This window comes from Triticum aestivum, chromosome 6D (genome assembly GCF_018294505.1).
Source record: "Triticum aestivum cultivar Chinese Spring chromosome 6D, IWGSC CS RefSeq v2.1, whole genome shotgun sequence".
Classification (NCBI taxonomy): Eukaryota; Viridiplantae; Streptophyta; class Magnoliopsida; order Poales; family Poaceae; genus Triticum; species Triticum aestivum.
The window spans coordinates 353,845,327-353,917,415 of record NC_057811.1 but is presented as its reverse complement, the minus strand read 5'-3'; positions in this window follow the sequence as shown (position 1 = coordinate 353,917,415).

The following is a 72,089-nucleotide window of genomic DNA, read 5'->3' as shown; positions in this document are numbered from 1 at the left end:
CAAGGACCATATAATTGGATAAAGATTGTTTAGATCCCATCCCGAACACCTCGGTACTAACTACGCGAGGGCAGAAGCCGACGACTGGCCAACCCTCAGATTGCATATAAAACGGCCGCACAGGAGGAAACAATTTAAAGCATAACAAAATTACATTACAAGCTTTGTCTTTATAATACAAGGCAAAGGACAATGTGAATGTATTCATTCAAAAATAACGTCCTGCGAACATTAAGCTGCCACAAGTCGAGACCCTTCTATGACATCCGCAAAATATTTCTCGGGTGTGCGGTGCTCCTTGCCCTCTGGCGGCCCGCTGGCAACTTCAACAGCGTTCATCTTCGCCCACCACATCTTGCAACGAGCGAAGGCCATACGAGCACCTTCTATACAGGCGGAGCGCTTGACGACCTCCAGCCATGGGCATGCTTCCACTAGCCGCCTCATGAGTCCGAAGTAGCTGCCAGGCATAGCTTCGGCCGGCCATAGTCGGATTGCCAAATCCTTCACGACTAGTTCGGCCACCCTGTGTAGCTCCACCAGCTGCTTCGGCTGATCGGTGAAGGACACGGGATGCCCTGGCGTCGCATACTGCGTCCAGAAAAGCTTCTCCGTCAAACCTCCTCCTTCAGCTCGGTAGAACTCTGCAGCGTCTAATACGCTACGTGGTAAATCCGCAAAAGCCCCTAGGGAACTCCGAACCCGGGTTAGTAAAAGGAATTGCTTCTCCGCATACTTGCTTTGCATCTTAAAAGCCTTACCCGCCGTGATTTTCCTAGCCTCCTAAATCTCTTGGAGGGCGGCCCGGGCCTCATTCCGTGCGGTATCCGCGCTCTGACGAGCCTTGGAGAGTTCGGCCTTTTGAGCCAACGCATCGTTCTCCAAGGTCTCGCATTTTTTCACCGCGTCTTGGAGCTCCTGTTGGACCTCCTTGACTCGAGCGTCGAGCTTTTTCCGAGCGGCTTGCTGCTCGACGGCCTTCCCCTCGGCTTCGGCCAGAGCCTTTTTTAGGGCCTCCACCTCGGTTGCGGCTCCTGCACATATTTCGGCATTACGGTCAGTACGCAACGCTTGTTCTTTCCGAACACACAGCAAGGTGTTACTCACCTTGCTTCTCCTGAAGCCGCGTTGTAACCTCGCCGAGCTCGTTCTCGGTCCGCTCTAGCCTCTACTTTAATTCAGAGACTTCGGCAGCATGCGAGGTCGCGGCCAACAGTGACGCTTGCTTATGCATACATGTTACGTTAGTCTCCTACAACAGAGGATTGATCCTCTGTCCGGTTCTTCTATCCGAACACCGGACAGTGTCTCAGGGGCTACTGACTACACGGGGACTTTTTCTGTTTCTATATCACTTACCTCAAAACCTTCTAACAGGCTGCCGCAGGCCTCATTTAGTCTGCCCTTGGCGGACTGAACCTTCTCGATCACCGCACCCATAAGGACACGGTGCTTGTCTACGACGGAGGCGCTTCGTAGCGCCCCCGTCAGATCATCCGACGCTCCTGGATGGACAGGAGCCACCGGTGGAGGCGGCACACCCCCCTCCTTCAAAGGGAGCTGCTCGCCCGACTCTGGAGCCATATAAGGCTCCGGAACCGTATTCGGCCAAGGGCCGATCTGGATACGGCCCTCTCCGCCAGTCTCCATGGGGATTGGATCCCCCATGTGTCCGGCAGTGGAGGTTTCGCCTTGTGGCGTCTCCCGAACAACGTTCGAGGCTCCTCCCTTCAGAGCGGTCCTCCGGGACAGCACTTCGGTGTCGTCCCTGGCCCCGGGGGAGTAAGTAGGCGGTGGCGACCTGCTCGCCATCTCCGATGAAGCCAACGAACCTCCAGAGGAGGATTGCTAGATAAGATCACGGGCCGGACTGCAATGGTGTAGTTAACCATGTTAAAATAATAAAGAGGAAGAGCGGATGCGCGCATCCATAAGCCGTGTCACTCATGAGGCGGCCCGAGGCTTAGTGCGGGGGCATCGATCCGGACTGCTGTCAACGTCCCATGCAGTGTTGGCCGCTGGGACGCCCTTCCCCTTCTTGGGCACTTCCACCTCCAGATGCGCCGCCCTCTTCTTCTTCTTCCTCTCCTCAGGGGGAGGATTGTTTTCTTCCTCCTCCTCTTCTTCCTTGTCATCGTCCTCAGGGACGGAGAAATGGGTCTCATCGTCTTCGGACGGCGCGTCCGAAGCGCCCTTACGATGGGGGCCACTCTTGGCCCCCTTGGCTTTCCCCTTGGCATTCTTCTTGGCCTTCTTCTCCGGCGCCTTATATGGCGCTGGCACCAGCATCTTCGCTAGACGCGGGATGACTGGTTCTTCCGGCAACGGAGCCGGACACTGGATCCGCTTTGCCCTCTCCGTCCAGTCCTAAAAGAGCAATAATAAAACCTCAGGCATCGCCCTTGCAACAAAAAGGCAGGGAATGCACTAAAAAGACATACCTCACTGGCAGGATGCTTAGCGTCGTGTCCGCGATCGGAATCCGCGGCCGGCGGTTTTTCGTTGCCCTTAAAGAGCAGCTTCCACGCGTCCTCGTGAGCTGTGCCGAAGAGCGTTACCAAGGTCAGGTGCTTCTTCGGATTGAACTCCCACAAAGGGTGGCTTCGGCGTTGGCACGGGAGAATTCGGCGAACTAACATCACCTGGATTACATCTACGAGCTTGACGTCCTTGACTATCATGCTTTGAACGAGCGTCTGCAGCTATTACCTCATCAGACGAACCCCAGTTGGGGCTCTTCTCGACCCAAGAGGTGAGCAGCATGGGAGCACCAGAGCGGAATTCGGCAGCCGCGGCCCAGGTGGTGCCGCGGGGTTCTGTGATGTAGAACCATTGTCTTTGCCACTCCTTCACTGTCTCCACAAAAATGCCTATCGGCCAGAAGACGTTGGGCAGCTTGTTCACCATGGCTCCTCCGCACTCCGCGTGCTGGCCGTCTACCACCTTCGGCTTCATGTTGAAGACTTTGAGCCACAGCCCGAAGTGGGGGTGAATGCTGTAACGCCCACGATGCGGCTATATCTCCCACGTGTCGAGGCACGACTTAGAGGCATAACCGCATAGTGGTTTTGTCGCAAGAAGGGTCATCTTCACACAATCCCATGTAATGAACAAGAATGGGATAAAGAGTTGTCTTACAATCGCCACTTCACACAATACATAAATATCATCATACACCATCCAAAATACAATCATATAGACCGACTACGGTCAAGATCCAGATGAAAATAAGACAACCCCAAATGCTAGATCCCCGATCGTCCCAACTGGGCTCCACTACTGATCATCAGGAAAAGACACATAGTAACGACCACGTTCCTCGTCGAACTCCCACTTGAGATCGACGCCATCATCTGCACTGGCATCGTCGGCACCTGCAACTGGTTTTGGAAGTATCTGTGAGTCACGGGGACTCAGCAATCTCACACCCGCGAGATCAAGACTAGTTAAGCTTGTAGGACAAAGAGGTGCAAAGAGGTGGAGCTGCAGCGGCAAAAGCATATATGGTGGCTAACTTGCCCAAATGAGAGCGAGAAGAGAAGCAAAGGAACGGACGTCATCTAGCAATGACCAAGAAGAGGTCCTGAACACCTACTTACGTCATACATAACACAGACCGTGTTCACTTCCCGGACTCCGTCGAGAAGAGACCATCACGGCTACACACGCACTTGGTGTATTTTAATTGAGTCAAGTGGCAAGTTATCTACAACCGGACATTAACAAATTCCCATCTGCCTCATAACCGCGGGCACGGCTTTCGAAAGATAATACCCTGCAGGGGTGTCCCAACTTAGCCCATCATAAGCTCTCACGGTCAACGAAGGATAAACCTTCTCCCGGAAAGACCCGATTAGTCTCGGAATCCCGGTTTACAAGACATCTCGACAATGGTAAAACAAGACCAGCAAAGCCGCCCGAATGTGCCGACAAATCCCGATAGGAGCTGCACATATCTCGTTCTCAGGGCACACCGGATGAACACTACGTATAGCTAAAACCAATCCTCGAGTTTCCCCAAGGTGGCGCTGCAAGTGGCTCTAGTTTGGACCAGCACTCAGAGGAACACTGGCCCGGGGGTTTAAAATAAAGATGACCCTCGGGCTCTAGAAAACCCGGGGGAAAAAGGTATAGGTCGCAAATGGTAAAACCAAGGTTGGGCCTTGCTGGAGGAGTTTTATTCAAGGCGAACTGTCAAGGGGGTCCCATAAATCACCCGACCGCGTAAGGAACGCAAACTCAAGGAACATAATCCCGGTATAACAGTAACTAGGGCGGCAAGAGTGGAACAAAACACCAGGCATAAGGCCGAGCCTTCCACCCTTTACCAAAATATATAGATGCATTAATTAAATAAGACATATTGTGACATCCCAACATATCCATGTTCCGACATGGAACAAACTTCAACTTCACCTGCAACTAGCAACGCTATAAGAGGGGCGGAGCAAAAGCGGTAACATAGCCAAAGAACGGTTTGCTAGGAAAGGATGGTTAGGGCTGACAAGGCTATAATAGGAGACATGATATAGCAAGTGATAGGTAGCGAGCATGGCAATAGAGCGAACAACTAGCATAACAAAGATAGAAGTGATTTCGAGGGGTGGTCATCTTGCCTGCAAGATTCTCAGAGTTGTCGAAAGCTTGATCCTCGTAAGCATACTCGACAGGTTCCTCGTTCACGAACTCGTCTCCCGGCTCTACCCAAGACAAGAACACAAACAAACGGAACCACAATCAACAACGAGAAATGCACAAGCAACATGATGCAAAACATGTATGATATGCAAGATATGATATGCGATGCATATGCGTGCTCCGGAAGGAAAAAGATGAACATGGCAGTAACTTGCCAAACCAAGCATGCCACTGGAAAGATGAGGTGATTTCGGTCAAAATCGATATAAAGATCACCGGAATCGGATGCACGGTTTGCAAATGGCAAGCAAAACAAGAATGACACGAATCTGCGATATACAGCAAGATAGCACTTAAAATACAACAAGTAACAATGTTACAACACCCCAACATAGCAACAAAGCACATGGAGGTAATCTACAGGAGGTGCTTGACAAAAGATGAACACTGAGCTACGGCTAGTTCACAACATATCAAGCACAAACAAGCATGGCAAAAGTGCAAAAGATTACAGGTTCACAGACTTAGTGAAAAACTGGACATGACAGAAATCAGCATCAGGTAGCAATGTTCAGAGCACGAAATCAACATGCTACAGGAACTTAACATAGCAAAACAAGGCATGGCAGTGTTCTACTAAATGCACATGACAAAAGTCCCTTACTGACCGTAAGCCAAAAAGGACCAGATAATATGATGGCAAGCATGTAAACATAGCAAGTTTCGTTATCAGGTTCCAGACTTAGCAGAAAACACAGCATGGCAGAAATATTAATATGTAGGCCTCTTTGTGAGCTTGAAGCACTCACTACAGAGCAATACATGACAAACCAAGCACACCTACAGCAAGATGGCATGTTTATGAAGCTATCCATGGCAAGAACAATTGCATAGCATGTATGGATCAACTACAATAAGCTTGGCAAATATGCATCTCATATTAAGAATCTGCCAGAAATATTTTATAGCAAAAGTAGAGCAAGATTGAGTCATGCTATGCTACTCTAAAATTGCAAACAATTGCAGGATAGGATCAATTAAAACTATATCTATAAAACATCTTTACTGAACATCTCCAAAATATGCATGGATCTCTCTGTAGCATCAAGTTTATATGGCAACAAAATTACAGCAGACAAGGACTTGGAGAAATCACTAAGTCCCTGAAATCAGAAATATTACGGGGCCTACTTTGCATGCTTGTGCTAGTCACCACAGAGATCACAAAGATACATGGACTACACCACTGGAAAGATGGCATGGCATACTTCAAAACACATGTAGAGCTCATGCTCAAAAGATGCACAGATTAAATGATACAAAAATGACAAATCTCCAAGTTCTGCTAAGAACCAGAGATTAACAACAACTGGCCCTCTTCCAACGAAGATTTGGGCATCAATATTACCTCTAATGAACATGGTGCAATTGAACAAAATGAAGAGCATCACGAGGCGAACAATATGACATATTACACGCACGAATCGGAGCTACATGCACGAAGTTACCGAATCGGGAACAGGAGCACTTGCTGATGGAATTTAGGGACTTGGAGAAAAGAGGGGGCGAGAAAAAGTCAATGCTCACGATGGATCTGGATCGGGAGCTCCTCGAGCTCGAGGCTCCGGCCGATGGCAGTCGCCGGAGGGAGAAGAAGGGCGGCGGCGAGGGATGCCGGAGGAGGAGAGGGAGGCCGGAGGCGGCGGGCCTCGGGCGGCGGGGCACGGCGCCGATGGCGGCCGCAGGCGAGGGCGGCGGTGGCGCGGGCGGGCGGCGCGGCGGCGGTGGCAGGCGTGGGCCGCGGTCGGGCGCGCGGGCCTCGGCGGTGGCGGCGGCGAGCGGTCTGACGTGGCGGCGCGCGATTCGTCCACCGGCGCGGGCGGACGTTGTCCGGCGGCGCGAGGGATTTTGCTAGGGTTAGACTGCGATTCCGTTTTCGGGGGAGATGGAGTTTTATACGTAGAGGGAGCTAGGAGACTCCAAATGAGGTGCGGTTTTTGCCCACACGATCGTGATCGAACGACCTAGAGCATGGAAGAGAGTTTGGTGGGTTTTGGGCTGGTTTTAGAGGGGGGGTTTTCTGGACACTCAAATGGACTTTGCGGATGCCCGGTTAACCGTTGGAGTACCAAACGACCTCCGAATGGAACGAAACTTGACCGGTAGTCTCCGGGTGGTGTAATAAGACCAGATGGCAAGCCTTGGTCCATTCCGAGAAAGTTTGACACACGCACACGAAAGAAAACAAGAGGGGTGCACCGGAGGAGATAAGAGTGCCGGATTGGAAAACGGACAACGGGGAAAATGCTCGGATGCATGAGACGAACACGTATGCGAATGCAATGCACATGATGACATGATATGAAAATGCATGACAAGACAAAAAACAAAACGAAAGACAAAACCCGACAACGAAGGGAAAAACATATCACATAGCCGGAAATGGCAAGAGTCGGAGTTACAAATATGGCAAGTTACATGCGGGGTGTTACAAATGCGGAGGAAGGCCTCGCACACCACCATAAACGCCGAGATGTGGAGGAAGGAATTCGGGGACAGATCATGGAAATCCACCCCGTAGTAATACATCAGCCCGCGGACGAAGGGGTGGATTGGGAACCCCATCCCGCGGAAGAAATGAGGGAGGAATACTACCCTCTCGTTGGGCTCCGGCGTGGGAACGATTTCCCCTCGGCCGGCAAGCGGTGGGCGATTCCCTTCGCCAAATATCCGGCCGCCCGAAGCTCAGTAATGTCCTCCTCCCTGACGGAGGAGACCATCCACTTGCCCTGACCACCAGATCCGGACATGGTTGCTTGAGTGGAAAGGAGATTGGAACTTGGGCACTGGAGCTCAAAGATCGGGAAGGCAGAGATAGAGAGAAAGTGTGAGAAGAGGAAGGGGGAATCCTTATCTCCTTATTAAGGCAGCCAATATTAAATGCCTCCTCACTCGCCTTGAGATTCGCCTATTCCCAAGGGCTGTGTAGACGGCACGGTTGGGTTACCCATGCCCGCATTGATGAGAATCCCGTGATAAGGGGACACGATCTCTGCTTCGACAAGACATGCCAATAGCAACCACGTCTCGAAACGTGGGGTGGCAGATGAAAAACGGTTTGATTATGACCAGACAGACGCATTGTCGTGTTTCGAGGAGCTGTCAACAGATTAGATTCGTGCAAGTATTATATTCTCTCTGCGGTTGTGTGTGGAATGTGTTACAGGTCCGGATACAATCATCACATCCGAAGACTATCTTGGAGTTCGGAAGAAGGGGAACCCGCCTTGCAATGTCGGAGACAATCTGCGCACCGGACTCCTCGTCATTGAAGCCAGGTTCAGGGGCTACTGAGGGAGTCCTGGATTAAGGGGTCCTCAGGCGTCCGACCTGTTATCTATTGGGCCGGACTAATGGGCTGTGAAGACATGCAGGCCGAAGACTATACCTATGTCCGGATTGGACTCTCCTTGGCGTGGAAGGCAAGCTAGGCGACCGACAATGAAGATTCCCTCATATGTAACCGACCTCGTGTAACCCTAGATCTCTGCGGTGTCTATATAAACCGGAGAGCATAGTCCATATAGGACAGATTCATTACCATATACTCATAGGCTAGACTTCTAGGGTTTAGTCATTACGATCTCGTGGTAGATCAACTATTGTAACACTCATATTCATCAAGATCAATCAAGCAGGAAGTAGGGTATTACCTCCATAGAGAGGGCCCGAACATGGGTAATCATTGTGTCCCCCGTCTCCTGTTACCATCGATCCTAGACGCACAGTGCGGGACCCCCTACCCGAGATCCGCCGGTTTTGACACTGACAGCCGGGCTCTGCCGACGTAGAACATTAGTCTATCCTCGCCTACTCTCCCTATAAGCTGTTTGCGCGTCAAGGGGGGCTCCTGAGCATCGCGACTCAGGAGCCTAACTGGTCACGTAGCCCCTCACTCGTTGGTCCGTCCTGGTCTCCGGTCGGCCCAACGGCGGTTGAGGTATGCGCGGGGCCGGGCTCTGCCGACGCAGAACACAAGCGGATAGGAAGAAAACCGCAAAATCTCGAAGCAAATATTATAAAACGTATTGTCCTCTCAATATCAAATGAAAAGTTTAACGCCTCCACGAGGCCTGATGCATGTTACAGGAACGAAACTGAAGATCAGCTGCAGGTCACCCCCGGACGCTGCCATCGCCTGCAGAAGGTGCTCCTCCCCGGGTAGTGATGTCTTCACCTGCACCACCAGCCGCAGGATCGGCGCCATCGCCGGACAAGGGTGCGGAGGCAAAGCCGCAGAACCTCTTCAGCAGGGCCTCCACCTGACCTTGTACGGCTGCGGCGGCGGTTTCACGGTGATCTTCAGCCACAGGCTCCAGCAGCTCGTCAAGACAAGCGTTGGGGTCGCGAAGGTGCAGGTGGCTGAAGACACGAGTCAGTGCAGCTGAAGACAAGGCACGAGCTTCTGCCTCTGCCATGGGTCCGATACCATCCACAACCTCCTCAAGCGCCTTCACCAAGGGAGGAAGCAGCAGGGTGGGGTCGTCCTCGTCGGTGGACAGCGGCCTCTCCAAGCCATGCTCGTAGAGCGTCTTCAGTGCCTTGCGAGACCTCTCCTCGAGATCGGCAAACGCCACGTGTTTTTCGGCCAAGACTCGCGTCTTGGCATCAAGATCAGCTTCCCTCGCCTTCACCTTCCTCTCCAGCTCCTCCAGCCGGCTGCGCTCGGCGACCTGCGTCTTCCCCAACTCCTTCAGCTCAGCACCGTGATTCTTCACGGCGTCCTCATGGGCCTTCATCTCCTCCTCCTTCGTCAGGCGGCCGCGTGCTTCTGCGGCATGCTTGTCCCTCAGGTCCTTCAACTCGTCCTCCAGCTCTTGATAGCAGTCGCGGGCGGCCTTGGCGTCTTTCAGCATTGCCTCACGATCAGCCACAGTGTTGGCGGTGCTTGCTTCTCCTTCTCGGAAGATGCCGCGGCCTGGCTCAACGTCGCGCGGACCGCCAGGTCGGAGTGAAGCTAGCCAGAGGCCAGCTCCAGGCGCCCGGCCACCAGGCTCGGGTCCGCGCTCAGGAGATCTGCCTGCAACTGGGTCATATCCAAAAGAGCGTGCTATAGAACAACAGTAGGAGCAGAAGAACCTGGGAGTGGAGGTGCAGCGGCGGAAGGAGACGACGCCGTCACCAAGGCCTGGGAGACTGCAGGCTCCGGAGCAGCTGGGACCCCTTCAACCGAGCCAGACGCCGGCACTTCCGGAGCCAGCAGGGCCATGGGGGCTGACTCCTCTCGGCGATGTTCCTCTTGGCCTCGCGAGGACGACCGGGCCGGGGAGGTGCGGGCGCTGGCGCCTCCTTTCTCGGCAGAAGGGGGCGCGGCCACTGTACCCTCTTTCCTTCTCTTCGCTGCAGGCAGCGGCCTGGACAGCCAAAGATGAAAGTCAGGAAGCAGCGACATGAGCAAAAACAAGATGGAGATCGAACACTTACTGATCCACCGCAACATATTGCCTCTTGGGGAGCTTGAAGCCTGAAAGCCTCGGAGCCTGGGAAGTGGGCGTGCAGGCCCCGGCGGCAGAAGGCGGCGTGATAACCCACAAGTATAGGGGATCAATTGTAGCATCTTTCGATAAGTAAGAGTGTCGAACCCAACGATGAGCTAAAGGTAGAACAAATATTCCCTCAAGTTCTATCGACCACCGATACAACTCTACGCACGCTTAACGTTCGCTTTACCTATAACAAGTAAGAAACTAGAAGTACATTGTAGGTGTTGTTGGATAGGTTTGCAAGAATATAAAGAGAGCATAAATAAAAAGTAGGGGCTGTTTAGATAAAGACACAACTAAATTAGTTTTAGTAAAGAGCTTTTTGTCACGAGAAAGTTATTTGTCCCTAGGCAATCGATAACTAGACCGGTAATCATTATTGCAATTTTATTTGAGGGAGAGGCATAAGCTAACATACTTTCTCTACTTGGATCATATGCACTTATGATTGGAACTCTAGCAAGCATCTGCAACTACTAAAGATTCATTAAGGTAAAACCCAACCATAGAATTAAAGCATCAAGTCCTCTTTATCCCATACGCAAACAACCTACTTACTCGGGTCTGTGCTTCTGTCACTCACGCCACCCACCATAAGCAAATCATGAACATATTGCAAACCCTACAGTGGGGATCCCTCACGCTTGCGCGACACAGAGAGCACCATAGGACAGCACCAATAATAAAACATGCAACTCAAACCAATCTTGATCATCAAATAACCCATAGGACAAAACGGATCTACTCAAACATCATAAGATAGCCATACATCATTGGGAAATAATATATAGCATTGAGCACCATGTTTAAGTAGAGATTACAGCGGGTAAGAGAGAGGTTACACCACTGCATAGAGGGGGGAAGAGTTGGTGATGATGGCGGTGAAGTTGTTGGTGAAGATTGCGGTGATGATGATGGCTCCGGCGACGTTCCGGCACCACCGGAAGAGAGGGGGAGAGGCCCCCCTTCTTCTTCTTCTTCCATGACCTCCTCCCTAGATGGGAGAAGGGTTTCCCCTCTGGTCCTTGGCCTCCATGGAGTGGGAGGGGCGCGAGCCCCTTCGAGATTGGATCTGTCTCTCTGTCTCTCTCTGTTTCTGCGTTCTCTCCTGCCGCCCTTTCACCGTTTCGTATATATATGGAGATCCGTAACTCCGATTGGACTGAAACCTTCACCGTGATTTTTTAACCAGAAATTAGATTTCTTGCGGCCGAAGAAGGGCATCAACCACCTTACGGGGTGCCCACGAGGGTCCAGGGCGTGCCCCCTGCCTCGTGGCCCCCTCGGGCACCGTCTCGCGTTGATTTTACTTCCCAAAAATCATAAATATTCCAAAATAATTCTCCGTCCGTTTTTATCCCGTTTGGATGCCGTTTGATATGGATATTCTGCGAAACATAAAACATGCAACAGACAGGAACTGGCACCGGGCACTGGATCAATATGTTAGTCCCAAAAATAGTATAAAAAGTTGTCAAAAGTATATGAAAGTTGTATAATATTGGCATGGAACAATAAAAAATATAGATACGACGGAGACGTATCAGCATCCCCAAGCTTAATTCCTGCTCGTCCTCGAGTAGGTAAATGATAAAAAAATAATTTTTGATGTGGAATTATACCTAGCATAATCTTGATCATGTATCTAATCATGGCATGAATATTAAGACACGAGTGATTCAAAGCAATAGTCTATCATTTGACATAAAAACAATAATACTTCAAGCCTACTAATAAAGCAATCATGTCTTTTCAAAATAACAAGGCCAAAGAAAGTTATCCCTACAAAATCATATAGTCTCGCTATGCTCCATCTTCACCACACAAAATATTCAAATCATGCACAACCTCGATGACAACCCAAGCAATTGTTTCATACTTTTGATGTTCTCAAACCTTTTCAACTTTCACGCAATACATGAGCGTGAGCCATGTACATAGCACTATAGGTGGAATAGAATGGTGGTTGGGGAGAAGACAAAAAGGAGAAGATAGTCTCACATCAACTAGGCGTATCAACGGGCTATGGAGATGCCCATCAATAGATATCAATGTGAGTGAGTAGGGATTGCCATGCAACGGATGCACTAGAGCTATAAGTGTATGAAAGCTCAAACTGAAAACTAAGTGGGTGTGCATCCAACTTGCTTGCTCATGAAGACCTCGGGCATTTGGGGAAGCCCATCATCGGAATATACAATCCAATTTCTATAATGAAAATTCCCACTAGTATATGTGTAACATCCCAAATTTTCAATTTGGAATGTTATACATAGATCATCATTTGCATATCATGCTTTGTTGCATTTTGACAAATCCTCGATAAATCCTAAGCAACTCAAGGACCCTCGGAGAGAGTTGGGGATTTTCTCGAATTTTCTTATTTGATTTTTCAAACGAGGATTGGGATTTTTAATTATTTTTCTCTCCGGAAAAATATTTCATTTTAAAATAAACGAGAGGAGAAAATATGACTTCTCCAAAACATTGAAATACTGGAGGAAAAATGTTAAAATCATTATTTGGAATTTAATTGGATTTTATTTGCAATTTTTATTGCATTTAAAAATATGCATGTTTCCAAAACATTTATTTCTGATTTTAAAAATGTTCACCCTATTCTAGATTTTCTAACTAGACGGGGAAATTTTATTTCATATTTTTCTGATTTTTATTTATTTTTCTACGCAATATTTTCCGCGGAACTTATTTAAATAAAATAAAAAATACGCGCCCGCGCCGGCTGGGCCGAGCCCAACCGACGGCCCGCCCGTCGCCCCTCTCCTCTTCCCGCACGCCCGCCGCCGCCGGAGTCCGAGCACGCCACGGGAGCCGCCGCCGCCTCGGATGCCCCTTCCCCAAGCCGCCCGCACCCCCCTTCCATAAATAGCCCCCCCTTCCGTTTTCCTCATCACCGCCGCCGGAGGAGCCCGCCGCCGCCGCCCGCCGTTTGCCTCGTCGCCCGCCGCCGGGAGTCGCCGGAGCCCCGCACCCCTCGCCGCCGGAGCCCCGCCCACCGGAGCCCCTCGCCGAGCCGCCGCCGAGGTACTGCCGCCGGTCGTCTCGTGTTGACCGGTTTTCTGTAAAAAAAAACCTTTTGTTTTAAAAAAAACCCTAGATCGGTTTTTTTCGGTTTTCTTTTCACGAGCGTTCACCGAACCATTCGTTCTAACGAACGCGTTCGTCGGTTTTTCTCTGTTAACGAATGTCCGTTATTTAACCGTTCGTCCGTTCTTCTTTTTCGTCGGATTTTCTCGTTATTTTCTCAGATTCGATTCCTGATCGAATTTTCGAATCTGTTTAACTTCTCGCTCGTTTATCGGAATCAGGCGATTCAAGCGCCTAGAGTTTCGTCTCGAAATTCTCTTTTCGTTTAACCTACTCAAACAAGTTTTTCTACAGTAAAATTTGACCTAGATCCAGATTAGCAAACGAAGTTTCTTTCTTTTGCCGTTTGACTTTCGTTGCTTCTTTCGAGTTGATTCTTTTTGCAAACCGGAGTTCTTAAGTTGAACTTTCTGGTTGGATCTTTCATTCGAGTTATACCTGTGGATTAGTTGAGTACTGATTGTATGCTTGTTTGTTTGCGATAGAGTACCCGGAGTGTGCCGCTTGTTACTTCGACTCGCTAGGTTTTGCGGATCATCAGCAAGGCAAGTAACACTTTGATCATACCCTGTTCATACCCAGTTTTATTGCATTAGATCTGTTTTCCTCAAACACATTGCATTATTAGGATCTTATTAAACTGTGGGTATTGGGAAGTAGTTGAGGTAGTACCTATTACCTGTTCTTTATCAAACCCTTGGGAGTTACTTCTACGTTGCTATTATATTGCCATGCTATGCTCGTAGACGTGGATTGGGTTTGAGTGATATTCATGACAGATGTGAGATGTTTAATAATGGTTAAACTTAAGGTGGCAACTAAAACTCACATCTGGGTGGATTGAGGCACCTGGAGAACCCAGTGTTGTCTGTATGTATAAGGTCCGCCACCCAGGCTCAAAGGGATCATAAGATTATTCATGCTAGAAACTTCCGTGTGCAGCCACAAGCTATTATGGGCTCTAGCAGAGCTGAGTAGGTTACAGGATCTCTTGAAGAGGTGGACTAGCAGATGTAGGGGAAAGTAGGTGTACCGGTCCATCCAGAGTAAAGAGTGATTGTTTCTGAAAGACTGTGTCTCGGTCATCCGTTCCTCAAACATCATGCAGTGCGAGAATCAAGCGGAGTCGATCGAGTCTTGTGGGGAAAAGTGCACAAACCTCTGTAGAGTGTACAAACTGATCATGATTAGCCGTGTCCCCGGTTATGGACAACTTGAGTATCTAGTATCTGGATTGTCATTTGAATCTCATCACCGTGATACTTTAATTAATACTGTTGGGTTAATGATGTTACTTAATTGGGATTGAGTTGGAGGTACCTTCTCAATGTTTCAACCACCATGATAGTTAAATAAAATTTATTCCTTTGCAGTAGGATAAAATTGGCTTTTCGCAAAAACTGTAACCATAGAGCCTTTCCACCAGCCATATATGCATATAGTATAGCATTATCATTGTTCAATTCTCTCTATGTGTTGCTTTGCCAGCATATTCTATGTGCTGACCCGTTTCGGCCTGCAACGTTTCATGTTGCAGACTTTTCAGACGACGAGTAAGGTGCTTTAGGTCGTGGTCTTATACTCAGTGATGCCGCTGGAGTTGATGGCCTCACTTATCTTCCAAGTCTTCCGCTGTTATCGTTATTAGATGGCCTTAAGCCATGTTTTTTTACACTTAATCTCTTCGGAGATATTCGATGTAATAAGTGTGTGATTGCTACTCTGTTATAAATCCTCCATTTGTACTGTGCGTGTCAGCATTACTGATCCAGGGATGACACTGGTGCACAGCAGCACGGGCCATTTGAGGTCTGGTCGCTACAAAGTTGGTATCAGAGCACACGCTGACTATAGGACACGACCACTAAGCTTAAGCCCTAGAAAACTTCTCTCTTCTCATTTCTGACCCCTCTCCCCTTTCTACTCTTTTAGGAATGGCGAATGCAAGGAGCAAGTTCATGCAACCAGATGAAGACACGCCGTTTGGACGACACTTGAAGGAAGTCACCAAGTACTTGAACATAGGAATACCAAGCGTCACCGGAACCTACAACGCCACCTTACCTGAAGAGGAGAGCTGGAAAATTCAAGTTATCATTCCAGGAAGAACGTTTGCGCCAATTACGGAACCCATGAGCTTGGTTTTCGAAGCACCAACTTGGAGCTTAGGGAAGAGCATGGCCGCACATATCGCCATGGGACGCATTGGAGAAGTCTATCACCAGGAGCTTAAGGATACAATTTACCAGATTTGTGGACGTCGAGACACGCAATGGGAGATGATCAAGACCAAGAAGGATGGATCAATCGCAGCTTTCATCCAGGAGCAGAAGCAACATATTCGACGCCAGGAGAATCAGATATGCACGGACAAGGAAGAACTGAAGAAGGCATTCACGAAGATCAAGGAACTCAAAGAAGAACTCAAGGCTACCCGCGAAGATTATTTGGAGGAAATCAACGCACTAGTACGGAAGATTGACGACCTGGAGAATAAGATTGGAGCATTCGTGGGAAATCCAGTGCCAAAAGCAGAAGTCGACGAATGCACTTGTCCGGATAACTACATCATCATCGACGACACTGACTCGGAACCAAGTGAAGACGAATGGATTGATGAAGCTGGAGCAGACATCATGGAGTCTTCAACGGATCAGAATTTTTAGTAGACCACCATATCAGTAGTAGTTTTTCCCCCATTTAGTAGTATAGCTCAAGCACCTTGTAACGCTAGATAGATCGATTGTTTTGCCTTGTTTGGATTGATTGAGTGATATTGATTGAATTTGTCTCATGAGCATATGGCTAGTGTTTTCTCTCTAGACCTCATTCTATTCTTAAATCTCATCTTTTCTAAACCTATCAGATGCCTCCGAGACGCGACACCGGATTTGTTTTCCCGCCAGAGATCACCCAGTTGATTCAGCAACAGAATGCCTTGATGCAAGTGTTAGTTCAGAACCAAGGCAACAACAACAACAACAACCCACCGCCACCACCACCTGTTGATCACTTAGCCCGTTTCTTAAGGCTAAATCCGCCGGTATTTTCCAGTAGCACCGAGCCGATTGTTGCAGATGATTGGCTCCGCAAAGTTGGAAGGGAGTTGACCACTGCAGGATGCACAGATGCGGAAAGAGTGCGTTTTGCCGCACATCAGCTTGATGGACCCGCAGCATCATGGTGGGAGAATTATACAGCCACGCACCCTATTGACACTGTCACATGGGACCAGTTTCAGCAAGCTTTTCGTACCGCTCATGTTTCAGCAGGAGCTATGGCTATGAAGAAGCGTGAGTTTCGCAACCTACGCCAAGGAGGACGCACCGTAGGCCAGTATGTGGAGGAATTCAGTAAGTTAGCACGTTATGCACCAGATGACGTTGCTACGGATGCTGCCAAGCAGGAGAAGTTTTTGGAAGGATTGAATGATGAGCTGAGTATGCAGTTGATGGTAGCAACTTTCAACAACTACCAGGAACTGGTAGATAGAGCTCTCATGATTGAAGGGAAGCAACGGCAGATTGAAAACCGCAAGAGGAAGTATGGACAAGGGAAGTACAATTCTGGAGCCCAGCAGAAGCCACGATTTACCCCGAAGCCGGGAGGACAGTTTCAGCATACCCATGGGGGAGGTAGTTCGCACAACCATAATGGCTCCAAGAATGGTAATGGGAATGGAGGAGGAAACGGACAGAACCGCACCAACCCATCTACCCCAACCAAGAGAGATCTAAGTCACATTACTTGTTTCAAGTGCCAGAAGACGGGACATTATGCAACTGATTGTCCCGAAGCCCAAAATGGAAATGGCAATGGAAGCTCTGGGAAGAAGCCAAACCCGTTCAACAAAGGACATGTGAACCACGTGAGCGTGGAGGAGATTGAAGCTCAGCCTGATGCAGTAATAGGTAAGTTTTTGGTTAAGTCATTTACTGCAACTGTACTTTTCGATACTGGTGCATCGCATTCATATATATCAAGGGGATTCGTAAACCAGTTTAAGATGTCCACCCAAGTTCTCAAAAGCCCCATGTTAGTAACCTCGCCAGGAGCAGAGTATATGGCCACCCAAGGATGTTTTCAGATACCGTTGGCCATTGGAAGGCATGTTTTCCCCACAGACCTCATTGTTTTGGAATCACAAGGTTTGGATGTGATTTTGGGAATGGAGGCTATCGTTGTATGGAGGAAACATCGATTGTGCCAGCAAGACAATTTTGCTTACCACCCCGGAAGGAAAAAGGATCAAGTATGTATCCAGGCATATGCCGAAGAGGACTCAAGTGAATTCCTTATCAGGAGTTGTACAGGAGGAAGTACCAGTGGTGAAGGATTATCCGGATGTATTTCCAGAAGAGTTGCCAGGCATGCCACCAGATAGAGACATTGAGTTCTTGATTGAACTTTTGCCAGGCACAGGGCCAATATCTAAGAGACCGTACAGGATGCCCGCAAAGGATTTGGAGGAAATTAAGAAACAGATCAAGGAGTTACTGGATAAAGGCTATATTCGCCCAAGTTCGTCACCTTGGGGATCACCAGTACTTCTAGTAGAGAAGAAAGATGGATCACTAAGGATGGTTGTTGATTACCGGGGATTGAATGAAGTGACCATCAAAAACAAGTACCCACTGCCGATGATCAATGATTTTTTTGACCGCCTGCAAGGAGCTAAAGTATTTTCCAAGATCGATCTACGATCAGGATACCATCAGTTAAAGATTCGAGAGCAGGATATACCCAAGACAGCATTTACCACCAGATATGGATTGTATGAGTATACCGTTATGTCATTTGGACTGACTAACGCACCTGCCTATTTCATGAACCTGATGAACAAAGTGTTTATGGAGTTTCTGGATAAGTTCGTCGTGGTGTTCATTGATGATATTTTAATCTTTTCCAAGGATGAAGAAGAGCATGAGGAGCATTTACGATTGGTACTTGAGAAGCTCAGAGAACATCAGTTATATGCCAAGTTCAGCAAATGTGAGTTTTGGTTGAAGGAAGTTGGATTCCTTGGACATGTTATTTCTGGAGAAGGAATAGCAGTAGACCCTGCCAAGGTTGACACAGTGACAAGTTGGGAATCACCCACGACAGTTGGAGAAATCCGGAGTTTTCTTGGACTTGCAGGATACTACCGGAGATTTATCGAAAATTTCTCAAGGATTGCTAAGCCCAGGATTCACCGTACTCGATTCACCCAGGGAATACCAAGATGTATTTGGATTTGAAGAATACTTTCTGGTGGACCAGAATGAAGAAGGATATTGCGGAGTTTGTAGCAGTTTGTGATGTATGTCAGAGAGTGAAGGCAGAGCATCAGAAGCCAGCAGGATTGCTACAACCATTGCCGATACCCGAATGGAAGTGGGATAAAATAGGCATGGATTTTATCACAGGATTACCCAGGACTCGTTCAGGCTATGACTCGATATGGGTTGTAGTCGACCGTTTGACGAAAGTGGCTCATTTCATTCCAGTGAAGACCACTTACACCAGTGCTAAGTTGGCAAAGATATACATGACCAGGATAGTATGTTTGCATGGAGTTCCGAGGACCATTGTATTAGACAGAGGAACCCAATTTACCTCGAAGTCTTGGAAGCAGCTACATGAAACATTGGGAACCAGGCTGGAATTTAGTACAACATTTCACCCACAGACAGATGGACAGACCGAGAGAGTCAACCAGATTTTGGAGGACATGTTGAGAGCATGTGCGCTAGATTATGGATCTAGTTGGGACGACAATTTGCCCTATGCAGACTTTTCATATAACAACAGTTATCAAACCAGTTTGAAGATGGCCCCTTTCGAAGCCATGTACCGAAGGAGGTGTAGAACACCGTTGTTATGGGACGAAGTTGGAGATCGTCAGTTGTTTGGACCAGATTTGATTAAGGAGTCTGAACAGAAAGTAAAGTTGATTCGCGATAGGCTCAAGGTAGCCCAGCCCAGGCAGAAGAGTTATGCTGATTCTAAACGCAAGGAGACAGTTCACGAAGTCGGAGACAGAGTGTATCTTCGAGTATCGCCACTTCGAGGAGTGAAGCGCTTTGGAGTTAAGGGAAAGTTAGCGCCCCGTTTTATCGGACCATACAGAGTGTTGGAACGTATGGGAGAAGTTGCCTATAAGCTGGAATTGCCCGAAGGATTGTCTGAAGTTCATGATGTATTTCATGTTTCGCAGTTGAAGAAGTGCCACGCAGAGATGGCTGAGATACCACTGAGAGATACTGTGCCACTGGAAGCGATTCAGTTGGAAAGTGATTTGACTTATGAGGAGAAGCCAGTTAAGATTCTCGAGTATGCCAGCCGAGTTACCCGCAACAAGGTTATCAAGTTTTGCAAAGTCCAGTGGAGTCACCACACAGAAGATGAGGCCACCTGGGAGCGAGAGGAAGATCTACGGAAAAACCACTCCCACCTGTTTTCTAGCCAACCCGAATCTCGAGGGTGAGATTCATCTTAAGGGGGGTAGGTTTGTAACATCCCAAATTTTCAATTTGGAATGTTATACATAGATCATCATTTGCATATCATGCTTTGTTGCATTTTGACAAATCCTCGATAAATCCTAAGCAACTCAAGGACCCTCGGAGAGAGTTGGGGATTTTCTCGAATTTTCTTATTTGATTTTTCAAATGAGGATTGGGATTTTTAATTATTTTTCTCTCCGAAAAAATATTTCATTTTAAAATAAACGAGAGGAGAAAATATGACTTCTCCAAAACATTGAAATACTGGAGGAAAAATGTTAAAATCATTATTTGGAATTTAATTGGATTTTATTTGCAATTTTTATTGCATTTAAAAATATGCATGTTCTCAAAATATTTATTTCTGATTTTAAAAATGTTCACCCTATTCTAGATTTTCTAACTAGACGGGGAAATTTTATATCATATTTTTCTGATTTTTATTTATTTTTCTACGCAATATTTTCCGCGGAACTTATTTAAAAAAAATACGCGCCCGCGCCGGCTGGGCCGAGCCCAACCGACGGCCCGCCCGTCGCCCCTCTCCTCTTCCCGCACGCCCGCCACCGCCGGAGTCCGAGCACGCCACGGGAGCCGCCGCCGCCTTGGATGCCCCTTCCCCAAGCCGCCCGCACCCCCCTTCCATAAATAGCCCCCCCTCCGTTTTCCTCATCACCGCCGCCGGAGGAGCCCGCCGCCGCCGCCCGCATCCTGCCGCCGCCGCCCGCCGTTTGCCTCGTCGCCCGCCGCCGGGAGTCGCCGGAGCCCCGCACCCCTCGCCGCCGGAGCCCCCCCCGAGCCCGCACCCCTCGCCACCGGAGCCCCGCCCGCCGGAGCCCCTCGCCGAGCCGCCGCCGAGGTACTGCCGCCGGTCGTCTCGTGTTGACCGGTTTTCTGTAAAAAAAACCTTTTGTTTAAAAAAAACCCTAGATTGGTTTTTTTCGGTTTTCTTTTCACGAGCGTTCACCAAACCGTTCGTTCTAACGAACGCGTTCGTCGGTTTTTCTCTGTTAACGAACGTCCGTTATTTAACCGTTTGTCCGTTATTCTTTTTCGTCGGATTTTCTCGTTATTTTCTCAGATTCGATTCCTGGTCGAATTTTCGAATCTGTTTAACTTCTCGCTCGTTTATCGGAATCAGGCGATTCAAGCGCCTAGAGTTTCGTCTCGAAATTCTCTTTCCGTTTAACCTACTCAAAGAAGTTTTGCTACAGTAAAATTTGACCTAGATCCAGATTAGCAAACGAAGTTTCTTTCTTTCGCCGTTTGACTTTCGTTGCTTCTTTCGAGTTGATTCTTTTTGCAAACCGGAGTTCTTAAGTTGAACTTTCTGGTTGGATCTTTCATTCGAGTTATACCTGTGGATTAGTTGAGTACTGATTGTATGCTTGTTTGTTTGCGATAGAGTACCCGGAGTGTGCCGCTTGTTACTTCGACTCACTAGGTTTTGCGGATCATCAGCAAGGCAAGTAACACTTTGATCATACCCCGTTCATACCAAGTTTTATTGCATTAGATCTGTTTTCCTCAAACACATTGCATTATTAGGATCTAATTAAACTGTGGGTATTGGGAAGTAGTTGAGGTAGTACCTATTACCTGTTCTTTATCAAACCCTTGGGAGTTACTTCTACGTTGCTATTATATTGCCATGCTATGCTCGTAGACGTGGATTGGGTTTGAGTGATATTCATGACAGATGTGAGATGTTTAATAATGGTTAAACTTAAGGTGGCAACTAAAACTCACATCTGGGTGGATTGAGGCACCTGGAGAACCCAGTGTTGTCTGTATGTATAAGGTCCGCCACCCAGGCTCAAAGGGATCATAAGATTATTCATGCTAGAAACTTCCGTGTGCAGCCACAAGCTATTATGGGCTCTAGCAGAGCTGAGTAGGTTACAGGATCTCTTGAAGAGGTGGACTAGCAGATGTAGGGGAAAGTAGGTGTACCGGTCCATCCAGAGTAAAGAGTGATTGTTTCTGAAAGACTGTGTCTCGGTCATCCGTTCCTCAAACATCATGCAGTGCGAGAATCAAGCGGAGGCGATCGAGTCTTGTGGGGAAAAGTGCACAAACCTCTGCAGAGTGTACAAACTGATCATGATTAGCCGTGTCCCCGGTTATGGACAACTTGAGTATCTAGTATCTGGATTGTCATTTGAATCTCATCACCGTGATACTTTAATTAATACTGTTGTGTTAATGATGTTACTTAATTGGGATTGAGTTGGAGGTACCTTCTCAATGTTTCAACCACCATGATAGTTAAATAAAATTTATTCCTTTGCAGTAGGATAAAATTGGCTTTTCGCAAAAACTGTAACCATAGAGCCTTTCCACCAGCCATATATGCTTATAGTATAGCATTATCATTGTTCATTGCTCTCTATGTGTTGCTTTGCCAGCATATTCTATGTGCTGACCCATTTCGGGCTGCAACGTTTCATGTTGCAGACTTTTCAGACGAGGAGTAAGGTGCTTTAGGTCGTGGTCTTATACTCAGTGATGCCGCTGGAGTTGATGGACTCACTTATCTTCCAAGTCTTCCGCTGTTATCGTTATTAGATGGCCTTAAGCCATGTTTTTTTACACTTAATCTCTTCGGAGATATTCGATGTAATAAGTGTGTGATTGCTACTCTGTTATAAATCCTCCATTTGTACTGTGCGTGTCAGCATTACTGATCCAGGGATGACACTGGTGCACAGCAGCACAGGCCATTTGAGGTCTGGTCGCTACAATATGAAAGTGATAACTCAAGTGACTCTCTATATGAAGGATCATGGTGCTATTCTGAAGCACAAGTGTGGTAAAAGGATAGTAACATTGCCCCTTCATTCTTTTTCTCTCATTTTTTATTATTTATATATATATATATTTTATTTTTTTGGTGGGCTTCTTTGGCCTCTTTTATTTTTTGTAAAGTCCGCAGTCTCATCCCGACTTGTGGGGGAATCATAGTCTTCATCATCCTTTCCTCACTGGGGCAATGCTCTAATAATGATGATCATCACACTATTATTTACTTACAACTCAATATTATAACTCGATATCTGGAACAAAGATCTGACTCTATATGAATGCCTCCGGCGGTGTACCAGGATGTGCAATGATCTAGTGTAGCTAAGATATCAAAAATGGACAAGCCATGAAAATATCATGCTAGCTATCTTACGATCATGCAAAGTAATATGACAATGAATGCTCGAGTCATGTATATGATAATGATGGAAGTTGCATGGAAATATATCTCGGAATGGCTATGGAAATGCCATGATATGTAGGTGTGGTGGCTGTTTTGAGGAAGATATAATGAGGCTTATGTGTGATAGAGCGTATCGTATCACGGGGTTTGGATGCACCGGCGAAGTTTGCACCAACTCTCAAGGTGAGAAAGGGCAATGCACGGTACCAAAGAGGCTAGCAATAATGGAAGGGTGAGAGTGCGCATAATCCATGGACTCAACATTAGTCATAAAGAACTCACATACTTATTGCAAAAATCTATTAGTCATCGAAACAAATTACTACGCGCATGCTCCTAGGGGGGTAGATTGGTAGGAAAAGACCATCGCTCGTCCCCGACCGCCACTCATAAGGAAGATAATCAATAAATAAATCATGCTCCGACTTCGTTACATAACGGTTCACCATACGTGCATGCTACGGGAATCACAAACCTCAACACAAGTATTTCTACAATCCACAACTACCCACTAGCATGACTCTAATATCACCATCTTTATATCGCAAAACTATTGCAAGAAATCAAACATATCATATTCAGTGATCTATAAGTTTATGTAGGATTTTATGACTAACCATGTGAATGACCAATTCCTTTCATCTCTCTAAATAGATATAAGTGAAGCAAGAGAGTTTAATTCTTTCTACAAAAGTTATGCCCATGCTCTAACAAATATAAGTGAAGCAAAAGAGCATTCTACAAATGGCGGTTGTCTAAGTGAAGAGAAACAGGCAATCCAAACTTCAAATGATATAAGTGAAGCACATGAAGCATTCTATAAAGCCATACTCAAAAGATATAAGTGAAGTGCAAAGAGCATACTATAAATCAACCAAGGACTATATCATACCAGCATGGTGCATAAAAAATGAAAACTAAAGCAAAAGACGCTCCAAGATTTGCACATATCACATGAATGAAACGAATCCGAAAACATACCGATACTTGTTGAAGAAAGATGGGATGCCTTCCGGGGCATCCCCAAGCTTAGACGCTTGAGTCTCCTTGAATATTTACTTGGGGTGCCTCGGGCATCCCCAAGCTTGAGCTCTTGCCTCTCTTCCTTCTTCTCACATCGAGACCTTCTCGATCATCGAACACTTGATCCACACAAAACTTCAACAGAAAACTCGGTAAGATCCGTTAGTATATTAAAGCAAATCACTACTCTAAGTAATGTTGAAAAACAATTCATATTTTGGTTTTGCATTGTTTCTACTGTAGTATAACTTTTTCATGGCTTAATCCACTGATATAAATCAATAATTTCATCAAAACAAGCAAACTATGCATCAAAAACAGAATCTGTCTAAAACAGAACAGTCTGTAATAATCTGAACATTCACCATACTTCTGATACTATATAAATTCTGCAACAATTAGGAAAAATAAACAATTTGTATAGGAAGACAGTGCAAAAACAGTCAGAACCATTTGACGTTCCAGTAAAAAATTAAAAATCACGCACTACAGCCAAAGTTTCTTTCCTGCACCGTACAAACCAACAAGCATCGTGACATCCTAAAGGCAAACCTTGGCACATTATTTTTATTTCTAAACTTTATAAAAGCACACAACAGAAATAAATGACTCTCTAAAACATCCGGGTTGTCTCCCTAGCAGCGCTTTCTTTAAAGCCATTAAGCTAGGCATATAGTGCTCAAGTAGTGAATCCACCCGGATCCCAAGGTATATAAAAGGGGATAATTAGATTTATGCCCCTAGTTATGTCCCACTCGTCTGTTTTACCCCTAATTCCCAAAAGTCACCGGTTCTGTCCAAGTCACTCTGCTCCTCTTATGCTTTTGCCCTTTGACCGTTTGACCGTCAGTTTGGAAACTTCATAACTAATTCATACTGAATCAGAAAAATGCAAATAAGATACCAAAATGTTCAGAAAAACATCACCTATATGTCAGTGTCATTTGCATTCATGAAAAAAGTGTTGGAAAGTGCACATCCGAGTTTTAGCTCTTTTGATACCACCATGAATAGTGAACTCTAAAAAATTCAAAAAAATTCAAAAAAATATGATGGCGAAGAACAACAAATGTTCTAAGTGCTTGCCAAGTTTCATTAGGGAATGACATTCGTGGAAGTCGTGGCAAAAAATAATCTATTTTGGAGTGCTGATTGTTTTTATTACCACGGCACCCACGAATGTTATTCCCTGATGAAACTTGGCAGGCACTTAAAACATTTGTCATTATTTGCCACCAATTTTTTTTAATTTTTTTGAACTTTTTTAGATTTTACTATTCATGGTGGTAGCATAAGAGCTAAAACTCGGATGGGCACTTTCCAACACTTTTTTCATGAATGCAAATGACACTGACGTATAGGTGATGTTTTTCTGAACATTTTGGTATCTTATTTGCATTTTTCTGATTTAGTATGAATTAGTTATGAAGTTTTCAAACTGATGGTCAAACAGTCAAAGGGAAAAAGCATAATAGGAGCAAAGTGACTTGGACACAACCAGTGACTTTTGGGAATTAGGGGTAAAACAGACGAGTGGGACACAACTAGGGGCATAAATCTAATTATCCCATATAGAAGCCAATTTTAATTAGCAATGATTTGGCATTTAGTAGTGAGCACAAGGCAACATATATCAAGCAATGATGAAGTCTAACTCTCTTCCTATGCATCGGCATGTCATAAAAAAACAATTCATGCACACGAAGTAAAGGCCAATGCATAGTATAAATAGTTTCTTGCAATTTTATCGTGTTGGAAACATAGAGAGGTGGAGATATAGTTCATCTCTCATAATAATTGCAAGTAGGAGCAGCAAGCACATGCATATTATATTCATCAAAATCATCATGTGTAGTAGTAAAAGGCAACCCATCAAAATAATCCTTAATAAGCACAAACTTCTCCGATATAGTGTAGTTTGGAGAATTCAAAAAGATAATAGGACTATCATGTGTGGGTGCAATAGCAACAATTTCATGTTTAACATAAGGAACTATAGCAAGTTCATCTCCATAAGCATAATTCATATTGGCATCTTGGCCACAAGCATAGCAACCATCATCAAAAAGGGATATTTCAAAAGAATCAACGGGATCATAATAATTATCATCGCATTCATCCTTCGGTAAGCACGAAGGGAAATTAAACAATGTATGAGTTGAAGAGTTACTCTCATTAGAAGGTGGGCACGGGTAGCTAATCCGCTCTTCCTCCTTTTGTTCTTCGCTCTCCTCCTCATCTTTTTCATCCAATGAGCTCACAGTTTCATCAATTTCTTCTTCCATAGACTCCTGCAAAATATTAGTCTCTTCTTGGACAGGGAGTAGTCCTCAATATATGGTTCAACATAGGCATTAGAAGCATAATTATCATAGAAATATTTAAGTATGGCAAATTTTTCAGATTTGTAAAGAGTAGCATCATACGTTTCAATCAAAGAAGCAATTTCATAAGCACCCATAAAAGCAAGAAATTCTTCGATTTGTTGAATATCATAGTAATTATAAACACCCTTAGCATACGAAGATAAGATTCCATTATCAATAAACTCACATTGGTAGGGAAGGTGTTTCTTAGGGTTTTCAGAACAACAAGTAACATCATATATTCGGTGTATAACATTGCAAACGATGAATTTGACCCAATAGAAGATAAGATTCCATTATCAATAAACTCACATTGGTAGGGAAGGTGTTTCTTAGGGTTTTCAAAACAACAAGTAACATCATATATTCGGTGTATAACATTGCAAACGATATATTCGTCATAGAGAGAACAAGAGAGAAGGGGCAATGCTAGCACTACAAAAAAAAGACACATCCGTGACATTTTGGGTCGAACGAATTTTTTTCTGTCATACTTATGACACTTCTATGACAATAATTGTGACAAAACCCGGTATCATCATAGATATGGTGGGATCCTACTTCTATGACTAAATATCATGACAGAAAATGGGCTTTTTGTCCTGGGCGGGCCGGAGACGCAGCTGCATGACATTCTTTGGGCCGTCCATGACAGAAAAAACCGTGGTAGAAGCGAGGGCTAGGAAAATATCTGGGTGTTCCTGGTTACGGTGGGTGGTCGAGGCCGAGCGATGCGCAGAGGTTTGTGCGTTTCTCTCGTACACGCACGCGCGTGGGTGCGAGGCGTTGGGCTCTATCTGAACCTGAAAGAGGCGTTCGCCTACTGAACCCGAGCGATTGCACTGCAGGCTACGCGTTACTGAACCCGAGCGATCGATCGATGGATGTTAACTAAACCCGATCGAGCGATTCCTTCGCTACTGCTGCTAACAGAAGCCGATCGATGCTGCCTCTAGATGAATAGTGAGTGTTGCTGGGGGGGCTTTGGATGAACAGTTCCCGATGGGGGTGGATGAACAGGACCCCGTAGTGTTGCCTCTGGATGAACAGGACCCTGATCGATCGAGCCGGTCGGGGCTGGATGAACAGGACCCCGTGGAGGGCTGGATGAACAGGACGACCCCATGGAGGGCTGGATGAACAGTAGTAGACGGTGGAGGGATGGATGAACAGTAGCCCGTGGAGGGGTGGTTGAACAGGAGCCCGTGGAGAGGGCTAGTTGAATAGTAGCCGGTGGAGTAGCGCGAGGTGGAGGTTGGATGAACAGGGGCCTGTGGATGAACAGCCGCAGGTGGAGGCTGGAGGAGGTCGACGGTGGATGAATAGTAGCTCGTGGACGCTGGAGGGGGTCGATGGTGGAGATGAACAGTATCCCGTGGAGTCCCGTTTTGCGGTACGCCACACCCCTCCCGATGAACAGGACCCCCGTTTCGACCGTAGCACTCCAACACAAGTCCGTTTCCTCCGTTTTGCGGTACGCCACACCTCTCCCGATCAACAGGACCCCGTTTCGACCATAGGAGGTCCAACACAAGTCTGTTTCCTCCATTTTGCAGTACGCCAGACCCCTCCCGATGAACAGGATCCCGTTTCGAACGTGGCCGGTCGAACACAAGGCCGTTTCCTCCGTTCTGCGGTACGCCAGGCCCCGTTTCCATCGGCTATTCCATCCAAGCCGGTTGGCTCCCACGCGTTCCGTTGCCTCCCGATGAACACGACGCATTCCGTTGCCTCGCCATGAACACGACGACTACGCAGTTTCTCCGTTGCGACCCAGCCATGTACACGAGCCCTGGCCGTACGTATGCGCGAGTAGGCATTCGAGACCCCGCCCGTATGTACGTACGTGGCCGTATTTTCTTTCTTGCACCCTGGCAGTTGTACGTACGTGTACATGCTATGTGCGCACCTCTACTACGGCACGTGCGCGCCTCTACTACGACACGTGCGTGCCTCTACATCGACCAGTATGTACGTATACGTTCGCGACCAGAATGACAATGCTACGTACTCTTCGACCAGGTGGGTCTCGACTGTCACACACTTCCTTCCGTGCGAAGATGTAGCTAGTGGGTCCCAACAGTCAGGGGGGCGAATCGTTTTTTTGCCTGGACGCACTTCCTTGCGTGCGAAGATGTAGCTGGTGGGTCCCAGCAGTCAGGGGGGAATGTTTTTTTCACAAAATACAGTGGCCCGCCGGTGGGTCCCTGCTGTCAGGTGGAGGAATAATTATTTTGCGCGTAATAAGAAGGCACTTCCTTGCGGCCGCCGTGGACCCAGCTGTCAGCCTCTCCACGTACAGTACTCTTCCGATGGAAGCCGTGCCTTGACCACGTTGACCACGCCGCGCCGAGAGCACCGGGACGGTGGATGATGGCGAGGCCTAGGAAGGGGACGACGCCGAGCCGGGGAAGACACGGCAGTGGATGCCCACGCGGAGAGGAGTACAAGGGTTCACTGGTTCGGCTGCAGTGTGAGGCTGCCGTCGCCGCAGAATAACAGGGGGTGTGGGTGAGTACAGGGATGGCTTGGCCAACGGTGGGAGTAGTAAGGGGCGGTAAGGCCTCCGCGGCATCGCAGCCGGCCACGGGAGGCAGGAGCACGAGGCACGACCGGCGCTGGTTTGGGTGGCTGGAGTAAGAAGACCAGAGGTTGAAGAAGCACTACGGCCGTTGGATGGACATCGTACGGTCACTTGAGCTAGAATCGTGCAGATTGACTAAGTTGACAAAGCCCTCCGTCCCCGTCAACTTAGTAGGCCCACAAGTCAGCCTCCCACTATATTGGGTCCCAGCTAGCAGGGGGAGTATTCATTTTTTTGTGCGTAATAAGGAGGCACTTCCTTGTGTGCGAAGATATAGCTGGTGGGTCCGAGCTGTCAGCGGCGGTAACGTTTTATTCGCGAAATACAAAGGCCCTTTCGGTGGGTCCCAGATGTCAGGTGGCGGAATCATTATTTTGCGCGTAATAAGGAGGCATTTCCTTGCGTGCGGCCGTGGACCCAGCTGTCAGCCTCTCCACGTACAGTCCACTTCAGATGCATGTCGGTCGTTGACCACGTTGATCAGGCCGCACCAAGAGCACCAGGGCGGTGGACGACGGCGAGGCCTAGGAAGGGAATGACACGGAGCCAGGGAAGACTCGATAGTTGTTTCCCACGCGAAGGGATGTACGACTATATGAGGGTTTACTGGTTCGTCTGCCGTCGCCGGAGAATAACAGCAGGTGTGGCTGAGTAGAGGGATGGCTAGGCCAGCGATGGGAGTACGGTGGGGCGGTGTGGCCTGCGCGGCAGCACAGCCGGCCTCGGGGAGGAGGGAGCAGGCAGTCCCGCCGGCGCTTGTTTGAGCGGCTGGAGCAGGAAGAGCAAAGACTGAAGAAGCACGACGGCCGTTGGATGGACATCCAGCAGTCACTGCTTGTGCGTCAACCTTTTTTTAGGAAAGCCTCAAATCTGTGGAAAACAGCATACAACCCATCTGCCATTATTTCTAATAATTTACAGCCCATTTGATAATTCTTAAGGTTTTTTTGGAGCCCATATTCTTTTTGTTAGCAGTACAGCCCATATTGTGGACACGGTTAAAAAATCATACGAAATTTTGCATATTTCGGTGCGGTCCGTACTGTTTTTAATCCCGAAATTTCGAGTCACATTCAAACCGATTTTAAAAATAAATGTATATCAATATGAAATCCAACAAATTGTCCACGCATAAAAATCAATGCAATTTAAAATCTCAAAATGAAAAAGAGAAATTTGAAACTAATTGCCGGTTTGATGTGTTTAAAAATGTACAGCCCATTTGTCATTACTGATAGGCCATTTTCTGGGCCAGCCGAATGAAGCTCTCTTCGTCTTGAAAGATTTGTAGCCCAACAGGCCTGACCAAGCGACTTACTTGGCAAATCACAAAAAAACTGGGCTAGCCATTTTCAGAAAAAAAAACTATTTGGCTGGTTTGTGGTAAACATAAAAGAGAAGGCTGTCTAGACTGGCCAGAGTGCCCCGCACAGCCCAGTTGACAACCTGCTTACGTCTCAAAAACAAATTAGATAAATGCCACTCCAATTATGGCAATTCATAAAAATTCCACTGCAATTCCCAAACTTTGAAAAATGCCACTGCAATTTTTGCAAACTTTGGAAAACGCCACTGCAATTTTCAAACTTTGAAAAACGCCACTCCAGACTTCAAAAAATGCCACTGGAAATGGCATGAAATGACATTTTTCAAAGTTTGGAAATTGCAGTGGCATTTCTCGGAAACACCGGATTTGGAGTGCCATTTATCAAATTAACCCAAAACAAAAATAATTGGGTGATCTACTGGGTCCCTGGTGTCAGCCGCTCGTTGTGCAATTCTCTCGTTTATTGACTACGTTGACAATGGCATGGGACCCAGATGTCAGAAATCCATTAGGAGGAGCCATTTTTTTATTGGCTTGAAATAAGGAGGCACTTGCTTGCGTACTGCCATGACCTTGGCGGGTCCCTGCTGTCATCCTCTCCACGTACAATCATATCCTGATTGTGTGCGCGTTAACTTGGTAGGCCCACAAGTCAGCCTCTAAACCCGTGGAGGACAAATACAACCCATTAAAAAAACAGCCCATTCCATACGTTCAAACGGAAAGTTCAACATTCAGAGCAAAGTAACAGGTCTGATCTACATATAGAGTACTGAACTTCCACGTTGACAACCATCATAGCCAAGTTAACTATCTACTCCCACTAATACTCTAGTAGCGTACAAGTACTAACTTACTCTTAGCTAACTAGACGATGCCGGCCGCCATCTGCGGTACACACTAAATGCCAGCACCGGCGTCCTCCGCCTCGCCTCGGACTTGCCAGAGGTGCGATAGGGCGCGTTGCTCACGCGCGTTGGCCCTTTCCATGCCGGCGTGGTCCACCGAAGCTTCGGCTTCTAAGCAGGAAACCCACTTGACGAGCTGGTAGTAAAAATCGGCGTCGCGAACGCGTGTGTGCCCGACAGCCTCCAGGGCTATTTGCCGGGTGCCGGCCTCCACGTAGTCGGCCCAGTTGCGGGGGCTCTGCCCGCGACTCAGAGCGTTGCTGCGCTGCTGCTCCATGTCCCGCTGACGGCGCAAATCGGCAATAATCTGCTCCTCCGCCAAGCGGTCGCGCTCCAACAACTCCTGCTCCTCCGCCAGGCGGTCGCGCTCCAACAAGTCCTCGATCACCGCATTGCCATCAAAAGACCGATAGAATGCCTCCTCCCTCCGTCTGCCTTCCGGTGAAAAACCGAACACTAGTTCCGGCGGTGACCGCCTCCGGCCTCGCCTATCGCGGATGGGCGGGGGCATGCCGGACGTGGCGAGAGCGAGGATAAGTGGCGAGCGACGTCGGGCCAGTGGGGGCTTATGAGGATAGGGCGAGTTGGGTCACGGTGCCACCGGAGAAGGCCGGGAAACAGTACTTATAGGCGGAAGGTAGCGCGACGGTCATCTGAATTCAATGCATAAGCAGGCATGGCTTAGCGCGCCAGCTTGCCATGGAAAACTAGAGAAACTGAAATTATGACTGTGCCATACCGTCCCGTCCGTTCTGGGTTGCACACCGGCATGACGGTCAAACGAGTGCACTTGAATCATCTCCCTCCTTGTCAATAATGATTCCACGGATTTAAAAGGCCCGCAACAATTAAAGCGCATCTTTTTCGCATCAGTTAGCTACCTTAATTACAGCCGGCTGCATGCAGGCACTCAGAATCGCTCGCAGCCAATACACGGAGCAGCATGCAATGAGTTGCAGCTGAGGGCATTAGTTGAAGAACTTTAGCTGGGAGATAAGGCATTTGCGAACGTTTTCGCTGGCAGTTTCTTCAGATTCGCATGGCATTTTCTTCATAGCAGCTTGTTAGTTTCTTCAGAGGTAGGCATTTTTATTCAAAAAACTGCCACTTCGGATCTTGCGTCGCAACTAAAACTGCCAGGAGCGCATTAGTAGGCTAGCTAGTGATCGATCAGTAACTTGTAAACACTGAGCGAACAGAAATAAGGAACTGTTAATCCATCTCAATGATTCAAAGATCATATACAAATATGTAGCTCCAAAAGCAAAGATCAGCCACTTGGGATCTTGTGTCACAACTAAAACCAACTAGTATGATTCCCATACATAAGATCAACATGTTAATGCATCTCAATGATTCACAAATCATACACAAATATGTAGCTCCAAAAGCAAAGATCTAGAAAAAACATTTGTTCTTCCTACTAACATGGATGCTTCTCTTGGCCAACATTCAGTACAGAATGAAAGACAAATTTGTTTGTGAAGTCTACAATTCCTCTTGCAAACGTAAGTGGTTTCACCAACAGCTGGAACCATGAGAATGAACCACACATGATGGAGGAACATCCACTGCAATATGATTTGGTCTTCTCTGGATCACACGCCGAGACTATTTTCGGAATACAAACTTTAACTTAGGCAAAATGATGCCCATTGTATAATCAGACCAAAGCAATGAAGCACCTAGTGTTGGCCAATAAATAGTACAGTACTGCTTTTCTGCTGTCCATGAAGTGACTATCCAATCATTCTGTGTCTATTTTCAAATGGCACTGCATGCAGTGACTATACTATTCTCTTGTGCGGTTCAACCAAAATTGCGGTCACTTTGTGTGTTTGCCAAATAGCAATGGGCAGACATCTCTGTCTACACAAATATCAATCAGCTAGTAAACATATACCCCACCTTGTATTTTTGGTTTAAACATGTCTCTTCCGCTTAGCATCTGTCATGTTTTGCACTGGACAATTTGATACAATCATGTTTTGCCCTGGACAATTTCATACTGAATTGATTTGCTGGTTTAGAGCAGAAATATAGCGCCTATTCTTCGTCAGACCAAGGATATCCATGTTCGCAGTGATGGAAGAGGTGAAATCGATACAACCGAAATTGAGCATCCAATCATTCAATCCTGTCCTGCACCTCCAATGTAGGTCCACCCTGCCAATAAATTCACTTGCAAACCACTAGTATTACTATCTAATGATAGTACAAGAAGCATAGCAAGATAGTAGCAAACCATGTACCTTCATAATGAACAGCTCATAGTGCCACCAATTGGATATAAAGGTTTGGAAGAAAACATGCTCCTATTGTTGAACCTGTTTGCATAGATATTGAAAGTGTGATTACTATAAGAGTGGCACTTGTTGAAGCATAGACTCGAAATATAAGCATTCCAATTGCTTAATGGGAAAAGGTAGCAAGACTGTTTCTAACCACCTGTTTGAAGGAATAAATAAGGCAACATCGGCTGATGTCAGAAAGGCATATATAGTTCTTTCTGAAAGAATGATTAATTCCTGACCTTTCCTCTTCTTTTAAGCATATTTTGTGCAGTTCAACTAAAATAAAATGCCATCACCGCCTTGCCAATTCAGTGACACTGTACAAAAGGAAATGACTTAACATTACATCATGATGTCAGGTATGTAGGCGACAGGCATTAGAGACAAACATACAGACCTCCTCCGATAACATAATGAAAATTAATTTTAACAAAGGTGTGACTAGCTTTACCGGGATAATTTGAGTGAACTCTACACCCTCTGTTCCTTAATATAAGACGTTTTCGTGGTTCAATTTAAAGTACCCAAACGTCTAGTATTTAGACAAACAGGTAGTAGTTTTCTTGAGCACATATCTGGGAAAGCTTGCCACACTTTATTTATGTCCATACGCTAATGCAACACCATTCGAATACTACAAATATACACTAATCCAGTGGCTAGTGCAAGAGTAGAGTAGTTATTTTATTACAGGGTACAGTACAGTGGTTTTACTGAACAGATTTCAATAAACTCTAGCACTGGAAGATTTCTAAAGAATTAACAATACAAAATGTAAAGGTAACAAGTTTCAGCATTGGTATACTAGCTGTGCATGAGCATTAAACAAAATACAAAAGTCCGAAGGTAACTAGCATTATTAACTAATGACAGTATAAAAAAATTGCAAACCATTTACCTCCAAGGTAAATATCATTTCGAACTTGGGAGACCTTAAAAATTTCTATCCCAATCTTGATAATTGATCAAACATAAAAACTTGATCGAACGAATCAAGAGAACAGCCAGAGGAGGAGGTGCCCACTCTTGACCTTTCCTCTTGTCTTCATAATTTTTTGTGCAGTTTAACCAAAATAAAATGACATCAGCGCCTTGGCATTTTGGTGACACTGTACAAAAAAATTAACTTATCTCATGAAAGTGAGGTATGTAATCTATAAGCATTAACAGTGTAAAAATCTGAAGGTAGTAACAAGTTTCATCGGTGGTATACTGGCTGTGCAATAGCATTAGAATGGCTTAGCTGAAAAATCTTTAATACATCCACAATCAACAGCTAACCCTGAAATAATCCAGTGACATTAAATGGCATTGCTTAAATTTATCGGTGGCATTAGACTGAGTACGACATTAGTTAAATGTGGCATCACTTTAGTAGTAGCATTGCTTGACTTGACTGCTAGCGTTATACTAACAGCAAAAAAGTGACAATAAGAGCATGGGACGCCCATTCGGACAGTGGGCGCCCCAGAACGATGTACCTCCACGGACGCATAGAGTGGTGAGGGAGGTATGGTTGCCCAGAGCAACAAATATGCAGGCAGCATATGTGGATTACGTCCCATTTTTGTTCTCTTTAGCCACCTTTTTCCTATGTGAGGACAACAAACCTATCGACCTGGTCATTCTCTATTGCGTTGTCATGCCTTTCTACCCTTCTTCAACCAAGAGTCACGAGACTCGTTCCTTAGCTACAGATTTTCCCCTTTTCAACCTAGATGCGGGTTCGATGCCTACTCTCTTGGATAGTACAGTCTCCCTTCCTTTAGTTATTCAACCCAGACATGGATTAGTCTGCATGAAGTAGGGTTTCCTTTAATAGTGCAAATTATGGTTTTCATCTGCGTGACCAGCAGAGAAGAGGATAGCAAATTGGGAAGATGGTGGAATGGAAAAAGATCCACATGCAGCGACGTGGCAGATGGGGCAATAGAACAAGGGTATGGTTTGAAAAGAGGTAGCATACCTGAGGGTCGGCGGGAAATGGCTTCGCTTGTGGTCGTCGTCCTCCGCACGCACTACGGCAGCGAGCTTGGGGACGGAGGCCATCCCGCGCGGGCGCTAGGTCTGAGAGGACGACCTTGTCGTCAGTGCGAGACCTCGCTCGCCGACGACGAGTGCGTCAACGCTGCACGTCCTTTTCTTCCCCGGCGGATCTGTGACCACCGGTGAGGAGGGAGAGAGAGGTCGTCTTTTTTAGATCTGGAGAGAGGGTGATAGTGTGAGAAGCAAGTGGGCAGCCCTTAGCAAGAAAGCTTTGAAGCTCCAGCCTATATATCTTTTTTATACTACTAGTACTAGAGGTGGAGTAGTGGTAGAGTAGTTTATATTTTCTCTGCAAATAGTACCAGTTAGTCGTGCTTCAAAATTGAATGGCACGCCATTAAAAAATAAAGTCGAGAAATAATGCGGCACTTCAGGCCCATGTGGCCAGATCGCATTTTGCACGAGAAATTACACACCATGTTTCATTGACATGTGGTCCCGTTCCAACATGTCAGTGAGACGACGGCGGGTCCTTTTGTACAATTTCCGAAAGGACGTGTAGGCTGGGGCGCCTCTTCGTGTACCGTGGCAAACAGGCAACCATCCACCGACTCTTCGCCTTTCCCTCTTGATTTGGAACTGCTGTCGCACGCTCTTCCTCCCTTCTCCATTTGCCTTCACCCTTCCTTCTGCCATTGTTCAATCGTCTTCTCCATGGAGGGAACAAGCCGGAATGACCCAGTAATTCTTGCCCCGATCTAAAAGATGACGTGGTGGGGGAACTCATTGATCGGTGCGACGTCATCACCTCGGCTAGCATGGCAGGTTCGTTCAAGATCATTCTCCACTCAACTAATAACATCATTACAAGGAACCCAAGGGTCAAGGAACGGTTTGATCTCCCTTATCTTCTTCGCTATAAGCCTGTTCGCATGGGCGCGGACGACGGAGGCGTCGCCTTGTGCAAGTTGATGCCGCTTGATGATGATACGTGTGATGTCAAGATGCCATCGCTTAAGGGTAAGGCCTGGGCTGGTGAAAATGGAGATTGGGTTGTTTATATTGGGTACAATTGCGAGTGGGAACTTGTGAATGTGTACACTCGTCAGCGGATTCCACTTCCAAAAATCTCAGAGTGCCCTGAGGTTGAGCACACCGATGATCTACATACGTTCAAATACGATCATGGTGGTTGTCGTCTACGGAAGATAGCAATTTGTCGAGTTTCCAACCGCTCTTGGAATTACAAGAACTATGAAGTTGTTGCTATCTTCGACGGTTCGTCCATGGATATTGCTCAAAAATCAGTTTCTGTACACAGATGATGAGTACTATGATGCAATTGAATACGAGGATCTTGTGTTTGCTTCCACCACTCGTGGCACTGTTTTTGCATGGGATCCTCGTAGTTTCGGTACGTTTGTCTTCCATCGTAATTATAATTTTTTCATCCACATGCATGCGGGTTAGCAAGTTTCCCTTTACTAATTAACCTTCTTCTTGTGTTTCCAAGGTCCTGTGAACATTCCACCAACTATAATTGAAATTTTTTATAACCAAGGGGGAGATGACGATGGTGATGATCACGATCATGAGGACGAGCAGGACTTATATACTCAATGGCGGCTGGCAACTAATTCCGATGGATCACCTCTTCTTGTCTGTATACAGTGCACTTAGATTGTTACTACTGCGGGAGCACATGTTGTCTCCCATGGTCGCCCTCTCCGGACCTATTCCAACACCTGTTGCAGGGTATTCGGGATGGATACTAGTGTGCTAGCGCTAACACCTTCTCCCTGGTACAGTATTGATAGTCTTGGAGAAAACTCGCTCTTCCTTGGACCAAACTATCCAATGATGGTTAAAGGCGATCCATCTGTTGTTGAAACAATGTTACTACCATTTATGAGAAGCAACTGTATCTATACCTCGGACATTGCGGTGGTTCCCTACCCTGCTCCTGATATATGCCGCTTCAGCCTGGATGATCAGTCCTGCGTTGCTCTCGATATTGACAATAGCTGGCCCTTCCCAGAGCACCTATGGTTCAAAGCAAGCGTTTCCAACGCCAAGGATTGGTTGATTTGAAGTTCATTTCATTGCTTGTTATTTGTTGTGTGATGAAAACTTCAGTATTTACTAGAATGTTTTGTTGGAAATAATCTATAATCCAACATGTATCCTCGTTGTCGTTGTGTGTTGATGACTTGTTGTATGTAATGAATGGTACATTTGCAAATGCATGTCATAGACTCAATTTATGAATGGTTTTCGAGTCACTTCTTGGAATGTGAGTACCATAGTAGTATAGCCAGCATCCGGTTAGTATACGAAGTTGCCACATCGCATAGAGCCAACCTAATATTGGAGTATGCTAGTCCTCCACCGGCGCGCCGATTCAAATGGCGGAGGAAGTGAGAGGTCGCGTCACCTTGTGTCCAGATCTGAGATGCCATGTGTACCAGATGAATGACTCCAAGTTCGACCACCGTGATGCTAGGTGCGAGCCGAGGAACACTGTTGGAGAGACCCCCCTCATAATTTTCCTACATTATTCGTTTGATTCAGAGGATAGAATGCTGTAGGATATTTTTCCTATGTAATAATGTTTTAATTGGCAATCTAGCATCCACTCCAACTTTTGTTTCACTTCCTTTGATCCTACGAAGAGAGTACTTGCTCTAAATGATGTGCCGCTGCAAGAGCCGCCTATATTAATTAACCATGCTCTAAAAAGGTGGACTAGCTTTGGCTATAGTAGTACTGTACTAGGTTAGTAGGTGACCTTGCGCTTGGCTCTTCTCCTCTTCCGGAAGTCGAAAAATAATGATGGTACTACAGTAGTACTTCTGGCAATCTGACACCAAATGAACTGCTGCACGTCCACCGCTTGTAAGCAAAAGTTTATCCTTGTGCTGTGAGCCACCACGCAAGCATTGGCGAGGGAGAAGGCATAGTAAGCAAGCTTCTCGTCATTCTGCGAGTTGACGGGACACATCAAAGTTACATATTTATAAGTACTCTCTTCAAAAAGGGTCGACCATGTCCATGGCTACCATCCCATGCTCTGTCATTGAGTATGTGCACTATTCACATGCCATCGAGGAGAAAAAATATTGCATAGTACTAGGTGCCATCGAAGTGCACGACTCACTTACGCACTGCATATCTCCATTTTCTTGCATGACACGCCACCTTGATGCTAGATGTCCCGCGTGTCATGGAGGCATATAGTATGATTTTTAAAATGGAGGCATATAGATGTCCCGCGTGTCGGCAAAAGATGAACAAAGCTCATGTCTTAAATGAAAGAGTGGAAGAACATAGATTCCTGACGACCGAGAAGGAGCAACAAACCTCGGGGTGGAGCGTCTGCACTCATAATATTTTATATTATTCAGCGATATAAAATCAACCAAATCTCTCCACGTTCCTATACCATTCTATAGTATGAGAATAACTTTGAACGTAAGCCATTGATTCACTCTATCCAATGGTCATAGTTGGAAAATCCAAACAAAACCAAGCATTGGATCAACTCTTTTTTCGAGATCAACTCTTTTAGCACTTAGATTGTTGCCGCCTGCCCACCTAGCCCACCTATATATCCGCTCACGTGTGATGACCACATGAGCTATCCACTCAGATTGTATGTTAAAAAATAAAGGTCGATAACTAATGCGGCACCTCGGGCCAACGCGGCCAGATCGCATTTTGCACGAGAAATTACACACCATGTTTCGTTGACATGTGGTCCCGTTCCAACATGTCAGTGAGACGACGGCGAGTCCTTTTGTACAATTTCCGAAAGGACGTGTAGGCCGGGGCGCCTCTTCGTGTACCGTGGCAAACTGGCAACCGTCCATCGACTCTTCGCCTTTCCCTCTCGATTTGGAACTGCTGTCGCACGCTCTTCCTCCCTCCTCCATTTGCCTTCACCCTTCCTTCTGCCATTGTTCGATCGTCTTCTCCATGGAGGGAACAAGCCGGAAATGACCCCGTTATTCTTGCCCCGATCTGAAAGATGACGTGGTGGGGGAACTCATTGATCGGTGCGACGTCATCACCTCGGCTAGCATGGCAGGTTCGTTCAAGACCATTCTCGACTCAACTAATAACATCATTACAAGGAACCCAAGGGTCTAGGAGCGATTTGATCTCCCCTATCTTCTTCGCCGTGACCCTGCTGACTGGCGCGGGGACGAGGGAAGCCTCGCCTTGTGCAAGTTGATGCCGCTTGATAATGATACGTATGATGTTAAGATGCCATCGCTTGAGGGCAAGGCTTGGGTAGGCGCAAATGGAGATTGGGTTGTTTATATTGGGTACAACTGCGAGTGGGAACTTGTGAATGTGTACACTCGTCACCGGGTTCCACTTCCAAAAATCTCAGACTGCCTAGAGGTTGAGCACACCGATATTCTACGCACGTGCAAATACGATCATGGTGACTGTCTTCTACGGAAGATAGCAATTTGTCGAGTTCCCAACCGCTCTTCGCATTACAGGAACTATGGAGTTGTTGCTATCCTCGACAAGCTTGTTGCCGTCCTTCGTGGTTCTACTGGATGGATATTGCTCAAAAATCAGTTTCTATACACGGATGTGTACTGTGATGCAATTCAATACGAGGGTCTTGTGTTTGTTGCCACCACTCGTCGCACTGTTTTTGCATGGGATCCTCGTAGTTTCGGTATGTTTGTCTTCCACCATAATTATAATTGTTTCATCCACATGCATGCGAGTTAGCAAGTTTCCCTTCTCTACTAATTAACCTTCTTCTTGTGTTTCCAAGGTCCTGTGAACATTCCACAACCTATACCTGAAAAATTTTATAACCAAGGGGGAGATGACGATGGTGATGATCACGAGCATGAGGACGAGGAGGGCCCATATACTCAGTGGCGGCTGGCAACTATTCCGATGGATCACCCCTTCTTGTCTGTATACAGCCCACTGCTGATGTTACTACTAAGGAAGCAGGTGTTGTCTCCCATGGTCGCACTCTCCGGACCTATTCCAACACACGTTGCATGGTATTCGGGATGGATACTAATGTGCTAGCGCCAACACCTTCTCCCTGGTACAATATTGATAGTCTTGGAGAAAACTCGCTCTTCCTTGGACAAAACTATCCAATGATGGTGAAAGGCGATCCAACTGCTGTTGACACAACGTTACTACCATTTATGAGAAGCAACTGTATCTATACGTCGGACATTGCGGTGGTTCCCTACCCTGGTCGTGATATAGTAGGCCGCTTCAGCCTGGATGATCAGTCCTGGATTGGTCTCGAGATTGACAGTAGCTGGCCCTTCCCAGAGAATCACTTGTGGTTCAAAGCAAGCGTTCCCAACGCCGAGGATTGGTTGAGTTGAAGTTCATTTCATTGCTTGTTATTTGTTGTGTGATGAAAACTTTAGTATTTATAATGTATCCTCGTTGTCGTTGTGGGTTGATGACCTGTTGTATGTAATAAAATGATATGCCTGTGATAAACTTACTAAATTTATGAATGGCTTTCGAGTCGCTTCTCTGAGTGGGTGCTGCGACGAGGCAAAAAAATATTTTCCGAATACATAATTGTACGTGCATTGCAACAGGTTATCGGATGAGGCCAATCAACAATAGTACACTATTTGTACTAGCTTCACATGCTGCACTATCTCTACGTCTACGTACGTAATACAACAAGTTTTAAACTTGAGACCAGCCACCCATCCTCACAAAGAACACTTTTTAACCTAGCACAGACTCCAGGAAATTTGGCCATAGTGTGAGGTGGGCCATATGTTAATGTGTTCGCTGTACGTAACCAGCACCTCGAATCCTCGATACTACTACTATAAGTAGTAGGAGTAGTAGGGTGGCATGGGCCAGAACAAGCATTCACGTCCAGGAGTACGGCACACGCCACCAGCACGACTTCCATCTGACACCATATTTCTTGGAGTCCGTGCTACATCAATCTCTTCAACCTCGTCGTTTCTCTAACTCAGCCATCGCACAGCAGGCGAGGTGGGGGTTTGCCGATAGTCGGTTTCCTCAACTGCGGTCCCACTTGTAAGGCCAACTCCAACGCACGACCCCAAACGGACCTCCATTTTGCCCGGATTCTGTCCGTTTGGGTAGGGCAATGGGGTCGTGTCCGGGCCATTTCTCGGATGCGGTGGCCGTGCGCCGAACGCGCGGACGCATCCCGGCCGCGTACATTTTTCTTTGCAAACACATATCTTTTTTTCATCATTGATTTTTTGGTACATGGAAATACATCACCAAAATTTTGACTAGAAAAGCAAGACCAAAGAAAACAAGAACCACAAGAATACATTTTAGAAGATATCCAACTTCCATAACTGCTCCTGTAAGTTGGATTAGTGCCTTCTCGATGCATTCATTGTTGATCTGCGGAGGCTCGATCTTGCGTGCTTCTTTCTTCTTCGAGTGTAAAGAAGTAGACGTGTCTAGCCTCTATTCTATCAACAAGTGCACTAGTCTCATCTCTAGCCTCTATGCTAGCTAAAAGTGCTAGAACATCTACTAAATTGCGCTCTATCAATATATCGTTGTACTCTTCTTCCCAATACCAAAACTTGCATCCATTCTACACAATAAAATTTTAAGTTAGCACAACTAGTCTAATCCGAGAGCACAACCGAAGATTTGGTCGAGTTCTTCCTCCTTTTGCCGACACGTGGGACATCCAGCATCCAGGTCGTGTCATGCAAGAAAATAGAGTGGTAGTTGAAGCCACGTGATGTGCATCTTGGGTTAAACTGTAAATAGAATCTTACTACTCTTGAGTAACTCCAAAAGCGGCCACCGAAGATCTTTATTGGATTTGTTTTTCATCACCAGCACGTCGAGGTGAAAGATGTGCAGGTTCAGTGGGTCCTCTTGCGTTTTCACTGACATGTGGGACCGCATATGAGCAAACAGACGATGGGCTCCGCGCGTCTGCTGGCTGGCTGAGAAGAGAGATAGAGGAGGGCTGAGCACGGACTCCAGGAAATTTGTTCTACGTAACCAGCACCTCGATATAGTGGGGTGGCATGGGCCATAACTAGCATTCATGTCTAGCAGTACGGCACACGCCACCCACACGAGTCCCATCCGACACCAATTTTCTTGGAGTCCATGCTACAGCCATCTCTTCTCCCTCCTGTTTTCTCAGCCATCGAGCGGTGGGCGGGGTGGGGGTTTGCCGATAGTCAGTTTGCTCAACTGCGGTCCCACTTGTAAGTGAAAATGCAACACAGCACGCATTCCCCCTTGAGCGGCGTGCCGGACCAACCGTGTGGGGGTGCGACGCGAACACGGCAGGCTTTTCCTTTTGAACTTGTAACTTGTAAAATTTGGTTTTGCTCCATGGCGCGGCCGATAGATAGAAATAACGATTTTCCCTAGAGTAATGAGAAGTTTGGTTCTGGCGCGGTTCATGCATAGAGTATGTACGAAAATTATGAAGTTGATGTGAAAGGTAAGATAATTACTAGTAGTACCATATACTACTACATGGATTTGACGAAAAGATAAAGATACATACGGATCCATCAACGACATCCTCGCGCCCTAGTGCACCGGGTCACCAACCGACGTGTGAGGAGCAGTGGCGTTGGCGGCAAGCTCAACGTGCTTCTGAACAATGCCGTCCAAGGTTGCCCTGCGCTCCAAGAAGGCCAGTGTCCTATCGTCCTCCTCTTGCATGTAGTAGTCCTTGTGGACGATTTGCGCGTAGACGTGGGTGATTATGTCAATGGTGTCTTGCTGCGCCAGGCGCTGCGCGGCGAGCGCGACCTCGAGGTGGACATTCTCCGGCGCGACGGCGGGCAGTCGCAGGGCCACCAGTGCATCGAAGAGGTTGTCACCATAGAGGCCGTTGAGGGTGTCAGGCATCACAGAGCCTGGGCGCGTGGGCTGGAGGCGTACGTAAAGGTCGTCGGCGAGCTTCTTGACGACGGTGAACTTGTCGAGGAAGCCGACGAGGACCCGTCGAACAAGGAGACAAAGCTGTCGTCCAAGCGGCCCCTCGCCCTGGCGGCCTCAAGCACTACCTGGAGACGTTCCTAGGTGCCGAACCGCAGGCCGGCGTCGTGGACCGTCTGGCATAGCCGGCTGATTCTCGCGCTCATCACTTCCATGGGTCTAGCTTCTAATCAACTGATCTTGCGATTGGAGTGATTACTCTTGCCCTTGGGTGCGTAGGTGCGTAGGATTGCGTAGATTGGACTAGCGGGAGCCTTTATATGAGAAGTGCAGACTGCGTTGAATTCACGTGCGTGTTTGTCACAGCCCTAGAATTCTGCTTTGTAATTAGTTGCATCTGTGAGCATCTATGCATCATGTTTAAATATATGAAATTTGAATTCGGGATATTCAAACCCTAGCACCAAATGAATTCAACTAGTTTCAAATAAAAATATTTTCAATGAACCCAAAATGCCCTGCAGAAAAGTTCATCAATTTTGAATTGGCTAAAACCCTCTTCCAAAAATGGTGCACATATTTCTAGGACATTCTGGATTTTTGAATTAATCCATATTGTATTCGAATTGGGGCATTTAAATTCTATAAATAGTTTAAATGTTCTAATAATGCTGAAACTAGTTGAGGGTAGTTGGAAATAATTTCAAAAGTGCCCACAAACATTTTCAGCATTTTACAAATGGTTTGGTATTTTATTACTAAACCAAAACAGAGAAAAGAATAGAAAAAGAGAAACAGAATTAGAAAGAGAGAGAGAATACCTGGCCACTTACCCAGCCCAGCGGTGCGGCCCACTGGCCCAACTGCCAGTCGTCGTCTCCATCGCGCCAGTCGGACGCCGAGCGCCTGCCCGACGCACGCACACGGCCGTGCTGCCACGCCACCTGCCTGCCTGCCCCTCTCCCTCGCTGCCCGGACGCTCTGGACGTCGCCACGACTCACCCCGAACGTCTCTCACTCTCACCCGTCCTCGTCCCCTCCCCTGCTGCTCTCTCTCTTGCGGGACCGAGCGCTGTCGTCGCCGCCGTTCGCCGTAGACGCAGTCACCGCCTCCCCCTCGCCCTCTCTTCGTGTCCGAGAGCTCCGCCACGTCGCCAGCTACCTCTCCGTCAAGCCGTGCATCGCCGGACGCGCCGTAACGCCGCCATCGCCGTCGTCTTCACCTCCGGCTGCCCGAGATCGCCGTCGCCGCTCTGCCCGCGTCGGACCACCCCCGAGCTCGCTGACGCCTCCGTCGAGACCGCTGTGAGCTCCTGCTCCGAACCCCTCTCCTTCCCCTTGTTTTTGCGCCCTCTAGCTCCGTTCCCCGCCATGGCCATAGCTTCTCGCCACCGTTCATGTCGCCGTCGTCGTTGTGGCCCGCCTCCGCCCAAACTGAGCACACCACCGTGCTCCTGGTGACACAGGGAAGCCGTAGACCCCCTCAGTTGGGATCCCCGTGCCCCGTGGCGCCAACCCGCACGCCACCGAACTCCGGCCGCCGCCTCGAGCTCGTTTCCGATGAGCTCCGGCCACCCCAGCTGCTGCCGCTTGCTGCATTGGATGCGGGAAGAGCGAATCCGAGCGTCCCCGCCGCGTCTGCGTGCTCGCCGGCGTTCAACTCCAGCGGGATGACGTGGCACATCATTAGCTGCCTAAGCACACCACTAACCACCGTCAAGCCCACTGATAGCCGGGCTCCGCTGCCAAATTAACCACGGTTTAGTTTCTGTTTAGCTCTAATTAAACACAGTGGCCCCACGCGTCAGCTTTGACCATGCTGACGTGGCTGTTGACCTGGGCCCACTAGTCAGCCTCTATTCCTGCCCTGTTACACTAACGTGCGGGCCCCACTGGTAAGGTTTGACCTGCACCAGCCCCTGTTGACTTGCTGACGTCGTCATGACGTGGTGCTGATGAAGTAATGCTTTCTAGGATTTTAATAAATCAGAAATGATTTATTATTTTCAAAAAATGCCCAAAACTTCTAAAAATCATATAAAATCAACTGTAGCTCAGAATGAAATAATTTATATATGAAAAATTATCAGAAAAATTCAATCTATCCATCGGTACTAGTTTCATGCATGACAAACCAACCTAAACCTGCTTTATAGGTGAGAACACATAAAGGGCATTTAAAATGCTTAAGTGTGGAGTTGCATTTGAATCCTTGATTCAAATGAGCTCCATTGAACTTGTTGTTGTTTGCATTAGCACAAACAACATGACATATACATGCCATGTTCGTGCATCATATTGTGCATTGCATTGATTGTGTTTGTTCTCTGTTTGCCGGTGTTGTTCCCCCTCGGTAGGCGTTGTTTCGACACTGTGATCGTTTACACTGATGAAGACCCAACGCTATCTTCAGAAGTGCCAGGCAAGCAAAACCCCCTTGTTCATTCTGATACAATCCCACTCTCTCGCTCCTGCTCTCTTTTACTGCATTAGGACAACAACATTTCAACTGTTACATGCTGCGGTAGTTGAACCCCTTTCCTCTGCATGACCTGTCATTGCCACAATAAATAGATGAAACCCACTAGCATGAGTAGGAGTTGTTTGAGCCCTGATGTGCCTACTCATTCATGCTTGTTTGTCATGCCTGCTATTGCTTAGGGTTGAGTCAGGTATGATTCATCGGGGATGAATTGGAATGTGGTGAACATGTCCTACTATTGAGAGCTAAGTGTGTGAACACGATTTAGTAACGGTAGCGGTGAGAGGCCATGTAGGAGTACATGGTGTGTTGTCTCATTGCAGCCGCCCTCAGGAACTGAGTTTTGTGTTTGTGATCCATGAACAGTTACTACCACACATTGGGCTCCGAGCGCTCCAAGCTCTCTCGACTTATTAATCAACCTGATCTCTGTCCAGGAGTTGCAACTAGTTTTTGGTATTTGTAGGTAGTGTTAGTAGTCTACCAAGTGGCACCCGGTACAGGTGGGCTTGGGGCAGATTAGGCACCATGGCACGGTGTACGAAGTGTAGATCCATTCGTCGAGGTGGGCTTGGGAACCCTGCACACATCGTTTGGGGCCGTGAGCGACACCCCGGCCGGATCTCCTTGCAGATGGAACCCGAATAGGCGATAAACCTGGACTAGAGACTTGTGTGGTTAGTCAAGTCGTGGCCGACTCCCTCGCCAGGCTTCCGCTTGAAGGTTGCCGAGATACACGACGTGTACATGGTGGTAAGTGGCGAGAGCGTGTGTGAAGAAGTACACCCCTGGAGGGTTAACATCATCTATTCGAATAGCCGTGTCTGCGGTAAAGGATTCTGGGTTGCCTATACAGTTCATAGATAACTTGAAGTGGATACTCTAAAATGCGCAGGATAAGCGTGAGTGCTATGGATGGCCTTCTCGTAGGGAGACGGGAGCGGATCCATAGTGGTGTATTGATTCGTGAATATGTGGACTCGTGTGCGCCTCCTCTAAAGAGTTACTTGCAGTCGTAGTTCAGGATAGCCACCGAGTCAAAGCTGGCTTGCTGCAGTCAAACTCCACCACCCCTTTGTTGATACTGATGCATATGTAGATAGTTCTGATGTAAGTCTTGCTGGGTACATTTGTACTCACGTTTGCTTAATTTATGTTTTTGCAGAGAGACATCAGTCTCACTAGTAGTTCTGCGTGGACTTCGACGTTTAGCTTGTTACCTCAGCTACGATCTTGTACCCTTGGGTGGGTCTTGTAGATAGTCAGGCTTCTCAGCCTTCTTCATTTGTAGTTGTCTGTACTCAGACAAGTTAAGCTTTCGCATGTGCTTGTTGCTTGTATGATCTGTATGTTGGGTCATGAGACCCATGTTTGTAATACTTGACTCTTCGGAGCCTTATGAATAAATACTTTGAGTCGTAGAGTTTTGTTGTGATGCCATGTTGTATTTGCACATATCGAGCATGTTGTGTGTTTGATTTTGAAATGCTTGGTATGTGTGGGATCCGACAACCTAGTTGTCTATCCTTGGTAGCCTCTCTTATGGGGAAATGTAGTCTAGTGCTTCCACTGAGCCATGGTAGTCTGCAACAGCCCAGGGTTCCCGGAGTCCTGTTAGCCCAGTTGCTACTGCTCTAGAACACTTAGACTGGCCGGCATGTGTCCTACTTCGATCATGTGTGTGTCCCTTCGGGGAAATGTCACGCGGTGTATACCGGAGTCCTGTTAGCCTGCTACAGCCCGGTTTACCAGAGTCCTGCTAGCCCAGCTGCTACAGCCCGGATTCACTCGATGTTGACCGACACGTTCGATGCTGGGTCATGTATGCATGTCCCTGTAAGTTAGTGCCACTTTGGGTTTACGACTAGTCATGTCGACCCGGGTTCTCTGTCATATGGATGCTAGCGACACTATCATATACGTGAGCCAAAAGGCGCAAACGGTCCCGGGCAAGGTAAGGTGGCACCCGTGGGAATACGGTGCGTGAGGCCGCAAAGTGATATGATGTGTTACATGCTAGATCGGTGTGACTTGGGATCGGGATCCTGACAGTGTTGGCCATCTACTCCTCGCCCCTGTACTGCACCTGCCTTTGGCTGTATGACAGGTTGGCCATCCACCCGTTGGACCCATGTGTCATACACCCAAAGGCAGGTGCAGTAAGTCAATGACGCTGCGTCCCCCTCCGTTCCAGTGCAGTATAGTCATCTCACCGGACCTCTAGTTGGGGTCAAACGAGAGAACTTTGATGTTTACTGGTTTATTGGTCCCCTTTGCATTTTGCGCCAAGTTTTTACCTTTGATTTAACTAATAAAATGTTAATGAATGTAATCAGAAATGTTGTGTAAGTCACCTTACGAAAACCAAATAATCCCAAAACACTTAGGCATGGTACATTAACTCCCTCCTCGTTTCTTATTTCATGACATATCAACCAATGAGAGATGTGGGCCGTGCATGCTTTCAATGACTTGAGACTACCAAACATCACATGCAGTGGTTAGTTCATTGCATGTAATCCTATTAAGTAGCAAAAAGACATTAAGTTATCTCGCCCATTGGAATAAAACAATACACCATGTATTTATTTACAGAGGGAGTAGTACATTTTTTGTGACATGCATTACTAGATATTGCTAGTGAGATACTAAATCCAGATGGATGTTGTAGTACTACTAAATCCAGATGGTGGTGCTAGTACTAGTAGTAGTACTACCAATGTAGTAGCACTGTATTACCCGTTGGTCAAATTATTACGTGCTTCTCCTCACAGTGAAGTGACAAGACCCTACGCCGGAGATGACACCTGAGTATAGGCGCCGTGTTCGGCATACCATAGTCAGCCTCACCGTCTGCAGTCACTATCATCATGGCTGTATACCTAGCCTGCTTACAACTAGCCGTGTTCGACATAATTTCTCGTGCGTAGATGCCCGTGCATTGCACGGAACACCAAGATTGGGGGGTGGACGACGCCAAGAGCGGCCATCATGCCAGATTTTTCCATGGCCTTCTGGATGTGGTGGGGAGGAGATAAGGTTGATTGTGAGAGACAAGGGGTTGTTTGTAAATAGGGAACAAGTGCGGGCATCTTTTTGCAAAACTGGAGAAGTTTGGTTTGTATGCGTCAGATCTAGACCCGACGGCTATTGGCGAAAGATGGCAGGCACAACATCAGCACCAACTCAGGACCTGTTTCGCAGGATTTTGAAAACGCAGGAATAGGACACGGCAATATTACAAGTTTCAAACTGATATTACAAATGTTAGGAGTAATGCTGCACCTACGAAGAGGGAATTACTAGGAAGTTTACATAAGAACTTTCGTTACTTTACGTGGATGCAGCATTATCGTACAAACTAAAATCCACCGCCCTGACAAGTCACTAATGGGAAAATAAGTTTTCGAGTCTCTGGCCACTTGATGTTTCCAAAACAAATTCAGATTCTGCGGAGACTTTTTAATTTAGGCTTAGACGCTTGCGGTGATCAGCACACCATTCATTGTTGCGCCAGAGAACGCCAAACCTCATTACCTTGAGCACACTTGCCTCCAGAACAAAGAACCTAGCCAATTTAATCTCAGATGTGCTGGCTCGGTAGTTGATCAAATCAATTTCTGTAAGATGGAGATCAAGGCATTCGATGAGATTGTTATAGTGCAGCACATTTTTCACTTTCGGGTCTTTTTTTATCTGCAAAAGAAGAGAACATATTAGAGCAGCTGGCTGTATAGGATTGCCGTGTCATCAAGAGGTACCAATATCATTCGCTCATACGATAGGGTTGGCTGGCTAGTGATATTTTTTTACTCTCTCTCTCTTTCTCTTTCCTCTCATTTACCTAGGAGTACGTGAAGAGCTTGGGCATTTGTTGCCTTCCACTATGTGGCCGATGCCATATTTTGCAAAAGTATGCCACATAATACGCGTCAATGTCAAATCAAAAGATTTTGGCACCGCTCTCGCGATGTGAGAGAGTTGGCACCGCTGTGCACACAGACCCACTTGTATAAACAAATCAATCAAACCAACTACACCAGCCTCTCACTCTCCCAAACAAGTGTTTTTTTATTGCCTCAGTCCTCTCTCTCTCTCCCACGCAAGTGTTTTTTCATTGCGTGAGTTAATTTGGCACCGGAGCAAAGTAGGTGATCCAGATTGGGGCACCAAGTGAGCAATGGAGGGGCGTCGATGCCAAATGCATCACAAGTGAATTTCGCACGTGTTTTGGCCTACATAGTGGAGGGCCGTTATAGCCCACTTTTGTACTACCTCTTATTTAGTATAAAATTTTGACCATAGATTTACGTAAGAAAATGCCAATGCATGTCACTAAAAATTACACCATTTGAAATTATGTTCAAATACAAATCCAACGATATAGTTCTTAGTGACATGCATTAACATTTTGTCAATTAAATCTATGGTCAAATTTTGATACTACAAAATAGGAAGAGTAAACCAGGACGGAGGTAGTACTTGCTCTTAGGGTAACCATAGAGTTACTGGAGTAGTCTAAGTTACTTTCCACTATGACTAGCCTAGGCTACTATAGTAGTACAACAAAAAAACGATGCAGGTGATCACATGAGAAAAAATAGTAAAAACATGTCTTTCGGTGCAGTGCGTAGATGCAGTTTTGAACACTACACTTGTCATCGTAATTTGGGAAATTACGAAAAAATTGAGCTATGTTGTGATTACCGTTTACTAATAGGAAAGAAGTTTCACCTCGATGAGTAGCTTCTCCGTGCATGGAAAGCATGTAAGGAATCCAACAACTTGGTCCAGATTGGGGCCGGTAGATTTTATTGCCAAGTTCTTCACTGTGCGCATAGACTGGGTCAAGCTTGTGGGAATCATTTTCTGGAAGACGGTCGTAAATACATCAAGAAGAAATTTAAAAATGTGAATTTCAAGAAGATGAAGAAGAAGATGAGTGTTGTACCTGAATGATTATGGATCCAATAAAGAGTTCGGAGAATTTGGCAGACGAGTGCACCAATGCTGTCAATTCCGGCGCGTCAATGACCCCGATTTTTGTTGGACCTTCTAGATCTGATACAAGCAATCTCTCAAGGAAAGGCGCATTCTCAATGACCATATCGTGGAATAGCTGGAGTGATCTCTTCCCAATTGATGTCTTGTTGCGGGGCCAGCAAGACACATAAATCCATCGGAGATTCGTCGAGGCGATGTGGAGGCTAATGAACCCGTGGATCTGCTCAAGACGAAGGTACTCGAGTGCAGTACAGCTGCGGAGCAGGTGCTCCATAGCCTTCTTCGAGATGACAACGTCGAAGAGGTCGAGCTGCTTGAGTTGAGGGAGAAGAAGGGCGGCGCGGCATTAATCTGGGGAAGATAGCAGGAGCTGAAGCTGGCGCGATGCAGCGTTGGCGTGAGGCGGAGCGCGGACGGTGGTAGAGAGCGACATCGTCCAAATTCAAAGCTGAGCTACTCGAGCTGATCTAGGGTGGGGCATAAGAACCACTTGTCAAACTTGGGTTGGACCTTGTAGTTGGTACTGAACATGCGGATGTCAAGGCGTCTGGCTGGCCCAGGGTGCGATGAAAGGATCTTGGAGACTGCGGCCATGCATTTGCAATCCCCGTCGCAGAGGAAGCTCTCGACGGTGAGGTTGAGGGGGACGCGGCGCTAGAGGGGGCGCCACCGCCAGGAGAGCAGGGCGGTCCGCACAGCAGATTTGGTGGGGAGGAGGCCGATGATGACAAGCAGCATGTCATCAGGGACGCTGCTGATGAAGTCCAGGCTCGCCGGATGCGGTTTTGGCTCGAGCCGCCTCCGCTTGTTGGCTGCCTCGCCGTCCATCTCAACCGGCGGCGACGCCGGTGTACACGTGTGCTGGTGTGTGTTGTGTGCTGGGTGTGCGCGAGTGCGTCCTTCTGTGCATGCCGCCGCGAAGTGGTGAATTGTGCGCGAGTGCGTCCTTCATGCGGAAGAAGTGCGTCCTCAATGTGCCCTCAATTTACTAGCGTGCGGGGTGCTACCCCGAGTGGATTCAACTTTGTTTACTTCACCACGTGTCAGATGGGCCTCTAGTTTACTTATTTTCACCCACTGCCACATGGGCCAGCACAAGAAGATACAGAACACGAGCTGACAAGGCAGCATGTGGACTGGTTGACCGGTCAACTAAACAATATACGGAGCTATACGCTGACATAGTGAGCGTATAATCCGTCGGTATAGAGTGTTCGAGTGAGAGGGGAGGCCCGTGAGAGATAGCAGAGAGAGAGAAAGAGCTAGTCCCACCGTTCGATAATGTAGTTCCAACTTTTTTTTAAAGTCAAACTTTTGAAACTTTGACCAACCTTATAAAGAAATTACTTATATCTACAATACCAAAGATAAATGATAGTATGAAGTAAGTACATGTTTTGATGAATCTGTCGGCGTTCTGGGAATGGGGGTCCCCAGACTTGCCTGCCTGCGGCCCACGGCGTGGCTCTGCCAGCGGGCCCGTACGGCCCATCTTCGCCAGCAAGCACTCAAGACCCTCGCGATGGGCCAAGCCTCCCGAGGCGGACGACACAAGACCTCCTCAGGAGTGGCCTCACCAGGCTGGCTCGCGAGGAGTGGAGAGATCAAGGCAAGGCGAACCTCGCGAGGATCCAATGACTCAAGCAATGACGACCGCAACCAGGCGGGCGCCCGAGCAGTGTCCTTGTTCCCTCTTTGATGCTAAAGGGGCAAGCGCAGGCGCGGAGTCCTGAGGCATTAGGCAAAGGTTTTCATATCGGTGCAATGAGACCAAGACCAGCAGGACAGCATGACGGAGGTCACTGTGGAGCCCAAGACGGAGTCACCACCAGAGCCTTTGGCAGGCGAAGACCGCTTTTGTCAGGATAAGTTGTACTAGTTGTTCCCCTTCAAACTTGGCCGTTGTGGGATCCCTTCCCGCTCATTATTTGGGAAGAGGAGCCAGGCCCTCTAAATAGGACTAGCCACCATAGAAGAGCAGGACGGACCCTTGTCCAGCTCACCAGCACAAGAACACCTTGCCTCAGGAGGCTGTTCTTCCCCTTATACTGTTCATCCCCAGCCCAAGAGGCAATCCACCACACCACACTGGAGTAGGGTAGTACACCACATCGGTAGCCCGAACCAGTATAAATCTTGTGTCTCTGTGTTCTTTGGGTTCGGCGAGTTAGTCTGCTAGATCGTGGAGTGCGAGAGCTTGGGAGAGGAGAGATCTTCGTGCGTACCCCAGTGTTCAAACCTTGAGGGTTTTGCCGGAACCCGTGATCCGACAGAATCTAATGATCGATCCAGATGTAAATGTTTTTCTCCACATATACCTGGTCAAACTTTTCTGAGGTTTGACTTTTCAAAACATCCATATGCTTATGGACGTGAGAGAGTCCCTAACTAGAGATAGAGAGAGAGTGAAATAGAAACAGTGAGTGAAAAAAGTGTGTGTGCGTGTGTGAAAGAGACATGGACAATGCTCGGTAAAAGTCAAGAAAAAACGTGTGTGTCTTATGCAAACATATCACACATGCATCTTCGACAACGAAAGCAAGGTGAGGAGATAGTGTGTGGTTGTTTGTAACCGAGAGAGCAAGACCCCTAGCATGTGGCCAAGAGGGGTCTGCCAAACAAGGGAGAGAGGTCGAGAGAGACGTACGGAGAAAATGCAGACATGGGGAGGAGAGAGTGTTTGTTTGTCATAAAGAGATCCCCTGGAGATCGTGATGGGACTACACGGGTGGGAGATCGAGTGACAAGGTGTGTGCGCGATAGAAGATACCCCGAGAGATATCGAGATAGACGTATGGATGGAAGGAGACAATACATGTGTTCCTGATGGCTAGTGAGAGATAATCATACTTAGGGGGAGTGCTTGTGCCTATGATGGAGTGAGGGATTATGGTACTTATTAGGGGGGTGCGTGTCACATAGAGAGAGAACAAGGGCGGAGAGTGTTGGATGGGTCTATATGTATAGCGCGAGCGAGACATGTGTATGTGTGAACCAGGGAGATATAAAGTTTGAGAGAGATTGAGGAGCCCTGATAAGGCTGAGTGGTGCGTCAGATAGCTGAGAGGGGGAAAGAGATATTCCATCCGCTCGATAATGCAGTGCATGTAAATTTTTTAGAAGTCAAACTTTAGAAACTTTGATTAGGTTGACGCAAATGTTATTTATATCTACAATACCAATGAATATAATGGTATATGTTTGCCGTTCTAGATGTAATTGTTTTTCTCCACGTACATGGTCAAACTTTGTGATGTTTGACTTTTCAATAAATCAATATGCTATGGACCGAGGAGCGTGCCTAAGTTGAGAGAGATCAAGTGCGTGTGAAGGAGAATGAGTAAGTGTGCAAAAAGAGTATGTGTGTGAAAGAGAAAGTGACAACAACGATAAATTAGAGAGATTGTGTGTTTTTTCGTTTCTTAGGCGAACATATCACGCATGCATCTCCGAGATAGAAAAGTGAGGCGAGGAGATACACGAAGATAGCTAGTGTGTGATTGTTTGCAACAGAGAAAGACACCCCTATAGCACATGTCCAATAGAGGTCTGGCCAACAAGGAACAAAGGTCGAGAGGGACACATGGAGAACATGGACGCATGGGGAGGGCGAGAGGGTGTGTTTGTGATAGAGAGATCCCCTCGAAATCGTGAGGGGACTATATGGGTGGGAGATCGAGGGAGGTGCGTGCGCAATAGAAAGATGCCCCGAGAGAAATCGAGATAGACCATGCACATGTTTGTGATGGAGACTAAGATTAGCTAGTCATATACATATAGGGGGGACTGCGTGTGCCTACAATTGAGTGAGAGACCATCATACTTGGCTAGCTAGGCATGAGATTGTGTGTGTGTGAGAGATGGAGAGAGAACGAGGGAGAGAGATAGAGTTTTAGATGGCCCTATCGAGTGCGAGTGAGATATGCATGTGTATGTGTGACCCAGGTAGATGGAGAGTTTGAGAGAGAGGGGGAAGAGCTCTGAGATGACAGAGTGGTGCGCGAGCGAGTTAGGGCAACGAGCCAAGGAATTTGTGTGCGTACGATGAGTGCACCCAACATATCTAGCTTGGACTAGAGAATCATACATAGTGTGCAAGAGAGACCTATCGATGGAGTATATATGCATATATGCATGCGAACTAGAAAGACCCCCCCCCCACACACACACAAAGAGAGAGAGAGAGAGAGATGGAGAGAAAGCAAGAGGAACCAACAAGGTTTGTATGTTGGATGAGTGCGACAGAATTGAAGATTGTCGGCGAGAGAGAGAGAGAGGAGGAGTCCGGGAGTGGGGGAGGTCGTGTTTTATGCATCAAACACTGATATAAACTTGCATTCAAATATTTAAATTGGAGAACATGTTGTCTGCAATCCACACATGAACGGATATATGCGTATATCAAACAAGTTCATTAATTTGACTTTCAACATGTTCATGGAGTACTATAATACTGTACAACATGCTACTCGATTGAGGTGTTCAATTTTGGATTTAGTTCACTATTTTGACCTGGTGAACGAGCTATTTCATTGAATCGAGATATTTCATTTTGGGTTTGATTCCCGTTTTTGAGTGGGTCAACTATTTGTCATATAGTAAATCGCTAGCAACGAGCATGTAAAAACAAATTACTCCTGAGCATCATCTCTCCATCTAAAAAAGAAGTGGCAAGCTAATATTTCAAAATTTGATTCGAATCGACTTGGTAAGGTAGACGTGGATGCTCGTTCTCCCAAATTTTGAACGAACCGTTAAACATCCTCTGCTCGGTGGAATTCGCCCGAGCAAATAAATGGGAGACGCGAAATTACCGTCCTATGTGGGACACGCATCAATTGGCACGTTGTACATCGAGGGTAGGTTCGTAACTTCATCCAAGCGCGCCTTCTCCTCGGCCGAAATGACATGTGCCGAATAATTCATAAACCATGGTCGGCAAAACACGCTCTCTGCGCCCGAAGTAGCTCGCGCCCACTATTTCAAAACACGCTCTCCTCGCCCAAAATCGCTCGCGCCCACTATATTTCAAAACACGCCCTCCTCGCCCGAAATCGCTCCCGCCCACTTTTTGGGGAGAAGCAAAGTTACTCTACTATCCCCGACCCTCAGTACACAGACCCAAGCCGAGAAGCCTAAAGGCAGGGGTAGAACTTTAGCTGCCCCTCACATTTCAGACAAAGGCGTCCGTAAAACATGGTTCCACTCCCCTCCCAATTCACCTTCTCCCCGGAAGCTCCCTTCTCCCGAGCCGCACCATTTCATACCTCGTGGGCAACAAATCACCTTCTCCCCGGAAGCTCCCTTCTCCTGAGCCGCGAAACCTCAGCCCCTCCTCCATAACGCCCCCCACCGTACCAATTTCACAGCTGCCCTCCTCCCTAATGCCGGAGACGCTGTCCATTTGCCATCGTGCACTGGGCCGTGCGCCTCTTACTCTGTGCTGCTGGAGCTGCCTCGACGACGGCCGCGTGAACCGTACCGGAGCCGATTCACCCCCGCCGTTGTTCACGGCGCCGGAGCGGCTCCAACTTCGGATCCGTCCAGAGTCCCGGCGCTGCTTCCCCGTAGCCGTCAACCGTCGCGACATCGTTGTTTCCCTGCCGCCGGTCACCACCGCAACTGCGCTGGCCTCACCGACTCGGCAGCTGGACCTGCCTACTTCACCATGCCGCCAGATAGGTCGCACCCTCATCTCAAATCACTTTATTTAGGCGTCAGTTGTCTGAATTTTTATTCTGGGCCAATCGATTCCCAATGGGAAGCAGCACCCCTCGAGGCGGCGGAGCTCCTAGGCTGCCGATTGGCTAGTGTCTAACGTAAGGGTGCGGGGCCGCAAGTTCACCGCGGAAGCAGCGCTTAGATGGCTATCTTAGAGTTGCGTGGGTTGAAGGTACTGCCGCCGCCGGATCTGGATGATGGGGAGTCTTTGTGGATTGGCCCGGGGGCGGCGCAACCACGACAGTGCAGTGGGGCGGGGAGCGGGGTTTTGGCCGGGGCCACGGACGGCAGAGGCAGGCTGCTCTGCCATTGGTCGCTGGCTCTTCGGGGAAGATTCCTAACAGTGTCAGCCGGGAGGCACAAGACAGCCATCAAGCCATCCGGCGTAGATCGGACAGTACCAAAATAAAATAAAATCGTGTGACCCCAATTTAGTCTTCAGTCAATAGACGTGTGACCACTCTCGTACCTTGCTATTGATCTCTTAGTTTATTTCTTCAGATCAAAGAGATGTGTCGTTCTTAACATTATGTGTTATCTGCATCTTCAGCCACACTGTCTTCCGACTCACCGCAGCTGCTCCAACAAGGGAAGCATACACTAGAAGGGAGCTATAGTCCCCACTCAACAGTTCTCTGCATCGAATGCGCGTGCCCGACATGGACAGCCACAACAACTGCAGGGCCATTGACAAGTCAGCACATGATGCTCACTCCTATGGATGGCGGCCAGATAGGTTGTACCCTCATCTTACTTGTGTGCAACATTTATGGCTCTGTTATTCATCTAAGCATGGAAAATAGATTATCACATTTCACTATATATTCATGCTGATCTCTTACAGATCTTGTTCAGGAGTTAACGTTGTTCCATAGTTCAACTAAGATACTTGTTCTTTAGGTAACGCTGTTCCATAGTTATCATCCATTAGCCAATGCTATCCCACAGGCTGGTGATTATAGTATTATACCACTTCTAGTATTACCTATGTTGTTCTTTAATACTTTTGTGTGCCATCTAGTTAATCTCGAGTACAAACGGTACATATTCTGTAGCTTTCATCTGTGTTCTCCCTTTAGTTTTTGAGACCTGTTGCTGCTAGTTAACCCCAATCCTACTATTTATGTCGTCTCCTATAGGCACTCATTACATAAATCTAACTACTAGTTGTCTTCCATGCATGTCAGATATAATTGCACACACTGATATATCCACAAGAACCTCACGGAGCAATGTAAAGGCCAATAAACTTGATGTCAATGATACCCAATATGATGGAACATGTAAAGGTAGTTCTTCAGAAGACTTGCAGAAAGATGTTGAATCCTCTTCACCCCACAAGGTCCTTGCTCTAACTTGGCCCGTGATATGGGTACAACATGCATATAATGTCCTGGAGTGTATCTACACTGTTGCAATGCCATGTGCTTAGCATGCTGATCATGCATGTAAATATGTCATGCATTCCTGTTTTTCAGTACCTATTCCATTCATGATAACATGTTTTCAAATTCAAGTATTGTCATTCTACTCTATCGCAATACCATCTGCTTAATTTGGACATCATGCTTCTGAATATCTTATGCATTGTAATTCATCAGTATGTACTTCATCTGTCTACCATACCATGTTTTTTTACATTGAAGTGTTGTTCTAGTGCTCTGTTGCAATGCCATCTTAGTTTCCCAATCATACACGTATATGTTGCCTTAGTTTTTTCTATACGTATTCCGCTAGCATACAGTTTTACATTCAACTAGTGTTTTTTACTGTGCTGTCCTGTCGTATCCCTAGCTCTTACACCATACTCCCTCCGTCCGGATTACATGTGCCAAAATGGATAAAAAAGGATGTATCTAGAACTGAAATACGGCTAGACCCATACATTTTTTCCGGATGGAGGGAATACATGTCAATATGTCATGCCTTTCTATTCTTTAGTACCTATTCCATCTCTCTGCTGTAGCATGTTTTATAATTGAAGCACCATTCTTCTATCCAAGGCATGCAAGGGGAAGACGACTATGTTAGAATCTGAAGGGTTACAAACCATGTCTTTGCAAAAGATCCAAACGCCAGGAGATAATAAACCAACTCCAGTTTTTATAGATACTGCTCCAGCACAGACAAACCCAGCTCCTACTGATAATAAGCAGATTCCAGTGGCCAAAGAACTAGTCCGCTCCAGTCCAGCAAAAATATGTCAACTCCATTCTAAGAAGCGTGTGTGTATCCTTGCATAATGAAATTTTATAGCATGCTGATCATATTTTCTACATGTTTCTTACCCATCTCTCCTTTAGAAAATAAGCTTAATAGATAGAAGAATTTTTGCACTGGTATCGTCTGTGAGGAAAGATTCTTGCAGGAATTCTCTGTGCTCCAATGCAGATGTAAGTACCTGTTGTATATCACTATATTTTTACATCAGCATGTATTTTGTTAATCGGCGTGAATCCAACCTTTATCTGATCTAAATTTAGTTGTAGCAAAATGTATGATTAAAGGCCACAATGTTGATTTTTGTAAGGAAAACTGCCTGGTAGTATTGCATCCTGAGCTGCATGAGTGTACTATCTCATATCAGTGGGTTTGAATACTTTGGTTCTGCAATGGGTTTTCAGAGTTTTTTTACTGTGTTGTCCTGTCGTATCCCTAGCTCTTACATCATACTCCCTCCGTCCGGATTACATGTCGCAGAAATGGATAAAACTGGATGTATCTAGAACTGAAATATGCCTAGACCCATCCATTTATTTCCGGATGGAGGGAATACATGTCAATATGTCATGCCTTTCTATTCTTCAGTACCTATTCCATCTCTGCTGTAGCATGTTATATAATTGAAGCACCATTCTTCTATATAAGGCATGCAAGGGGAAGACGGCTATGTTAGAATCTGGAGGGTTACAAACCAGGTCTTTGCAAAAGATCCAAACGCCAGGAGATAATAAACCAACTCCATTTTTCATAGATACTACTACAGCATAGAGAAACCCAACTCCCACTGATAATAAGCAGATTCCAGTGGCCAAAGAACTAGTCCGCTCCAGTCCAGCAAAAGAATGTCAACTCCATTCTAAGAAGCGTGTGCGTATCCTCGCATCATGAAATTTTATAGCATTCTGATCATATTTTCTACATGTTTCTTACCCATCTCTCTTTTAGAAAATAAGGTTAAATGATAGAAGACTTCCTTCATTGGGATTGTATTCGAGGAAAATATCTTGCGGGAATTCTCTGTGCTCCAATGCTGATGTAAGTACCTGTTGTATATCACTATATTTTTACATCAGCATGTATTTTGTTAATCGGCGTGAATCCAAGCTTTGTCTGATCTAAAATTAGATGCAGCAAAATGTTAAAGGCACCAATGTTGATTTTTGTAAAGAAAATTGCCTGGTAGTTTTGCATACTGAGCTGCATTAGTGTACTATCTCATATCATGCACATTACTGAATTGTAGTGCTGCTCTGGTTGCCCATTCATTCATTGTGTCAATGTTGCTTTCGTATTACCTTACCTGGCTGATGATAGCTGTGCCATATTGTGCTAATTTGGTGTTGGCTAGTTGCCCAAACGTTCGTTGTGCCAATGTTACTTTCCTATTATCTGACTTGGCCAATGATAGCAATGCTAGTGTGTTAATTTGGTGCAGGCTGCTGAAGATAAGAAGACAAACTCTGAAAACAGCAAGGCAACCCCATTGTTTCTTTCCAATAAATCTAGGCCAGGTAATATGGAAATAACTCATGATTAATCTATTTGATTCCCCTCCTAATTTATGTTATGATGCAGTGGTCGAGACACTCTCCACTCTCAATAATACAAGCCTGCCAAAATCGCCATCTGAATCTGTTTAGTATCCTCTGTCTCGAATGCAACGGAAAAAATGTATGTTTGTGAACCAATTAATGGCTGAAGCAATGATGGAAATAGTGGAGGAATCAGAGGTGCAGAGTCGTGCGACAAAACAACTGATCAATGTTTTCAGAGACAGTGTAGCAAAGCAGCAAGAACTTTCCCACATGCTTATGGGCATCATCCGTGCTGAGGTTGCAGATTGTGACGTTTTAGATCGTTAGGTTATGTTCATTTATTTGCACTGGCATCAATCTTTGATTGCCAAGTGGATGTAATTTCCTGTAATATATGCTGGATGTGCAACATTTTTCCCTGTATGTCGTACCTTTGCTTGATCGGTTTTGGTCCTGTGCATAATTGCTCGTCGTAATGGGCTCAAATTATCTAAATTGGCCTAAAGACATGTATGAACTTTAGTGGGCCCATTAAGTTAATGGGCCGTTACTAGGCCGAAAGTTAATGGTCGGCCCTCTTAACTCCCGGGTCGTTAACAGGCCGACATCGAAGCGGGTAACAGGTGGGCCCAATTGATTTCACGGGCTGTTAACAGGCTGTTACTAAGTTCGGGCTACATATGGCCCAACTATACTGTGGGCCTTTAGCAGGCCGAAACAGACAGCAGGCTTGTACTGGACCATGAAGAGCGTGGGCCGCTAAGAGGCCGAAAATCAGGTCATATTGTAAATGGCCCAACTATGTTGTGGGCCTTTAGCAGGCCGAAAGAGAAACCGGGCTGATATTGGACCATGAAGGGCATGGGCTGTTAAAAGGCCAAAACTCAGGTCCGACTACAAATGGCCCAACTCATTTATGGTCCGTTAACAGGCTGAAAGGCACACAGGGTCGGGAATTGGCCCAAGACTTAAATGGGTCGCTAAAAGGCCAAAACTCAGGTCCGACTACAAATGGCCCAACTGATATATGGGCCGCCAACAGGTTGAAAGACACACCGGGCCGGAAATTGGCCCAACACTTAAATGGGTCGCTAAAAGGCCAAAACTCAGGTCCGACTACAAATGGCCCAACTGATTTATGGGCCGTCAACAGGCTGAAAGACACACCGGGCCGGAAATTAGCCCAACATTTAAATGGGTCGCTAAAAGGCCGAAAGATGTACATCGTGAAAATTGGCCCATCCATTGAATGGGCCGTTAACAGGCCGAAATCTCATCGGGCCGATATTGAGCCCAAATATATAGCGGGCTATTAATGGGCTCGAACTGACGATGGGCTGTAATGGTGTCAAATCTTTAACGGGCCATTGACGGGCCGAATTGGCACATCTCGTATGGGCCGTGGGCTTAAATGGACCTGACACAAGTAGGCCTTATATGGGCCGGCCTGCTAATTTTTACTGGGCCGGCCTTTTTCACTGGAATGGGCCACTGTTGGGTCGTGCCACGTGTCGACAATCATAGACGCCTCGTCTCCAATGAGTGGATGACATCTGTCCCAACGGTGAGGCAACACGTGTTTCCTCCGGCCAATGATGATTTTACACGTGGAAAATCCCCATTGGTCCGGGCTGTTAACATGTTATCGGATCCAAAACTGGACTCGATAGGTTAATAGCATTCCGTTACAGTGGATGCCACGTGTCGATCACCCTTGATGAAAGCACTTCTGTGACGCGCGATTTATCGTCATGGAAGTAGACACTTCCGTGATGATAATTTTGGTAATTTCATGGAACACTTCTATGATAGCACAGGTATGACTATCTTGATTCTGTCATAAAATTGTCATGGATGTACATGCATGACAAAAAATGTGACCTACTGTGACAAACACGTATCATCACGGAAGTGTATTTTTTTGTAGTGTAGTATCCTTTTACCACACTTCTGCTTCAAAGTAGCACCATGATCTTCATGATAGAGAGTCTCCTATGTTGTCACTTTCATATACTAGTGGGAATCTTTCATTATAGAACTTGGCTTGTATATTCCAATGACGGGCTTCCTCAAAATGCCCTAGGTCTTCGTGAGCAAGCGAGTTGGATGCACACCCACTTAGTTTCTTTTTCAGCTTTCATACACTTATAGCTCTAGTGCATCTGTTGCATGGCAATCCCTACTCACTCACATTGATATCTATTGATGGGAAACTTCATAGCCCGTTGATACGCCTAGTTGATGTGAGACTATCTTCTCCCTTTTTGTCTTCTCCACAACCACCATTCTATTCCACCTATAGTGCTATGTCCATGGCTCACGCTCATGTATTGCGTGAAGATTGAAGAAGTTTGAGAACATCAAAAGTATGAAACAATTGCTTGGCTTGTCATCGAGGTTGTGCATGATTTAAATATTTTGTGTGATGAAGATAGAGCATAGCCAGACTATATGATTTTGTAGGGATAGCTTGCTTTGGCCATGTTATTTTGAGAAGACATGACTGCTTTGTTAGTATGCTTGAAGTATTATTGTTTTCATGCCAATATTAAACATTTGTTCTGAATCTTGAGGATCTGAATATTCTTGCCACAATAAAGAAGATTACATTGATAAATATGTTAGGTAGCATTCACATCAAAAATTCTGTTTTTATCATTTACCTACTCGAGGACAAGCAGGAATTAAGCTTGGAGATACTGATACGTCTCCAACGCATCTATAATTTTTGATTGTTCCATGCTATTATATTATCAATCTTGGATGTTTTATATGCATTTATATGCTATTCTATATGATTTTTGGGACTAACCTATTAACCTAGAGCCTAGTGCCAGTTTCTGTTTTTTCCTTGTTTTTGAGTTTTATAGAAAAGGAATACCAAACGGAGTCCAATTGACGTACCACTTTTTGATGATTTTTTATGGACCAAAAGAAGCCCCAGAGTGAAAGAGTTGGGCCAGAAGAGTCTCGGGCCGTCCACGAGGGTGGAGGGCGCGCCCTACCCCCCTGGGCGCGCCCCCTATCTTGTGGACGACTTGGAGACCCCCCCTGACGTGAGACCTATGCCAAAAATTCCTATAAATACAGAAACCCCCAGAACATAACCTAGATCGGTAGTTCTGCAGCCGCAAGCCTCTGTAGCCAACAAAAACCAATCGGGACCTGCCGGAGGGGGGATCCCTCACCGCTGGCCATCTTCATCATCCCGGCGCTCTCCATGACGAGGAGGGAGTAGTTCACCCTCGGGGCTAAGGGTATGTACCAGTAGCTATGTGTTTGATCTCTCTCTCTCTCTCTTGTGTTCTTTATTCGACACGATCTTGATGTATCGCGAGCTTTGCTATTATAGTTGGATCTTATGATGTTTCTCCCCCTCCACTCTCTTGTAATGGATTGAGTTTTCCCTTTGAAGTTATCTTATCGGATTGAGTCTTTAAGGACTTGAGAACACTTGATGTATGTCTTGCATGTGCTTATGTGTGGTGAGAATGGGATATTCACGTGATCTACTTGATGTATGTTTTGGTGATCAACTTGTAGGTTCAGTGACCTTGTGAACTTATGCATAGGGGTTGGCACATGTTTTCATCTTGACTCTCCGGTAGAAACTTTGGGGCACTCTTTGAAGTTCGTTGTGTTGGTTGAATAGATGAATCTGAGATTGTGTGATGCATATCGTATAATCATACCCACGGATACTTGAGGTGACATGGGAGTATCTAGGTGACATTATGGTTTTGGTTGATTTGTATCTTATGGTGTTATTCTAGTACGAACTCTATGATAGATCGAACGGAAAGAATAGCTTCGTGTTATTTTACTACGGACTCTCGAATAGATCGATCAGAAAGGATAACTTTGAGGTGGTTTCGTACCCTAAAATAATCTCTTCGTTTGTTCTCCGCTATTAGTGACTTTGGAGTGACTCTTTGTTTCATGTTGAGGGATAGTTATATGATCCAGTTATGTTATTATTGTTGAGATAACTTGCACTAGTGAAAGTATGAACCCTTGGCCTTGTTTCCTAGCATTGCAATACCGTATACGCTCAGTTTTACCACTTGTTACCTTGCTGTTTTTATATTTTCAGATTACAAATACCTATATCTATCATCTATATTGCACTTGTATCACCATCTCTTCACCGAACTAGTGCACCTATACAATTTACCATTGTATTGGGTGTGTTGGGGACACAAGAGACTCTTTGTTATTTGGTTGCAGGGTTGCTTGAGAGAGACCATCTTCATCCTACGCCTCCCACGGATTGATAAACCTTAGGTCATCCACTTGAGGGAAATTTGCTACTGTCCTACAAACCTCTGCACTTGGAGGCCCAACAACGTCTACAAGAAGAAGGTTGTGTAGTAGACATCACTGTGGTGCACGCACTAGAATTTTATTGCCAGCTTTCAGTTCATAACACTTAGACATTTTCCTCCAAAGGTCTGCATTAAAATAGGAGTGACCATCTTTATCAAGTTTTACGCTAACCGTCATTGTAAATCCATGTTGCGTTGTCAATATGACGTCCTGGGAGTCATCAGCAAAGTAAAGCCCAAGATTTCCTTCTACTCCTGTTCTTGCAAAGCAAGGGATGTACTGCTTGAAATGAAACTTAAGATCGCAAATTAGATATATTGAAATAACCGAGCAAGATGCCAATATGGGAGTAACTGATAGAACATATCCATATATAGATGCAAGCAAAGTACAAAAATATAGAATTAAAAATTGATAATGTAACAAAGATTTGATGCAAATATATAGATAATGTAGCAACAGGCGGTATATGTTCACAGATTTAGGCCATGCCGACCGTGGTAGGTTAAGATTGAACATACTGAGCGCTCCCTGAAGTCGTCCGGAATGGTGAGATAGAACTTCGTTTCTGACTGGCCACGACCACAGTTGCCCGATTTGTGCTCGCATTGGGCACACATGAATGAACACCCACGAATCAGCTAGAACAAAATGATTCCATGGAGATTTCTGCCGGTTGATTAACAACGACGGACGGACTGCGATAAGAGATGAGTGAATATTTCGCTAATTAAGTTGATTACCTTCTCCATGAGAAAAATCCCCGGCCCAATCCCGCAGAAAACCCTAGTCGACTAGAGTCTAGAATGTCGGTGCAGATAGGCGGCGGAAAGCGGTGGAGGCGAAATCCGGTGTCGTCTGGAGCGCGACCTACGCCCGCCGCCAACAGCCGTCGAGCTTAGGGTGCAGAGTTGAGGAGGAGTCCGCGGCGAGTGAGTGGGGATGAAGTGGGCGAGGGTTTTCTTTTCCTTTTGCATGTCTGAGTGAACACACACGGTTCTGTAGCGACCAGACCTCAAACAGTCTAGTCTCTATGCATCAGTGTCGTCCCTGGATCGGTAATGCTGACACGCACAGTACTTGAAGGATTTATAACAGAGTAGCAATCACACACTTATTACATCGAATGTCTCAAAAGAGAACTTAATACAATAAATACGGCTTAAGGCCAACTAAAACGATAACAGCGGAAGGCTTGGAAGATAAATTGAGTCCATCAACTCCAACGGCATCACTGAGAATAAGACCACGACCTATGGCACCTTACTCGTCGTCTAAAAAGTCTGCAACATGATACGTTGCAGCTCGAAAACGGGTCAACACATGGAATATGCTGGCAATGTATCACATAGAGAGTAATGAAGAGAATAATACTATCACCACATGCATATTTGGCAGGTGGAAAGCTCTATGGTTACAATTTTGCGAAAAGCCAATTTTTCCTACCACAAAGGAATAAATTTTATTTAACTATCATGGTGGTTGTTAAACATTGAGAAGGTACCTCCAACTCAAACCCAATTAAGAACGTGATTAACCCAATCAAATTAAATTAAGTAACATGATTATGAGATTCACATGATAATCCAAGAACTAGATACTCAAGATGTCCATAACTGGGGACACGGCTAACCATGATTAGATTGTACACTCTGCAGAGGTTTGTGCACTTTTCCCCACAAGACTCGATCTCATCCGTTGGATTTGTCGCACTACATGGTGTTTGAGAAGTGGATGACCGAGACACAGTCTTTCAGAAGCGTTAGCACCTTACGATGGGTAGACCGGTACACCTACATCCCCTACATCTGCTAGTCTACCACTCTTAGAGTTCGCACAACTTAATCAACTATGCTAGAGCCCATAATAGCTTGTGGCTGCACACGGAAGTTTCTAGCATGAATAATCTCATGACCCCTTTGAGTCTGGGTGGCGGTCCATAGGATGATCACACGGGTACTCTGGGATATCCAAAAATACAGGCAACACTGGGTTCTCCAGGTGCCTCAATCCACCCAGATGTAAATTAAAGTAACCACCTTAAGTTGAACCATTAATTAACAATCTCACATCTGTCATGGAAAAATTCACTCAAACCCAATCCACGTCTACGAGCATAGCATAGCAATATAAGCAAACGTAGAAGTAACTCCCAATGGTTTGATATAAACAGGGCAATAGGGACTACCTCAACTACTTCCCAAAACCCACATTTTAATCAGATCCTAATCATGCAACAGTTTGAGGATTGATCTAATGGAATAAAACTGGGTGGTAAAGAGGTATGATCAAAGTGTTACTTGCCTGGCTGATGATCCGTGAAACCTAGAGACTCGTAGTAGCACGCTTCGCACTCCGGGTACTCTATCGCAAACAAACAATACATACATAAGCAATCAAGCAAGGGTGCACGGATAAAACTCAAAATAAGAGATCTAACCAGAAAGTTCAACTTAAGAACTCCGGTTTGCAAAAAGAATCAAATCGAACGAAGCAACAAAACTCAAACGGCGAATGAAACAAGCTTCGTTTACTAATCTGGACCTTGTTCAAGTTGGTTAAACAGAAAGAGGGTTTCAAGACGAAACTCTAGGCGCTTGAATCGCCTAATTCCGATAAACGAGCGAAAAGATAAACTGAAACGAAAATCGGATCAGAAATCGCAATCGAAAATAATCGCGGAAAAATCCGAAGAAAAGAAAACTGACGAACAGGCTAACGAACGAACGTTCGTTGTCTATAACTATCGGGCGAAAACCGTTCGTTAAAACGAACGTACGGACGAACGTCCGCTAAATAGATAAACCGAGAAAACCGGCGAATCGATCTAAAAAAATGAACTAGGGTTTCTAAAAAAACCGAATCGGTTTTCTAAAAAAACCGGCGGCGGCGAACGGCGCATTACCTCCGGCGAGGCTCCGTCGAGGCGGGGCTCGGGCGGCGGGGTTGCGGCGGCGGGGCGACGGCGACGCGGCGCGGCGAGGGGCGGCGGTGGCGGCGCTGCAGCGGCGGCGGTGAAGCACGGTAGAGGCGGCGGTGCGCCTGCGGTGGCAGGGCTGCGGCGGCGGGGTTGGTGGTGGTGGCGGGGGTTCGGGGGGTATTTAAGAGGGGTAGGGGCGGCTTGGAGGAGGGGGCAAGGCGGCGGGGGAGGAGGAGTCCGGCTCGGACTCCGGTCTGTGTCGGCAGCAGCGCGCGGTCTCCAGGTGGGAGACGGCGGTGCGGGGGGGAGATGGGCCGGCTCGGCTGGGCCTCGGCCCAGTCGGGCGCTGGAAGTTAAAAAAAAACAATTCCGCCGAACAGAAAATAAAATAAAAATCTAAAAATGCCAAAACAAATTTTCACCGTCTAAATAAAATATTTAAAACGAGATGAACATTTTCTTGGCCCTAAAATGAAATTTTGAAAATGTGCAAATTTTCTAATGCAAATAAAATTGCAATAAAATCAAATATTTGATTGTAATATTTTTCCTCCAATATTTCAATTATTTTGGAGAAGTCATATTATCTCCTCTCATATATTTTAATATGAAACATTTTTCGGAGAGAAAAATAATTAAAACAAATGATCCTATTTTCAAAATTTGAGAAAACCCAAATATGAAAATAATGAAATCCCCAACTCTCTCCATGGGTCCTTGAGTTGCTTAGAATTTCTAGGATCGCAAAACAAAATGGAATTAAATATGTTATGCATGATGATCTAATGTATAACATTCCAAATTGAAAATTTGGGATGTTACAAACCTACCCCCCTTAAGATGAATCTCGCGCTCGAGATTCGGGTTGGCTAGAAAATAGGTGAGAGTGGTCCTTCCGTAGATCTTCCTCTCGCTCCCAGGTGGCTTCATCCTCGGTATGGTGACTCCACTGAACTTTGCAAAACTTGATAACCTTGCTGCGGGTGACTCGGCTGGCATATTCGAGAATTTTGACTGGTTTCTCCTCATAGGTCAAATCGCTATCCAGCTGAATCGCTTCCACTGGCACTGTATCTCTCAGTGGTATCTCAGCCATCTCTGCGTGGCACTTCTTCAGCTGAGAAACGTGGAACACATCGTGAACTCCCGACAATCCTCGGGGCAATTCCAACTTCTAAGCAACTTCACCCATACGCTCCAAAACTTTGTATGGTCCTACAAAACGTGGCGCCAACTTTCCCTTAACTCCAAAGCGCTTCACTCCTCGAAGTGGTGATACTCGAAGATACACTCTGTCTCCGACTTTGTAAACTGTCTCCTTGCGTTTAGAATCCGCATAACACTTCTGCCTGGACTAGCTACTTTGAGCCTATCGCGAATCAACTTCACTTTCGTTCAGACTGTTTAATCAAATCTGGTCCAAACAACTGGCGGTCTCCAACTTCGTCCCACAACAATGGTGTCCTGCACCTCCTTCCATATAGAGCTTCGAAAGGGGCCATCTTCAAACTGGATTGATAACTGTTGTTGTAAGAGAACTCTGCATACGGCAAATTGTCGTCCCAACTAGATCCATAATCTAGCGCACAAGCTCGTAGCATGTCCTCCAAAATCTGATTGACTCTCTCGGTCTGTCCGTCTGTCTGTGGATGAAAGGCTGTACTGAACTCTAGCCTGGTACCCAAAGTTTCGTGCAATTGATTCCAAAACTTTGAAGTAAACTGGGTTCCTCTATCTGATACAATGGTCCTCGGAACTTCATGCAGACATACGATCCTGGTCATGTATATCTTTGCCAACTTAGCACTTGTATAAGTGGTCTTTACTGGGATGAAATGATCTACCTTCGTCAAACGATCGACTACAACCCATATCGAGTCATAGCCTGAACGAGTCCTGGGCAATCCTGTGATAAAATCCATGCCTAGCTTATCCCACTTCCATTCGGGTATCGGCAATGGTTGTAGCAATCCTTCTGGCTTCTGATGCTCTGCCTTTACTCTCTGACATACATCACAAACTGCTACATACTCCGCAATATCCTTCTTCATTCCGGTCCACCAGAAACTGTCCTTTAAATCCTGGTACATATTGATATTTCCTAGGTGAATCGAATATGGTGAATCATGGGCCTCTTGCAAGATCAACTTCCTGATCTCCGGATCATTGGGCACATAAACGCGGTCCTCAAACCATAAGGTGTCGTGCTCATCCTCACGAAATCCCTTGGATTTTCTTTTACACATCCTTTCCTTTATCTCAGCAATTTCCTTGTTTGTCTTCTGAGCTTCTCTGATCTTATCCATCAAAGTAGACTGAATCTCCAATGCTGCTACATAGCCTCTCGAAACTATTTCCAAACATAGTTCGCGAAGATCCTCTGCTAACTCCTTGGGTAACTCTCTGGTCATGAGTGTGTTGACATGGCTCTTGCGGCTCAACGCATCGGCTACTACGTTAGCCTTCCCTGGGTAATAATGCAGTCTCATATCATAATCCTTAATGAGCTCCAACCATCTCCTTTGCCTGAGATTCAACTCCTTCTGCGTGAAAATGTACTTCAAACTCTTGTAATCCGTGTACACCTCACAATGGTTTCCGATGAGAAAATGTCTTCACGTCTTCAACGCATGCACTACGGCTGCTAACTCCAAATCATGTGTAGCATAATTCAACTCATGGGGTTTAAGCTGTCGTGAGGCATATGAAACAACTCTTCCCTCCTGCATTAGCACTGCTCCAAGTCCTCGATGAGAAGCATCGCAATATACTTCATAATCCTTGCGTTGATCTGGCAGAATCAACACTGGCGCTGTAACCAAATGTTTCTTCAAGTCTTGGAAACTAGCCTCACATTCCTCAGTCCAATTGAATTTGGTGTCCTTCTTCGACAACTCCGTCATAGGCTTTGCAATCTTCAAGAAATTCTCGATGAATCTCCGGTAATATCCTGCGAGTCCAAGAAAACTCCGGATTTCTCCAACTATCGTGAGTGACTCCCAATTTGTCACAGTGTTAACCTTGGTGGGATCTACTGCTATTCCTTCTCCGGATATAACATGTCCAAGGAATCCAACTTCCTTTAACCAAGACTCGCACTTGCTGAACTTGGCATATAACTGATGTTCTCTGAGCTTTCCAAGTACCAAACGCAAATGCTCCTTATGCTCTTCTTCATTCTTCGAATAGACCAGAATATCATCAATGAACACTACGACGAACTTATCCAAAAACTCCATAAACACTTTGTTCATCATGTTCATGAAATAGGCGGGTGCGTTAGTCAGGCCAAATGACATAACGGTGTACTCATATAGCCGATACCTTGTGGTAAAAGCTGTCTTGGGTATATCCTGCTCTCAAATCTTCAACTGGTGGTATCCTGATCGCAAATCAATCTTGGAAAATACTTTAGCTCCTTGTAGTCGGTCAACAGATCATTGATCATCAGCAGTGGGTACTTGTTCTTGATTGTTACTTCATTCAATCCACGATAATCAACAACCATCCTCAACGATCCATCTTTCTTCTCCACTAGAAGTACGGGTGATCCCCAAGGTGACGAACTTGGGCGAATATATCCTTTATCCAGTAACTCCTTAATCTACTTCTTCATTTCTTCCAAATCCTTAGCGGGCATCCTGTACGGTCTCTTAGATATTGGCCATGTGCCTGGCAAAAGCTCAATCAAAAACTCGATGTCTCTATCCAGTGGCATGCCTGGCAACTCCTTTGGAAATACGTCAGGGAAATCCTTCGCCACTGGCACTTCCTCCTGTACAACTCCTGATAAGGAATTCACTTGAGTCCACTTTGGCACATGCCGGGATACATACTTAATCCTTCTTCCTTCTGGGGTAGTAAGCAAAATTGTCTTACTGGCGCAATCGATGTTTCCTCCATACATCGATAGCCAATCCATTCCCAAAATCACATCCAAACCTTGCGACTCCAAAACTATTAGGTCTGAGGGGAAAACATGCCTACCTATGGCCAATGGCATCTGAAAACATCCTTGGCTTGTCATATACTCTGCTCCTGGCGAGGTTACTAGCATAGGTGTTCTAAGAACTTTGGTGGGCAACTTAAACTTATCCACAAATCCCCTTGATATGTATGAATGCGATGCACCAGTATCAAAAGAACGATTGCAGTAAATGTCTTAACCAAAAACTTACCTATTACTGCATCAGGTTGTGATTCAACCTCCTCCACATTAACGTGGTTCACCTGTCCCCTATTGAAAGGGTTCGGCTTCTTCCCCGAGCTTCCACTGCCTTTCCCATTCTTGGTTTCAGGACATTCATTGGCGTAATGTCCGGTCTTCTGGCATTTGTAGCACGTCACGTGGCTTAGATCCTTCTTGGCTGGGGTTGATGGGTTGGTACGGTTCTGTCCGTTGCTTCCTCCGTTCCCATTGCCATTCTTGGGGCCACCATGATTGTTCGAACTTCCTCCATTATGAGTGTGACCTCC